The sequence below is a fragment of the Panthera onca genome, chromosome A1, assembly GCF_046562875.1.
Source record: "Panthera onca isolate mPanOnc1 chromosome A1, mPanOnc1 haplotype 2, whole genome shotgun sequence".
In the NCBI taxonomy this organism is placed as follows: domain Eukaryota; kingdom Metazoa; phylum Chordata; class Mammalia; order Carnivora; family Felidae; genus Panthera; species Panthera onca.
The window spans coordinates 142,231,731-142,284,336 of NC_138339.1; the positions used below are offsets into that span (position 1 = coordinate 142,231,731).

A 52,606-nucleotide genomic window follows, 5' to 3' on the forward strand; every position below is an offset into this window, starting at 1 on the left:
TAACTTAGCTGGGTGTAGGATTCTGTTTTGGATAACATCCTTCCGAATTTTGAGATGTTTCTTTACTACTATCTCCGTGCTTTCAGGATGGCTATTGAGATATCCAAAGCCATCTGATTCCTTATACTGTCAACATGATGTGTTCTTCCCCATTCTTCTTCACTTTGCCAGAAATACATATAATTTTTTCTTTGTCACCAATATTCTGAAAAACCGAATTATACTTTGATACAAGTGATTTTTGATCCATTGCTCTGGGAACTCAGTGAACCATTTCAATATGGCAATTCAGGTTGAATGCTTTTATTGGTAATTTCTTTCCATATTCTCTGTTTTCTTCGGAAAACCTAATTATTTGGATACTGTATTTGAGGAACAATTTCTCTTATTTTTTCATAGCCATTTTCTTTCTGTTGGTCTTTTGTTCTACTTTCGGTAAAAGTTTCTTGACCTATTAGTGCTTGTATTGGGGTTTTCATTTCTGCCGTCATGTGTTTTAATTTTCATAAGCTTTTTTTAAATTTTACTCTAGACATTCTTCACGTGTCTAGGTTGTCTTACAATATCCTCTTTCCTCTCTTTGAAAAGACTGATGTAACTTATTTAATATTGTCTTCAAAGTCACTCTATGTAAGTTTTTTTTGATTCTACATTCTAGGTTCAAGTTTTTTTCTGGTTATTTTGGACTATGTGCTAATGATGAAGATATTACGTTCTCCCTCCCCCACCCAATTTGTGGGGCCTATTGATATTATGCTTTGTTGTAGGATAACTTGGGTGGCCTATTTGTAGTGTAGGGGCAACTTCTAATGGCACCATCTCTAGGTGTTTCTTTCTGAGTTGGACAGATGCTCTACGGGTATAAGCTTGTAGTCTCCTGCTTGAAGGATAAAAGTCTTTTGCTTGAATTCAAGAAGTGAAGTTGTACCTTTTTTTTTTTTCAGAATTGGGAATGAATATAGAAACACAGTTTCAAATTAAAGATAGGTACTGGGAGGGGCCAAGATGATGCAGCAGCATGGAAGTTCTCTGCTTCTCTCATCCTTGAAATGCAGCTAGATCAGCATCAAACTGTTTTACACACCTAGAAAATTGATATGAGGATCAACACAACAATCTGCATAACTTGGACCACAGAACTCAGCAGGTTCATGGTGTGGAGAGGTGAACTAAGGGAGGGAGGAGTCGCAGAGGGTACAGAGCAATATTTGCAGAGAGAGGACAGAGGAAGGGGGAAGAGTACATGAAAAGCACTCCCCCAAAAAGTAGCTAAAAAAAAAGAGAAAGAGTGGAAACACCCACAAGTGACTGAACAAGAAATGGAGAGAGGAGAAGGGAGAGGGTTTCAATACCATTAGGACTCAGTAAACATGACAAAGCAGTGTCAGAAATTCTGCAGCCCCATACCTGGCTGGTGGAAAGTGTAAATCCCCAGGAGCTGGCAATGAGGTCCAAGGAGTCTGTTGGCCACATGGGGAGAAGCAGTTCCGCTGATAGGAGGGCATTTGGTAGAAGCCATATGGCCTCCCCACAGGCAAAGGTCCCAACAGACCCTGGAGAACACAATTGCTGGTACTGGAACAAAGATGTCAGGGTTCAGTGAAACCTGATGCGGGTTATGTATTGTGTTGTGATTTATGATAATCCCTGAGCCACTGCCACTACGTGATTACAAAAACTTATTCTGGGGCAAGCTAGCACCCGGACAAAACCTCTGAGCCTCTATAGCAGCATGATTGCAGGAACATTCCCAGGGGCCAGCCGGCACCCAGCCATTGCTTGGTGACACCTTCCTTCAGAGGGTTGGAGAGGGTCCAAAATGCAGGGCTCTCAGAAGTGAGGGGTTTGGAAACACAGTCCCCTGTGACATAAAATTTGGGAGGGAGGTGCTGCCTGGCAGGCTGGTGGCTTGGACACAGTGTAGCAGCAAGGAGTGGATAGAAGCTGGAGACAAAAGAGGGGTGCTTGAGTGCCAATGGGGGAAAGGACAGAGTTCTGGATCTAAAGACTGCGAAGCTTGGTGACATTATTTCACCTCTCCTGCATATGCGCATACATTGATACAACCCAGTAAGCTAAGCAGCACCACCTAGTGAAGAATGGAGCCATTATACCAAGCCCAATCCAACTACACCAACCAAGTTGTAGAGGACCACCACAAGTCTCTCCGCCTGCTTAGTGTATGGACTATAAATTGCTTCATAGTTTGACTTCTAGAGGAAACTGGGTGAAATTTCATTTGGATTTCATTCTGTTCACTGAGACGTCTATTCGTTTCTTTTCTTATTCTTGGATACAGAAACAGAAAAAAATTATTTTATATTCCATTTTTACATAAAAATTTAAAAATTACTACATTTTAATTTTTTTTAAATATATTTTTTATTCTATTTTACCTTCTTCGGTTCATTTTGTTCTATTTTATTGTATAAATTTTAAAATTTTAAAACTTTTTCTTACTTTTTTTTTCTTTTTCCTTTTCCTTTTCTTTTCTTTCTATTTTTTCTCTATTCAGTCAAGCTTCTTTAAATAACCAGGCCAAATATACCTGGGATCTAGCTTGCTTTATTTGATTTTCTTGTGTTGTTTTTAATCTTTTTAATTTTTGTTTTTTATTTTATTATTTTTTTCTTCCTCCAAAATGACAAAACAAAGGAATCACCCCAAAAGAAAGAACAGGAAGAAATGACAGCCAAGAGCTTAATCAACATGATATAAGCAAGATGTCTGAATTAGAATTTAGAATCACGATAAGAATACTAGCTGGGGTTGAAAAAAACATAGAATTCCTTTCTGCAGAGATAAAAGAAGTAAAATCTAGTAAAGATGAAATTTAAAAACTAGCTATAACTGAAATGCAATTTCAAATGGATGCCATGGCAGCAAGGATGCATGAAGCAGAGCAGCAAATCAACAATATAGAAGACAAAATTATGGAGAATAATGAATAGGAAAAATAGAGGGAAACTAAGGCAAAAGGGCATGATATAAGAATTATAGAGCCCGGTGACTCACGAAAAAGGGATATATCTGAATCATAAGAGTCCCAGAAGATGAAAGGAGAGAAAAATCAGTAGAAGATGTATGCAAGCAAATCGTAGCAGAAAACTTTCCTAACCTGGGGAAAGACACAGACATCAAAATCCAAGAAGCACAGAGAAGTATCATTAGATTCAACAAAAACTGGCCATCAAGAAGGCATATAATGGTTAGATTCATAAAATACACAGACAAGGAAAGAATTATGAAAGCAGCAAAGGAAAAAAAAGACCTTTAACCTACGAGTGAAGACAGATCAGGTTAGCAGTAGACCTATCCACAGAAACTTGGCAGGCCAGAAAGGAGTGGCAAGATATATTCAATGTGCTGAATCAGAAAAATATACAGCCAAGAATTCTTTATCCAACAAAGGTGTCATTCAAAATAGAAGGAGAAATAAGACATTTCACAGACAAACAAAAACTAAAGGAGTTTGTGACCACTAAATCAGCCCTGCAAGAAATTTTAAGGGGCGCTCGCCAAGGGGAGAAAAGATGAAACAAAGCAAAAAAGGCCAAAAGCAACAAAAACTAGAAAGGACCAGAGGATACCACCAGAAATTCCAGCTCAATGGGCAACACAATGGTAATAAGTCCATATCTTTCAGTACTCACTCTAAATGTCAGTGGACTAAATGCTCCTACCAAAAGACAAAGGGTAACAGAATGGATAAGAAAACAAGATCCATCTATATGCTATTTACATGAAACTCATTTTAGACCTAAAGCCACCTTCTGATTGAAAGTAAGGGGGATGGAGAACCATCTATCATGCTAGTGGTTGCCAAAAGAAAGCCAGAGTAGCCATACTTGTATTGGACAATCTAGATTTTAAAATAAAGACTGTAACAAGAGATTAAGAAGGGCATTATATCATATTTAAGGGGTCTATGCACCAAGAAGATCTAACAATTGTAAACATTTATGCCCCCATCATGAAGGAACCCAAAAATGTAAATCAATTAGTCACAAACACACAAAAACTCATTGATAATAATACCATAATAGTAGGGGACTGCAACACCCCACTTACAGCAACGGACAGATTATCTAAGCAGAAAATCAATAAGGAAACAATGGCTTTGAATGATGTAGTGGACCAAATGGACTTAACAGATACATTCAGAACATTTCAACCTAAAGCAGCAGAATACATTCTTCTCGAGCACACATGGAACATTCTCCAGAATAGATCACATACTGTGACAGAAATCAGCTTTCACAAAGTTCAAAATGATTGAGATCATACTGTTCAAATATTCAGACCACAATGGTATGAAACTGGAAATCAACCACAAGAAAAAAATTCAGAAAGACAATGAATACTTGGAAGTTAAAGAACATCCTACTAAAGAATTAATGGGTCAACTAAAACATTAAAGAGGAAATAAAAAGTACATGGAAGCCAATGAAATGATACCACCACAGCCCCAAACCTCTGTGATGCAGGAAAGGCAGTCATAAGAGGGAAGTATATAGCAATCCAAGCCTTCTGAAAGAAGGAAGAAAGATCTCAGATACACAACCTTACCTCACACCTTAAAGAGATGGAAAAAGAATAGCAAATAAAACCCAAAACCAGGAGAAGATGGGAAATAATAAAGATTAGAGCAGAAATCAATGCTATCGAAACCAAAAAAAAAAAAAAAACAAAAAACAAAACCCAGTAGACAGGCCAATTAAACCAGGAGCTTGTTCTTTGAAGAATTAACAAAATTGTTAATGCCCTAGCCAGTTTGATCAAAAAGAAAAAGGAAAAGACCCAAATAAAGGAAAGCATAAATGAAAGAGGAGAGATCCCAACCAACACTGCACAAAAACAAACAATAATAAGAGAATATTATGAGCAATTATATGCCAATAAATTGGGTAATCTGGAAGAAATGAACAAATTCCTACAAACCTATAAACTACCAAAACTGAAACATGAAGAAATAGAAAATTTGAACAGACCCATAACCAGTGAAGAAATTGAATTAGTAATCAAAAATCTCCCAAAAAACAATGTCCAGGGTCAGATGGATTTCCCAGAGGAGTTCTTCCAAACATTTAAAGAAGAGTTAACACCTATTCTTTTACGCTGTTTCAGAAAATAGGAATGGAGGGAAAACTTCCAAACTCATTCTCTGAGGCCAGCATTACCTTGATTCCAAAACCATACAAAGACCCCACTAAAAAGGAGAACTATAGACCAGTTTCGCTGATGAACATGGATATAAAAATTCTCAACAAAATACTAGCCAACCAGATCCAACAATACATTGAAAGAATTATTTACCACGACCAAGTGAGATTTATACCTGGGATGCAGGGTTGGTTCAATACCCACAAATCAATCAGTATGATACATCACATCAATAAAAGAAAGAACAAGAACCACGTGATCCTTCCAATAGATGCAGAGAAAACATTTGACAAAATACAGCATCCTTTCTTGATAAAAATCCTCAAGAAAGTAGGGATAGAAGGATCATACCTCAAGATCAGAAAAGGCATATATGAAAGACCCACTGCTAATATCATCCTCAATGGGAGAGAGCTGAGAGCTTTTTCCCTAAGGTCAGGAACATGACAGGGATGTCCACTCTCACCACTTTTATTCAACATAGTGTTGGAAGTCTTAGCCTCAGCAATCAGACAACACTAAGAAGTAAAAGGTATCTAAATCTGCAAGGAGGAAGTCAAACTATCACTTTTTGCAGATGACATGATACTCTATATGGAAAACCCAAAAGGTTCCACCAAAAAAGTTCTAGAACTGATCCATGAATTCAGCAAAGTTGCAGGGTATAAATTCAATGCACAGAAATTGTTTGCATTTCTATACTCCAATAATGAAGGAACAGAAAGAGAAATCAAGGAATCCATCCCATTTACAATTGCACCAAAACCCATAAAATACCTAGGAATAAACCTAACCAAAGAGGTGAAAAATATACACTTTATACAAAGCTTATGAAAGAAATTGAAGAAGACACAATAAATGGAAAAACATTCCAAACTTATATATTAGAGGAACAAATATTGTTAAAATGTCAACACTACCCAAAGGTATCTACACATTCAATACAATACCTATCAAAATAACACCAGCATTATTCACACAGCTATAACAGACAATCCAAAAATTTGTTTGAAACCAAAACATTAAAAACACAAAAAATGTGGGGGGCACCTGGGTGGCTCAGTTGCTTGAGCATCCAACTTCGGCTCAGGTTGATATCACAGTTCGTGGGTTTGAGCCCTGTGTGGGGCTCTGTGCTGACAGCTCAGAGCCTGGAGCCTCCTTTGGAATCTGTGTCTCTCTCTCTCTCTGCCCCTCCCCTGCTCATGCTCTGTCTCTCAAAAATAAATAAACATTAAAAAAAATTGTATGGAACCAGAAAAGACCCCGAATAGCCAAAGCAATCCTGAAAAAGAAAACCAAAGCTGGAGATATCACAATTCCATACTTCAAGATGCATTACAAAGCTGTAATCATCAAGACAGTATAGTACTGGCCCCAAAACAGGCACTTAGATCAATGGAACAGAATAGAGAACCCAGAAATGGACCCACAAACATATGGCCAACTCATCTTTGACAAAGCAGAAAAGAATATCCAATAGAATAAAGACAGTCTGTCTCTTCAGCAAATGATGTTGGGAATACTGGACAGTAACATGCACAAGAATGTGCCTGGACCACTTTCTTACACCATACACAAAAATAAACTCAAAATTGATGAAAGACCTAAATGTAAGATGGAAGCCATCAAAATCCTCGAGGAGAAAGCAGACAAAAACCTATTTGATGTTGGCTGTAGCAACTTCTTACTCAACATGTCTCTGGAGGCAAGGGAAACAAAAGCAAAAATGAACCACTGGGATCTTATCGAGATAAAAAGCTTCTGCACGGCAAAGGAAACAATCAGCAAAACTAAAAGGCAACCGACGGATGGGAGAAGATATTTGCAAATGACATATCAGATAAAGGGTTGGTATCCCAAATCTATAAGGAACTTATCAAACTCAACACCCAAAAAGCAAATAATCCAGTGAAGAAATGGGCAAAAGACATGAATAGACACTTTTCCAAAGAAGACATCCACATGGCTAATAGAAAATGAAAAAATGCTCAATATCACTCATCATCAGGGAAATACAAGTCAAAACCACAATGAGACACTACCTCACACCGGTCAGAATGGCTAAAATGAAAAACTCAGGCAACAACAAATGTTGGCCAAGATGCAGAGAAAGGAACCCTTATGCAATGGTGGTGGGAATGGAAACTGGTGCAGTCACTCTGGAATACAGTATGGAGGTTCCTCAAAAACTTAAAAATAGAACTACTCTAAGACCCAGAAATTGCACTATGAGGTAATTATCCAAAGGATACGCATGTGCTGTTTCGAATGGGCATATGCATCCCAATGTTTATAGCAGCACTATCGACAATAGCCAAAGTATGGAAAGAGCTCAAATGTCCATCAACAGATGAGTGGATACAGAAGATGTGGTCTATATATACAATGGAGTATTACTTGGCAAAGAGAATGAAATCTTGCCATTTGCAACTATGTGGATAGAGCTAGAGGATACTATGCTAAGTGAAATTAGTCTGTCAGAGAAAGACAAATATCATATGACTTCACTCATATGTGGAAATTTAGATATGAAACAATTGAACATGAGGGAAGAAAAGCAAAAATAATATGAAAACCGGGAGGGGGACAAAACATAAGAGACTCTTAAATACAGAGAACAAATTGAGAGTAGCTGGCAGGGTTGTGGGTGGGGGGATGGGCTAAATGGGCAAGGGACAATAAGGAAGATATTTGTTGGGATGAATCATGGGATTCTACTCCTGAAATCATTATTGTACTATATACTAACTTGGATGTAAATTAAAAATAAATAAGTATATTAAATAAATAAATACATAAACAAATATAGGTATTTTGCCTCTCAACTGTGTATGACATCCCTCCAGCCAGAGAGCCTAGGAAATTAAATCCATAGATGTCTGCTGAGAGAAGGGAAGTTGTCCAGCAACATGGCGCACAGGGTGTGATTACCAATCTACTACTTCTCTATCATTCCCTAGTTGTTAAATAATTTAATAATTAGCCCCTCTCCCCAATTATTTGCTACCTCCAGAGGCACCAAGAGCTGCCAGACTCTCAGCTTGTAAGAATTTTTGTGATGTTAAAGAAGGTTCTTTCATAATTTTTTTGTTTAGTGGTAGGGAATTTAGTTTCCTTCTGTCTACGAAATCAGATGTAGTTTCCTCTATTAAATCACTTACTACACATCCATGTCCTTGGCAGAATCCAGTGCTTTATTACTATCCTTTCCCTAGGGGTTTGTGTCTTAAAAAAAAAAAATCCCCTTTACTCTGATGTCAGTGGAGTTTTGAAAGAAAACAAATTTTAACCAATGAATTTGGCCCTGTTGAACTAGAATGACTTACTTTTTAAAGTTCTTCATATTCTCCATGTGTGTTTAATGATTAATATATATTTCTCTAATCATCCTAAAATTACCTAAAGCCATTTCATTTCAACCAAAAAATGATAAACATTATGGTAATAACAAAAATAGGAGATAATAAAGAAAAATATAAGATAATAAGAAAAAAGGAACTGAATATTTTTGTCTGTCTTTCCAATATTTACATAGGCTGTTGAGAAACCAAGAAATTTCTCCCAATTCCTTGTGGACCAGTTAAATGAGTCCATCAGAAGATTGGCATAGTTTTGAGTGGCCTGGATGGCAAAAGTTGTAGATAATGACTTATGACACATGTGCCTATAATATGTATGTATTTAAGTATATATGTATATATATTGCATACACATATATTTAAGAGAATAGATGATATTGTGAAGATTTATTTTATTAAAAAAATTTTTTTTACATTTATTTATTTTTGAGAAACAGAGTGAGACAAAGCATGAGTGGGGGAGGGACAGAGAGAGAAGGAGACACAGAATCTGAAGCAGACTCCAGGCTCTGAGCAAGAGGCCAGCATAGAGCCTGATGCGGGGCTCAAACCCACAAACTGTGAAATCATGACCTGAGCCGAAGTCGGATGCTCTATCGACTGAGCCACCAATGTGCCCCTGTGAAGATTTATTTTAGATGGTGAACAGATTTGTAGAGAAGCTCAGACCTGCTAAACAAAATCCAGGAGTAGGGACTACACATGCAGGCCTCCAGAGTACACACTCAGTATCTGTGGGTCAGGTTCACTCTCTCCAGCATGTAGTGTAGATTGTTGCTTCCCCAACATGTCCAGAATTTCCATACTTTCTCATGGAACCCCATGCCTGTGGCTTCAGGATCTTTTCTGCTCTGTCATTCAGAAACAAATATTGCTACAATTTCCAGGGTTGTCAGTGATTTAATATATTACTATTCATGGTTTACAGATTTGTAAGTTACCCGGGAATCCCTGGAAATGATATGTCAAAACTTAGATTATCTCCAGTGGTATTCAGCTCATTTCAGGAGGCAATGGAGGATCGGCTAAAAGTGGGCTACCTTGGTATACTTTCAGAATCAATTCCAGCAGGCCTCGTGTTAACCTTCTGTCCTAATGGGTTAAAACATGTATCTCAGCATCACTGACTGTACTGAAAGTACACTTATGAACATTCTGGTACATGTGTTTTGGCAAATACATGTATTCATTTCGGTTGGGCATATACTTGGGAGTAGAATTGGTAGGCAATTTAGATATCCATATTTATAGCTTTAGAAGGTACTGCAAAGTGTTTTCTAAAGTGGTTGTACCAATTTACACTTGTATGCAGATGATCTTTTAGGGGGTTAGAAAATGTTGCAGACTTCCTTGGAAAGTGAGGAAATTCCTTTTTGATTACTCTCTCTAATATAAGTTAATTATTTTAAGTGATACTTACCTGTAGATTTTACCTGATGGAGGGTAGCAGCTTGGTTAGTTCTTGTTAAGCAATTCCTACTACTAATTTTCTTTTCTTCAATATTATTGATTTCGCTGTCCAAATAATTTTTCTGTTCTATTCCTTAGAAAAAAAACAAAGGCATCTTCAAATCTTCCAAATATCCCATGCTGTGGATTTCTGAGATCAAAAATGGCCCAATTCTAGTCTGTAAACTATTTTGGAATCTATTTTGGAATTATTTCAGATTTATGATGTTCTAAAGAACAGCATCTTCCTCCTTACCATTAAGTATTCTCTAAATTCGTGTAAGAGAAGAGAGAAAATCTTCTGCAGACCCATGAAATCTTATTTTTCAAAGAGAAGCATGATTAAGACAGAATTTGAAGTATATCTAATTCACTTTGGAAGCCCAAGGAAATTTGGAGAAGCAAAAGAAACTTGAGAATATAAGACATGTAATACATGCCAATTAAATTTAAAGGAGAAGATGACTCATCTGGAATTAAAAAAAAAAAAAAAGGATAAAAGACATGCCCGAGTTGAGAGCCAGTCTTGCTCTTGGAGCACAAGAGAAGGGCACTTGGGGTAACACAGCTCAGAGGAACAAGCTTTAAATGCTCGTTAGAAAAATTCTTTTTTCCCCCATCGATAGATATTCCTTTGAAATGTCCCAGAAATGTCCAGCTGTCAAACATAAATTAGCATAGTTGATTAAATTTAATCAGTAGCAATCCTATGTGCACTGTGGCAGAGGAAGGAAGAGGGAGACCCCCCTCACTTGTATCCACTTTCACTTTGCTGACCCACTGTGATTTGTAAGTCAAGGGCTAGCCATGTCAAGCAATTAATAATTCATAGACGTTGGCTTGTTTTTTTAAAATATTTTTCTCTTTATTAACACTCAGAGTTATAAACAGTTTATAAACACTCAGAGTTGTAGAGAGCATGGTTCAGTGACTCTGATAGACCTATCACCCAGCCTCAGCAGTGATCATGATTGTCTAATTTTGTTTTGCCTCTTGAGACCTTTACTTCACCTCGCCTCTACCCAAATAATGGTAATGCAAAGGCTGGACTCCATAACCATTTCATTTAAAAATGTTTCAGCACATCTTTCGAAGACAAAGAATTGCCGTATCATTACACACCTAAACACATTTCCTTGATCTGTTATATTAATCAGGGAAAATCTGAACGCAGGACTTGGCTCAAATAACCACGTCCTTTGCCTTAGAGTTTCCATTGCATTTCAGCACAAATGAACATGACATGTGTGTTCAAACCTGTTCAAGTGCATGGCAGAGGTTAGTTGAACAATGGCTTTCTTCAGTTTCTCTTCCTCTTAAATGACTCTTTCTTCAATAGCAACATTTCTGTCTCAAATGGCATTGCCTATTGGAGCAGGTATCTGGTAGGTCCTGGTCTACCACGGCATAGGTGTCTTCATTATGGAGTATGCTGTCCTCCAGCTGTAAATAATTAGAAACAAATACAAATATGGGGTTTCATTCCTCATTTTCAAGTTGTTCCCATATGATGTCAGTAGACCTCTGGCAAGGGTACCTAAAGTGGTCTTCTTGTGCTTGATAGCAGGAATTCTCTAGATTAGATTAAATTCTCTTGAACTCAGAGTCCAGTGATACTATCAGATATCTCAGTATCACTAACAGTGCCATTTAGTGCTTTGAAAAAAGTGAATGTGTGTGGGATAAAAAGTAATCAATGGAAGGTACTCTAGTTGTGCTCCTGTTATGAAAACCAATATGAGTAGTACTCTTGTTAGCCAAGCATATTCATGTTCTTTCAGAAAGGAATCATCCTCAGGGCCATGCTTGCTTTATCTAAAACCTATAGACGCTTCTAAGCACCTCAGGAACAGATGGGTAAAGCTTGCAATGAATACAAAGCAGTATATTTGGGCATTTTTAGGAAGAAAGAGGAGGTTCAGAATTATGTTAGAGCTTCTTTGTTCTACTCTAAAGCAAGAAAGGACTATTTCCCCCTTCTACAGGCTGTAACTCAAGATATTATGTTGCATTTTGTAGCCATATTTGAAGGTCTTGAGACATTTCCCAGTTCCACTGGCTATTCCAGCAGCATGGATGCCTTTGAGGGAAGGCAGGTCTGTACCTCTTACTTAGCTCTCCAGCCCTCCATTGCCACTGGGTGCTGACCTCTTTCACTATCTCGTTTCATGCATATGTTGCCATTGTATCAGCTAAGAAATGTGATGTTATGCTACAGTACTAAAACCCCAGCATCTCAGAAGCTTACTCTGTACTCATATAGAATCCTCCGATGGTCAAAGCATCTCTCTGGGGAAGCTGTCCTCCGAGTATTGGTAGAGATATGTTCAGACTTATTTCTTTGAATGTTGCTAAAACTCTATGTTCACTGTTTTTTTGTGAGGAGACCAAAAAAAAAAAAAAAAGCACTTTTTCTCCTTTTCAGTGTCTTTTTTTTCTTTTTTTCTTTTTCTTTATAGCACCTCCCCATCAAACTATGCTTTCACGAACTTCAGAAAAGAAAGCATGCGGGATGGTGTGCCAGGTCCTAAATGCTTTCACATTGAAGTGGCATGTATCCTTTCCCACTCACGTTGCTTTGGCCAATGCAAGCCACCCAGTCATGGCCAAGTTTATCAAGTACAAGGAGATGCAGTCCTTCAGTGTACTTAGAATGAAAGGAGAATTGAAAGTTGTTAGGAGCCTCACTGATGTCTATCACACCAGTTCTAGTCTGACTTCTTCTTTTTTAAAAAAAATTAATGTTTTTATTTATTTTTGAGAGAGAGATAGCGAGAGACAGCAAGAGTGGGGGAGGGGCAGAGAGAGGGAGACACAGAATCCGAAGCAGGCTCCTGGCTCTGAGCTGTCAGCCCAGAGCCCAACGCGGAGAGCGAACTCATGAACCATGAGACCTTGACCTGAGTCGAAGTCTGATGGTTAACTAACTGCACCACCCAGGCACCTCTGACTTATTTCTTTTAATAGCCCGCTACCTTTATGTTGACATTTTGACAAAACAGGACATCGCTTCTTTCTTTTTCTTTCTTTCCCTTCTTAACCAGGAGCAGATTTTTCCTAAACATCGTGTACAACTACGTGATACCTTGATGGTGTCTCCTGCTTTGGGTGCATACAGATCACCTGCCATCTTGTTCCAGTCCAGATTTTGGTTCATTCAGCCTGAGGTGGGGCCCCAGATTCTGCATTTCTAACGGAATCCCAGGTGATGATACTGCAGGCCTGTTGAGCACACTTTGAAAAACAAGTTTTTGGACTATCTCTCTGTTCAAAGAGGGGGAAGCATCCTGACTTCAGTTGCATTCAAACAGAAATTTAGGCCATTATTATTTTTTCTCTCCCCTAAAATCTGAATGAAGGGCTGTGTCTCATGGTGATAGTTGTCAAACATGTACGATGACTGTCGTTGCAACTCAAAAGCATGCTTCTAAAAGATAATTGGCTTTGTGTTCATTCATATTGAAACACGACTGCTAGGAAGAAAGGAGACCTAATTGAACACTCAAGACATCCCACTAAAAGCCAGCATCTAATTATCGTGGCGCCCACACAGCAGGGACACTGAAGGGAAGAGGAGATACTGAAAACATCTTTATACTCTTTTGCTCTGAAGAGCCCTTCCTGAGATCAAATGCAATTTGTGCTAAGGAGGCAGCCACTGACAAGCTTTACCCCCAGCAAGCTTCTCAGAGACAGCCAGTCAGGGCACTTGTCACCATGCTTCGATTTTACCTAATTACTAATAGAATGCTTCCCCCCCCCCCCCCCCCCCCGCCCCGATCCTTTACTAGTTAAGATTCTTGCATCTTTAAGCATTTCACTTAGCACTCAAGATTCCAGATGAATTGCCATTTGGCTCCAAGATGCATATTGGCATCAGAGGGCCATATTAACGTGGTGTGGATGTGCATGTGGAGAGAAATGAGGCTAGGCTGGGGAAGAGGACCGACAGGCACTTCTCATTTTATCCAGAGCCTGTTTTTTTTCTTTTTTTTTTTCTTACTTTGCTCATTTGTAATGCCAGCCCATGATGGTGAATGGGGGTATTGCCATAAATTAACAGCCATGTCTCATACTTCTTATTCTGGAGGTGTAATTCAAAGAACTGTCACAAGGAATAGCAAAGCTATATATTCTTCTTTACAGCAACCATCATAAAAAAAATCCCAATTACTTTAAATTACCACAAAATGACTTTAGAATCAACCCCAGACCTGCTGCCCTTGATTTTCTTGTAATTAGTTCAAAGGGCAGGAGATAGAGCAGTAAGTTTTGGGGTATATTATATAGCAGTTACATTTTTCATGATCAAGGAACTTTTAGTTTACAGCTTCTTTCCTTTGAACTAATTCATTGAAGGAGATAATAATTCTAGATTCGTTTCCTTATTCTGCTGACACTCAATTTCTGGGACTTGGGCATATTTCACTTCCCTTTTATCATTAAAATATTTAAAACTCTAATTTAAAATCTTAGCCAATGCTTGGGTTTTACGTGATAAATGGAAACTCATTGGTATTAGCTCAGGGGATTCAGCAGTGCCCAAATCCTGCCCTGGCAGAGCCACTCTCTTTAAGAGGCCCTGATAGAGATAGACACACAATGGACAATTACGAGGGCAAATACTTCTTGGATCCACATGTCTAATCTCTCACCTCAGGATTCTCTGTGAAACCAGGCTGTAACAGACGGCTTCTGCTGCACATTTGAGAACTTTGCTCCGATCCCTAAAATTAAACCCGAGTTTTACTACCATCAACACATTGGCACAAGAGGAGAAACCAAAGAAATGACAGCGTTTACCCCTGTGTAAGTAGATCAAATGAGTGCTATGTCACTGACTGATCCAGTGGGAAAGACTTGAGCACATTTACTTCCTGCACAGAGTGGAGTGTTGGCTCCCATGGATTTAGGCACTTTGTCAGGTTGAATTACTTTCTGGATGGTGTTCCTTACCATTTGCTAATTGCAAGCAAGGACATCAAGTTCTCATACAGATGTAGAAATTCCATCTATGGATCCATCTCTTCTTATCCATCCATCTATCCATCCAACCTATCAAGAGAAAAATGGTGGGAAATGATGGTGTCCTCTTCAGACTAGAAGATCTGTTCTAGTGTTTTCCACTGTTCCCACAAAGACCAGTCATATGCACAGCAGCTTTAGCAATTATAAATATATTTTTTAAACATGTATTTGATTTATTTATTTAAAAAAAATTTTAAATGTTTATTCATTATTTAGAGATAGAGACAGAGCATGAACAGGGGAGGCGCAGAGAGAGGGGGTGACACAGAATCCGAAGCAGGCCCCAGGCTCCCAGCTGTCAGCACAAAGCCAGACTCAGGGCTCGAACTCACAAACTGTGAGATCATGACCTGAGCCCAAGTCGGACACCCAACCGACTGAGTCACCCAGATGCCCCTAAAACATGTATTTTAATGGGACATAGAATGGATGGCAAAGGGCACCAGATCAAATAATTTATTCAAAGCCTTGTATCCCCCAACTCCCACTCACTTGATTTCCTTCTCTATTTGCAGTGTTGGACTTATTATCCGTGCGTTTACTTTTTTGTAGTTATTCTTACCCTTTGTTCATCTCCATCCATATAAAAAGCATATGGAAATGGTCTATAAGTTTAAGTATTTTCCCCCCTTAATAGAACAATTTTAGGGAATTTCAACGGATGTTTTCCTCCTTAGATGTTATGAAGTATGTAATCTGATGCAAGTTTTTCTCGGGATAGGTTGCCTTTGGCCATTTTCTAGGTGCTTGTTTTGGTCATTCTGTCCTCGCCCCCGAGCCTGATATTACAAATCTTCTAAAAACTCCTGCTGAGAGCATTTGTAACACTGCCATGACACAGAGTTGACTTTGCTTAGGAAGCTTTCATGTTTCATTATCTCGCTATTTTATGGGCAGCCTCTTCTGGTTAGCTGAATTCTTTTCTTTTCTTCTATATCCTGGTCATCTGAATGTGCCCTCATTCCTGTCCAGCCACCATACTATTTTTTCCTCTCCCATTAGCTATATACTATGCTTCCATTTCTTCACTCGACAGTCACCCAGTTGCCCAATTTAATGTGGCTTCTGGTCCATTACTCTGCTGAAACAGCTCCTTCTGAATTCGCTAAGGAATTGTCTATTGCTAAACCCAAAGAATGTGCTTTGTTTTTAAGATGTAGGACTTTAAAAAAAAAATCATGTATTTATTTTGAGAGAAAGAGAGAGAGAGAGTGCGCGCAGGAGAGGGGCAGAGAGAAAGGGAGAGGAGGAATCCCAAGCAGGCTCCGTGCTGCCACAGGGCTCGAACTCACAAACCACGAGATCATGATCTGAACTGAAATCAAGAGTTGGAGGCTTAACTAACTGAGCCACTCAGGCGCCCCAAGATGTGGGACTTTTGAATTGCATTCAACATTGTCGGTCACTGTCTTCCTCTTGAAATAGTCTCTTAGCTTGCTTTCCATCATATTCTTTGAACCTGCCTATCAGGCTTCTTCGTGACATTCTTCTGTGGCTGCTCTAGTCCCCCTGGGTAAAAGCATTTATACTTAAGGCTTCCATCACTTCCTATAAATAAGTGACTTAGAAAGTTACATCTGCAGGCCAAAGCTCCTCTCCTGCTTCCAGATTATCCACTCTCTCTGCTTTCTTTAAAATTAAAAAAATTAAAAAAAAAATGTTTATTTATTTTTGAGAGACAGAGACAGAGAGTGAGCAGGAGAGGGGCAGAGAGAGAGGAAGACACAGAATCCAAAGCAGCCTCCAGGCTCTGAGCTGTCAGCACAGAGCCCGACTCAAGGATCAAACTCATGAACCACAAGGTCATGACCTGATCCAGGCAGACTCTTAACTGACTGAGCCACCCAGGGGCCAGATCTCTCTGCTTTCTGGACCACTTTCTTGCGTAAGTTACAGACATCTCAAAATCAGTGTGATTAAAACTAAACCTATGAACTTTAACTGAAGCCTGGCCTTACCAGGTTTTCTGTCTCCACATGGCATCCCCATTCATCAAAGATATGCCCTCTAGAATCTCAGGAATCATCCTTGACACCTCATTTCCCTTATCCTTGTATATGCTCATTCAACATTTCTTCCACAAATATTAAGTGCTATTATGTACCAGGTACTGTTTTTAGTGTGAGATACACATCATCAAATATATCCCCACTGAATCCATCATCCAGTCCTGTCACTTTACCTCTCATATATAACCTATTCTCTCCATCTCATCCATTCAGTCTCAAGTTCTCATCGTCTCTCACGCTACTGCCATAACCTATTCAGTCTGTCTACACTAAAACAAACTTTTCAAAGGCTGCCAGTGTAACCTTGCCCCCCCCCCATCCCCCGCTCTTGATTTAAACTTCCCAGTGCTCTTGGAATAAAATTCATTATTTGGACTTCATGGGCCATGACTGCTCTTATCCCTGCCATCTGTCCAGCTCGCCTAGCCTTAGGTTGACACTTGGTCTTTCCTTCCCCAGCTACTTTCCATCCCTTTTGCCACATGTTCTTTAAATATTGCTCCTTCCAGCTTTTGCAAAATCTCCTTTCATAGCTCGGCACAACCCTCCCTTGTACGACACCCTCCTTGCCTCTCCAGACTAGATGTGACGCCATTACTGTACCCTCGGGTGGAACACACCCAGCTCTTTGTTTTCTCCCCACAGAGTCTGCAATACTTCTGTACAGTGCCTGGCACATATTAGGGATTCATTAAAATTTATAAATAAGGAATAGTTCCTTACATCATTTTTATGAAAATGAGTTTCCCAGGCCTTTTGCACATTTGCTCATCATAATGGAATACTTTGGATTGCCTGGGCCTTTGGTGACGCTTTTCTTGGGCTCTACCTCGATTTTTGTCACTGTCCTGAAGTGACCTTTTAACCAGGTCTACGTGGACACTGTCGTCTCCAGTTATTTAAGATGTAGCAGAGAACTTCAGACCATTTATACCAAAGATAATTGCTGGGGAATATGTAAATTAACATCCATTACTTGCATTTATCAAAACTTTCATTTAAACTCATAGTTGAGCCGCACACAGTTGCATAAATTATTTTAAAAACTGATATCCTTAGGAGAGAACCTTGTAATTATGCTGAAGTGGAAAAATGACTGACAGAGAAGAAGATGGAACTATTTTTGTTGCTTAAAGTAATGTAGAAATTTGCCCACACGGTTCGGTTACGGTCTTGTGACTGCCAAAGTCAGATGCTGAACTTGGCATGTTCGAATTTATAGGTTGTTTTTTTTCCCCCTTATCCTGCCTGTTTCCTGCAGTGCCTTTGAGAAGTGAGGAGGAGAAAAAAAGTGGGTCAAGCAAGCATGTGGAACCCGGATAAGGCACCGCATTAAAAGTGAACTCAAAGACAAAGAAAAGCTTTCTTTTTTTTTTTTTTTTTCTTTTTAAGAAAACCACCTAGCTGCTGCTGCTATCTACAAGTGACATGCAATGGCAACATGGTCTTGGGAAGACCACTTTGCTTACCAATAAGATGGTCAGAAAGATTAAAGGGGAGGTCAGAAGGATTAAATGATTCTTAATCAAAGGAGGTCAGTTACTATATGTACATTATGTGTCATATACATATGCACACATATGTAGAGTGAGCAGGAGAGGGGCAGAGATATGCTATGTGTGTTAACACTGTGTAGACTGTCATACCACATGGTTTGCTCATATGAGGAGTGTTTTTGTCTTCATTGTGAATAACCACACTTCCTGGGATCCCTATGCCCAAGACTTTTCAAAAGGGCAAACACTTTTTAGTATGTTCTATGTGTCAGATGCTAAGTACCTTACAAATACTTATTCATTTAATACTCATAACAACTTGATCATGAAACAAATACTATTATTATCATCCTCAATGATGGATTAAGCAACTGAAGTAAAGGGAAGTTAAATAGTTTGCCCTAGGTTAGAATCACGTAAGTAGGAAGTGATGTCTTCATTTTGGAAAATAAATGACGTTTTTCTGTTTATTATTATTATTATTAATGTTTATTTATTTTTGAGAGTGAGAGGGCAAGTGCAAGTGGGAGAAGGGTGGAGAGAGAGGGAGACAGAAGATCTGAAACTGGCTCTGTGCTGAGAGCAGAGAGCCTGATGCGGGGCTCGAACCCGTGAGCCATGAGATCATGACCTGAGCTGACGCTTAACCAACTGAGCCACCCAGTCACCCCAATAATGGCCTTATTGTAGAAAATTCCACATCTTGGCTAAAACTCTTCCCCTCCAACTTGCCTTTCACCTACAGGGTGGGAGCTCCATGTTTCAGTTGCTTGCCATGTGGGAAAATTCTCTTCTCCGTTTTCTGTTTGGATGTCCCAATGGCTTCACTTTGTATCTCATGTTGATGGTGTGATACAGGCTCTTATTCAAGATAGGATTTACTGTTTCACTTTATTTTTCTTCCAGGATACCATGCTAGGATGCCTTTGAAATTTTGTTATTCTCTGCATCGATGATTTGTCCTCTGAAATAGAGAAATAACATCTGTCATTCTGACATTTGGAGATCTAGATTGTGCCATTTGTCCCTTTTTAGTTTTGTTTTAGGTAGTAAATCAGGCAAGGTGTGGGCTACTTTGCTTAGAGAGTAGATATTATCTGTAAAAAGAGTCTCTTGGTCTTGGCATGTTGTGGATATAAGATTGGGGATTTTTTTTCATGACATTTTTACTTCATGCAGAAATGTTGTTTTTCATTTCTTAGATTTTTTTTTTTTTTTTTTTTCTTCTTCCCATAAATGGAAAGGACTTCAGTTTTGCTATTGGGGTCTTAGCTCTTTGGACATAATATCAAGAGTATCTATATTTATTCATCTCTATAATTTCCCCAAGGTGACTTTGGGGGTACAAGTCTTAGAACTAATGATTGATTGGATTTGACTTTAAGGGTAATGAAAGTATCTCTTGATTAATTTTTGTTGTATAGGTCATAGAATTAATTTTTTCAGTTATCAATTAATTATCTCTTGATTAATTTTTGTTGTATAGGCCATGTATTTCATATATGTGTGTGTTTTAAATTTAGTAAACAGTTTCAAGAATCACTTAACTTAAATTTGAGCAGATTCGGAATCTCAAAGCCAAATCCTAAAGGTATGTTTATGAGAACGGTAGGCTATTTTTTTTTCAATATTGATTTTGAACTGTGGTAAGAATCCTATTTTTAGTTACATGAGAACAATGTTTAGGAATGGAAAAATGTTTAACTTTGTCTAAATTTCTACTTCTCTTTCATGCTTTGGATATTCTTGGATCATTCTATGTTTGACATAATTAGGTTGGTGAATATAAAGAAGGCAATTCTTTCATGCTTCATATATAAAAACACTGGGAAACAGCGAGAGATAAATAATGTGTTGCTCTTTTTGCTTTCTGAAACCCTGAACTAGGGTTGCCAGATAAATAGAGGACACCTAGTTTTATTTGAATTTCAGATGAACAGTGAATTTTTTTAATGTAAGTATTTACCAAATATTGCATGGGACATATTTATACTAATTTTTTTTTTTAAAGTTATCATTTATTGTGTAACAGGGCATCCTGTATTTTTTTATTCACTGAATTTGACAACTCTTAGTTCTGGTTGGTACTATCATTGTTCCTGTTGGACACTGATTTTCCTCTCAGGGCCTCTAATTTCATCGTTTCTAAAACTCACATGGGTCCCAAAGTGGGACTTAAAGCCATCATGGAAATACACAGATAAATAAATACATAAAGGAGGGCTATGCAAGGATTGCGTTTAATCCATTTCCATCTGCTTAAGGTGCATGAGGAAAGACAATCAAATCCCTACTGCCCCCATTCCAGATCTGTCCTGGAGACAGGTAGCAGGCCAGAGGAGTATCCAGTAGGGCTTATCCCTACAGCATGGCTACTCCACCCAGTCAATATAGAAGGTCTCAGACTGGGGCAGTAGTGTCACACAGGATCTGAAAGCAACTCAAATGCTCTGTTGCTACCAGCAAATTCTGCATTCAGTACACTTCCTTCCTCTTGTTATCTCACTTCCTTCCTGTCCCGCCTGGTGTCCCCCCTGGTGTCCCGCCTGGTGTCCCTTCTCAGCCCATTCAAGTAGATTCTGCCACAGCCATCGCACATTGCTGAAAGACATAATCCACTCCCTAACTCACCCCTGATACTTAGCACAATGTTTTGGAACTTGTAGATATCAAAATGTTGTTACACAGATCAAAATGCTATATAATCCTATCACAACAAAGGCCAAAAACCAAAACAAACAAACAAACAAAACCCAACTTTCCAGATCCTATTTAGGATGTTAGATTAAAAAAAATTATTTGAGAAAATCCTAATGGAAAAATGTTGACTGGGCTTATAATTGTATTTGCTGTGATTAGCGTTGGCTGCTTTTATGGCAATGGGTGTTTGTGTTTATTTTTTATTTTAAAGTTTTTGTTTATTTATTTTGAGAGAGAGAGAGAGAGAGAGAAAGCGTGATCAGGGAGGGGCAGAGAGAGAGAGAAGAGAGGGAGAATCTCAAGCAGGCTCTGCCCCATCAGCGTTGAGCCAGATGTGAGCTCGAACTCACTAACTGCAAGATCATGACCTGAGCTGAAGCTGGATGCTTAACCGACTGAGACACCCAGGTGCCCCAGCAATGGATCTTTGTATGAACCCTAAATTATATAACAATCCCATGCTAATTTATGCGAACAATAACATTATTAAGTGCATGATAAATATACACTTCCTCTCTTAAACACTAATTAGAGTGCAAGTGCCTTCATCAGGAATAAGAAAAACGGTGAAGTCTATTTTTTTTATTAAAGTGTAGTGCATGTACAATATTATATTAATTTTAAGTGCGCACCACAGTGATGCAGCATTTATATACATTAGGAAGTGATTACCACAATAAATCTAGCCGCCATCTGTCCCCACACAAAGTCATTACCTATCGTGAACTATATTCCCTGTGATGTACAATGCATTCTTTTTTCTTATTAATCTTTTAAGTGGAAGTATGTACTTTTTAATTCTCTTACCCTATTTCATCCATCCCCCTTTCCCTTCCTCCCCTCTGGCACTCACCAGATTGTTCTCTGTGTCTTTGAGTCTCTTTCGGTTGTGTTTTCTTTATCTGTTTGTTCTGTTTTTTAGATACCACATATAGTGAAATCATATGATATTTGTCTATCTCTGTATGCCTTATTTCACTTCTCATAATACCCTCAAGTTCCATCCATGATGTTGCAAATGACAAGGTGTCATTCCTTTTCATGTCTGAGTAATATTTCATTGTGTATGTGTATATATACCACATTTTCTTTATCCATTCATCTACTGATGGATATTTAGTTGCTTCTACATCTTGGCTATTTTTTTTTAAACATTTTTTAATGGTTATTTATTTTTAAGAGAGAGAGAGAGAGACAGACACATAGACAGAGTGTGAGAGGGGAAGAGACAGAATCCAAAGAAGGCTCCAGGCTCTGAGCTATCAGCCCGGAGCCCAGTGCAGGGCATATACTGTGAGATCACAACCTGAGCTGAAGTTGGATGCTTACCTGGCTGAGCCACCCAGGCCCTGGTATGTCTTCGCTATTATAATGCTATAGTGAAACTAAGGGTGCATATATCTTTTTGAATTAATATTTCCATTTTTTTAATAAATACTCAGAAGTGGAATTTCTTGATTATACGTTAATTCTATTTGTAGTTTTTTGACGGATCTCCATACTGATTTCCATAGTGACTGTACCCAATTGTATTCCCCAAAACAACAACACATGAGAGCTCCCTTTTCTTCACATCCTTGCCAATACTTATTTATCTTTTTTCATGTTTATTTATTTATTTTTGAGAGACAGGGAGTGTGAGTGAGGGAGGGGCAGAGAGAGAAAGGAGACAGAGAATCCCAAGCAGGCTCTGTGCTGTCAGCAACAGTCTAATGTAGGGCTTGAACTGAGGAACCATGAGATCATGACCTGAGCTGAAATCTAGAGTCAGATGTTTAACCAATTGAGCCACCCCACTGCCCCTCTTGTCTTTTTGATACTAGCCATTCTGCCAGGTGTGAGGTGACATCTCATTATGGTTTTGATTGCATTTCTGTGGTAATTAGTGATGTTGAGCATTTTTTCATGTACCGTGGCCCATTTGTAGGTCTTCTTTTGAGCAATGTCTCTTCAGGTTCTCTGCCCATTTTTTAATCAAACTGCTTGCTTTTTTGATACTGAGTTATAGGAGTTCTTTATGTATTTTGGATATCAACCCCTTTATATATTTTGTATATCATTTGCAAGGTGCAGTCTATTTAATTTTATTCACTTTCTCTATTTCTTCTTTGGTTTACATCAGATACTTTTCTTATAATGTTTCCAAGCTTTATATTTCAGTTTCTCTAGCTTTGGCCTAATCTGTTGAAAAAACAAAAAAAGATAAACTAAAACTGTCTTGACATAAAAGAGGTGTAATTTCATTTGGTGGATTTCATTTCGTTTATATCTTTTTGCAATTTATAAAGTGTCATTCTTCTGTGGCTAAACCAAAGTGGTATTTATTTGAGCTTTGATCCAGACATGGGCATTCAAACCTCAGTATTCTTTAAAAAAATTTTTTTTATCATTGTTTATTTTTGGAGAGAGGGAGAGCTCAAGAGGGGGAGCGGCAGACACAGAGGGAGACACAGAATCGGAAGCAGGCTCTAGGCTCTGAGCTGTCAGCACAGAGCCCAATGCTGGGCTTGAACTCAGGAATCATGAGATCATGACCTGAGCCCAAGTCAGATGCTTAATTGCCTGAACCACCCAGGCACCCCCAAACCTCAGAATTCTTAATTAAATCTGGAAATGAGGTTACCAGGTGGGATTTTTTTCTCCTGCCTTATAAACTTATTATTAAGAATACTGTTGATCCAAGGACACCTGGGTGGCTCAGTCAGGTAAGCGTCCAACTTCATCTCAGGTCATGATCTTAAGGTTTGTGGGTTCAAGCCTCGTGTCAGGCTCTGTGCTGACAGTGCAGATTCTGTTTGGATTTTCTGTCTCCCTCTCTCTATCCCCCTCCCTTGCTCGTGTTCTCTCTCTCTCTCTCTCTCTCTCTCAAAATTAAATAAACATTTAAAAATTAAAAAAAATAATATAGTCGATGCAGATATTTCAGTTATCTGTAACTCTTTTCTGAAAAAGAAAAGATTGTTGATGGAAGAAGAAACTTCTTAGAAAACTGGGTCTCTGTGTCAGTTCCAGAAATGACTTGCCACTTACTGAAAAAACTGGAGGTAAGGACAATATATTCAGAATACTGACAGTTCAGTCAGAATTGTTATTCTAACAGTAACATGTTTGAACTCTAGGCAGGGGCTTTGACCCTGTGCTCTTCTCCCCAAAAGTGCTGTCTTGCTGTCAGATACTCAGATAACTTTTCCATCCTATGACAGCTCTTGCAGTGGATGTGACAGTCTGTCTACACTGGGACAACATGTGGCTGCTTGATGTAGTGTAGCAGAGGGGACGTCACTGTTTTTCTAGGGTTCTCATATGTGACTGGTTAAATGAATAAGAAAGTAAGGTACAATCCAGTCACTCCCCGGAGACCGGACGCTTTAAGACAATGCACTTTTGTTCAAATCAGCTGAGGTAATGGCAAACAGAGAACCCTCTGACTTCAGCTACTCTCAGAGTCCTTCTGTTCACAGCGTTACTTTGTGCTGGACACCCGGGTGAGTAGTGTTCCCATTTCATTGCCTCACATTTGAAGGTAGGTTTGAGTGGCTGAGAGAAAGAATCTATTTCATGGTCAGTATTCTGTCAGTCTTGTTTTTGGTTAGAAATGCCCCACCGTTCAAACGGTTTCTAATCTTTCCCTCTTTAAGGCAGTATATATTTGGCCAGAATCATCATCCTTACCATATTTATTTGAATCATTATTTTGTACAAAGCACAGTGCTAGTTCCATTGTGAATTTTCCAATTTTTGGTCACACCGTCCTTAGGAAGGTCAAAGTGAATCTAACCCGCTCAGCTCTCTTGTGGTTCTGAATTTGAGCGCCATGAAGGACGGGACATTTGCAACTGGATACTGGTCTCACAACTGGAGACTAGGCTTCTTCTTGTGGGTTTGCCATTCTCTTCATATTTAATCTTGCAGAAACTTAACTGTAACCCTGATTTGCTTCATCATTTACCAACAAGAGGGGGCACCTGAATGCTTCGGAAAGCGTCCTCCAACTGCGCTTTAGCGACAACCTGTTACTCAAAGGGCTTCTCCCGATCATCATGAGAGTTAATGAATGACCTTCACTTCAGATCCTTGTATTTGATTTTGTTGTTGTTGTTGTTTTGCTTCATTCCCTGGGGACTGTGCTGGGCCTGCACATCTTTCTGGCAATAGACATACTCATAAACACCATTTTTCAGTTTGAGTCTAGAGATTCTGTCTTCTAAGCGTGATATTTGTGGTTCTGTCTCTCGAGCTCCAAAGGGCAATATTACTCAGAATGATTTACTCATAGATAGGCAGGGTTCAAAACACATATTTTTTTTATAGACTATGCCTCTTTAGGGTTGCAGGCTGTTCCCAAATGCTTGTACCTTGGCTCTATTTTCCCCCAGAAAATGGCCTTGCTCATCTTGTTGTTACTTTGAATAAGAAGGAAAACACCAAGCTGCTTAGACTGTTTCATTTGTGGAGAAAAGGAGGGGTAGGGATGCATGTGGGTGTGTTTGTGTGTGTGTGTGCAGTGTGCTTGGGGGGGTTCAGGGAGGAATATCATTTGTGGAATGTTTTCCCAGAGGAGCTGTGGAGAGTTTGTTTTGGTGTAAACTGAGCCAGAACTTTGAAAATAAGAAAGACTTCCTAAACGCTTGCTCTTTGTATAACTACCTTGTTAAATAAATGCAGCAGTTGGACCAATTCCGTTTTTCTAATTCCATTGTACACTGGGGATAGCAGAAGGCATTTTGCATTATGCAGGATCTGGTGTTTGGTTATTTGGAAAGGCTGCTCTACCCACCAGGTCACAGTGAATGACTACAGATGCGGGGAGTATGTTGACAGTGTCAGCAGTCAAATCTTTGCCACACAGATTGTGAAAAATTACAGGAGGGCACGACATAATTTATTTTGCTAACGATCTTTTTCCCATCTGCAGTTTGTACCTGTTGAAGCTGAAAGTGCACTTCCTCGTGCTGATCGAATTCTCGCTTCCCCCTTCTTTTTCCTTTCTCTGACAGGCGTGCACTGCTTGAAGCCTTAAGTTCAGATGAGCATTATTAACAGCAACCTTTATAGTCTACCAGGGAATAATTTAAATTTTTTTTTGGTGTGTGTTTCTGCAATAGTTTCAAGATGCAGGAATGCAGATAGAGTTCTTGTTAAAAAAAAAAAAAAAAGTTTAGACAGGTTGATTCATTTAACTACCCAGCAGGATCTGATTGCTTTTTCTAAAATTAAATTCCAACGAAGAAAATCTCACAGATGATCCCATCCACATCCACAAACACAGCACACAGTACACAGATAGATACACACAGTATGGTAGCCATGTTCAGGCCAGGAAGATATGCTTTCTTATGTGGAAACAGTTTAGGTTTTCATTAATTTTTAAAAGTGTTTTTCCTTTGGTCCATTTTCCCTTTGGATAAGCCGTGGTATATTAAATAGATATTTATGTGATTTTGTTCTTACTGAATCCTTATTTTTCAATCATTGGAGTCACCAGATTCTAGTGGAAATTAAGATGTTGTTTTCCATATACGTTGAGAGGGGGTGGGTGTATTTTATTTTACTTGTTTGATTGTAGCTGACACAGTAAGAACACTCTTTTGTCCTGCTTTTTCAAGCTGAACGTGAACTCTATTTCAATACTGAATAGGTAGGTAGAGCTGTAAATTGTGGATGTGCTAATAATAAGTTATTCTTATGGCCTTTCCAAGAAATCATTCTGGAAGAAAGGCAGTGGGAAGTATGTCTTCCTGTTTTTGGAGCACACAGAGAGTGAATGATACTCAGAAAAAAATGAAAATGTTTAATTTTTGTACTTTCACCTTAGTTTGAAATGCAGATGAAAGTTGCATTTTTATTTATGGCTTGAAGGATGGCAAAGCCTGATAACAAATCATAAAGAAATATGGAAGCCCCAATAGCAAATTTCATGCTGAAAATTTCATCATTTGTCACATATCAGTTGCTAAAAAAAGAGAAAAAAAAAAGGCTGGGGGAGAGGAGGAATAAAACCTTGAATTCTTGAATTTGTGCAATACTTCAAGATCCAAACATAGCTGAAATCATAATGTATGCTAGTCCATTAGAGAGCATGTGCAAAGCTCTGGGATTTTTTTTTTTTTTTTTTTTTTAAGCACAGGGTATAAACATGGATTATCCTGGCTACTTTCTTTTATCAAAGATACATTGACCTCTTACAAAGATTTTCACTAGTACCCAATGCCTCTGGGTACTAGGTCCCACACTTTGCACAGAAAGACTGGGGTCAATAAGAGAGCTAGGGATATTGAATTAGTGAGTTTGGTGGTCTGGAGGTTAGAGGGCAAACAGCCGCAAGATTTCTCACGGTCACTTAATAGCGTTAATGCTCTGTAAAATTAACTCGATTTAGAGCAGCTGACCTCCAGGCCAATAATGAAGTAGGGGCCTTTGTACTGAGTATTTCATTTTAATTCTTTAAGACTATTTTTTCTCCTTCCTCTAGCCTCCAAATAATACTTAGCATCCCTGCCTGCCATCCATGAACACACACAAAAAAGTTTGGAGATCTTACCCATTTCGCTAGCTGATGTCTGTTGCCTTCTTTCAGTGAAACGTTACCTGATAGTAGACAGGTGACCCATGTCTTAGGTCGGCTGCATTCCACAAGATTCTATGTCACATAAAGATAGAATAGTGCAGAAGGTATTCTGGGCTGTATGGGGGTGGGGGTGGGTCTTTGCAAATAACTATCATACACATAGTAACTTTCTCCATGTGAAAGAATGACCATACTTAGTCAATCAGAGATTGATGGAGATAAAGACATGATAAATAAAAACAGAGCTTCTTCAAAAACAGAGGATTATATTTCTTAAAGTCCTTTGGGGGTTGTATTTCTTGTAGAATCTTTAAAAGCATTTTGGCAATAGAGACCTGAAGGAAGAGAAACAAGTGAAAAACACTTCACTTCTAGATGTTAATTTTTATGGCTATGCTGTAATACATTGAAGGACAGGTCTAAGTATAGACATTGGAATCAGATGGCCCAGGCTTTTATTTCACTTCCACCTTTTATTATCTGGGTGATCTTGGGCAAGTTGTCCAGTCTGATTATACATGAGCTTCTTTGATTATTAGGTAGGAATGACTGTCAAAGTGCCCTAACAGGATGGCACACGTGTAAATCCACATGAACATGGAAGGTATGTGGACATGTTAGTTATCATTTAATAAGACGTAGTTCCCAACCCTTTTTAGAAACATTGTCTGCTGGTGAGTTAATTAAAAAACTATTAACTGTGATATGTGTAGTGGAAAGAAAAGCGAGAAGGGAGTGGCGAAGCAGATTTCTAAAAGAGTGGGGCAATTATGTAAATAGCTAGAATTTATTGATTTAATGCTAATTATTTTTAGCTTGAGTAAGTTTGTCAGACATATAATGTTACATTAATATGTCTTAGCTGGTTGGATTGGCTTAATTTTCCATGTAATTTTCCAGGCAGTATTGAACAGCCAATCACTATCATGTGGGATATTAGAGAACATTGCAGTTACTTTACACTAAAGAGTCATCATTTTGGGCAGCAGTTTTAGAGAAGAGTATAGCAATAAATGCACTCTTAGATTTACATTTATGCATTCCATTGGAAGAGTTTCCAAAGAAAAGAAAATTTATATCCAAAACCCTAATGAAATTAAGTTTTATTTCAATGATTTGTGTATATATCTTTCATTCTTAATACTATAATGAAGGGAGAACAGTAGAAACCTACTATTGAAAGAAGTCTGTTGAAGGGTGTAAAACTCCCTTGGTTGGAAACAGAAGAGCCACTTATCATATACAGTAAATGGTGCCCACAATATCTTAGACCAATATTCATAGAAACTAGTGACCACACTCTCTTGCCAGAATGTGTGAATGATTCATAAGATTTCTGGAAATCCCTGGGTATCAGGGAAGCATATGTGGCCTAGGAGAAGTAAGGAGAAATAAAAGTAAACTGTTTCTGTGACCAAAAGAGGAATTTTTAGAGAAGCCCATGAAGGCTGTAATTCATCATGAGACACCAAGCTGGGGTACCCAGGAAATTGTCTCATTGACCTCCAAGGTACATACAGTGTTTTTACCTTTCTGCAGTTCCCAAATATGTGCAATGCCATGTGGCTGGATTCCTATGGAAGTTGGTGAAAGGAACATTCCTAAGGAACATTCCTTAGCAATTGAAGGGTCTTTAGTGCCATCTGGTTTAACCTTCTTGCTTGGATGAGATCACAGCAGTTTGTCTGGGTTGTTGCACAAATACTCACTGCCCAAAGGAAAAGTGTGAGGGTAATATATGTGTTATTTTCCAGTATATTCTATATCACAAAGCTATATTTGGGTGTTATTATACCTCTTTCACAGATGAGAAAATTAAGGCTCAGTAAGGATAAGAAGCTTGAATACAATTCACTTACTGGTAGTTTGTAGGATTTGAACCCAGAAGGTTCTCACCTTTCCACTATGTCACACTATCCTCTAAGTACCGTAATTAATTATAACAACAACAATAGAAAATAGAAAAGAGGCTCTTTAAATAGAAAAGAGCCTAAAAACACTGATAAAGATGATAATCCATCCTGATTTTAAAACAATGACTTCTTTTTCTCTTGAATTAAGATTTGCTGCTTAAGTGCTGAACATGTTCAGACAAGAAGGAAGAAATTGTTCAAAAAGGAGATGGGAAGAAAAACAATTCTCTGAAGATGGAGGAGTATCCGTGTCAGGATGAAGAAATTGGCAAGTGGATAAATGTGACAAAACAGAAAAAGAGAAGGAAAGAAAATTCACTAGGGTAGGAGCTATGGAAAGGCCTGTGAGCCTACAAAATTAAGCTGTACCTTTACTGGAAGATACAAAATACTAGGCCAGGTGAAATCCTAATGATGCAAGAAACACATGCACATTGCTAAGTAGAATAACCACAGTTGTAACTCTTGGGAAATAACAATGGTTAATACCTTTTGAACTGGGGCTCCAGAAAAAGGTAAATTGACATGCTTATCCAGGAGCTGAGCAGTTTTCTGGGGGCATAAATCTCAGCCATAAATGAGACCTGCTTGGACTCATTAAACCCACTAATCATTAACTCCAGCTGGGAGGGAAGGAACAAAGGAGAAATTTGTTCCCAAACCATGTTCCAAAAGAAGGGAAAAAAGGCTCTGTGCTGAGTTAAGCTCAGGCAGTGTCATATGCTAAATCTTTGCTTTTGGAGAGTCTCAGGAAATCAACCTGGTAGACTTAGTTTAGCTTAAACTTTTCCAAAGATATTTGACCATGGTATACTTTTTCAGTAACATATACATTAAAGTATGGAACAAACTTTTTGTGAATGTATGATTCTTGAATATCTGGTAATGCTCATTGGCCTGTCAAGTGATTTGATATTTACAGAGGAAAAAAAAAGAAAGAAATACTTTTATTTGTACATATTTCACAGCTTTGAAATAGAAGATTCTTAGATTTTCAGAAATTCAGTTATTTTCTTATAATCTTGTGTGTGCTACACATACTATATCATCTGTTCATCCTGCCTTCGATTCAGTTATTAGAAAATAGATGGTTTTGGCTGAAGTATTTTCTAACCGCTTGCTTATTGCATAAGCTAAGTTCATGTTTTCTTTTTATAGTTGCTATGCATTTTAGCCCCAGTTGATGAAAATTGATTAAAATGTTGTACAATAGAATAAACACCATGATAAATATTGTAAAGGGAATGTATCTTCTCAAAAATAATAGTGTGGATATAGAACACAAATCTGCATTGTCTCAGAAAAGTAATCACTCGTAACATATTCACCTGAGTGGCCAAAAAAGAAAACTACATGTAAAAGGTACACTGAATATTCAGATGGATACACTGAGGTGCAATTTTATAGGATCTACGATCTATTTCTAGAATTCTGTCACATACAAACAAACTCCGTTTATTATGCTCTTTTCAAAGTGCTGACAAATCAGTCAATCAAATCGATCTAGATTCTTCTAAAATAGGAATCGGAATAAAATTATGTTTATTCAGAGAACTGCTGGGATCTCCAAGTTGTCACAGCACAGCAACCACAAACTTTGGGGCCAAGAAAAGGAAGGAAAAGGGGGAAAAAAATTAATGAGCTGGAAAGCTGGAGAAACTCCAAAATCTTTGGGAAATAGAAAAAATTTACATGACATAGGAAATTCTTGAATCATGTTATTAAGTCAGGAAGACACAACATTTACTGTGGGATTTTTTTGATCCTACATTCCTCAAAAAAAGAAAAAGTACGTCGTGCTATTGCCAGAAAGATGATAAACTAGTGTAATTAAAGTTGAGAAAGAAAAGAAAATTTGCAGGTTACAATTTTTGAGTCAAGTAATATTGTAGAGCGTTGCCTAATATCAAGGATATATGATTTACAAAGGCAGTTCCCATCACACACTTACTAAATACTTAGCAATTTCAGTTGGACAAAACCAGTGATGTGCTCGCCATGAACACATTCTCTGCAAAGATGCAGTCCATTTGAGAAAGAAAAGTGCTCAATGACTGTCTCTGTTGGTCATCACTAAATATAATGCTAACAGAGAAATTAAAAAAATTGTTAATAATGATAATAAAAAAATTGTTCAAAAAATGTTAATTGTTAATTGAGTTGTACTGCAGACTCGAAAAGGTGTTCTGAGATAGGCATGGGAGAGCATGTGCTACTTGTACAGGAAGGAATGGCCTTAGTGGGTAGATTGCTTTGAATGCCAGGAACCAACAGCTTTAGTCACAGAAAATGTTTGATTGGAAACAGTTTCTCTTTACAATTACAAAAACAACCACATTATTGTGAGCGTTCATTCTTCTTTTCAGTGTGTTTGATTGAACAGCTTGTATGAGACTGATTTTTTTTACTGGAGTCTTCCAGCTGTCGGTGAAAAACAGGTATACGCTCACCGGTTTTTAAAATAAAGATGATAAAAATATTTTTCTTGAAACATGTTATGGCCAATAATTTCAAGGTTTATTCAAATGATGATATGTTTGAATCTTGAAAAGGCTAAACTTAGTGCGTAAAAGCATATAAATCATGACTGTCTTGCTGAATCAAAGTATTCCATGATTTAAAATAAGACTGTATTATAGAGCATTTTGGCTCATACTATGAGTTTGATTCTTACTCAGTACTTGCTGATTTTCTTCTCTCATCAGAGAAAAAGATTGATAATGTGTCATGATTATGTTTTACATCAATATCTAAATGCTGCCACAAAATTACTTTCCAGGGCCAAATACAATGTAGCAAACAAAAGTCTATTTGCAAGAACCTTCCAAATTAAAACATTTTAATATGCTTTGGTTTTCAATTTATATTCTGGAGGCCCATTAAAGATAGTGTTTGATGTGGAGTTTCTTCATAATTTTTGGGTCAGTGTTTAACTTTTTAAAACTATGGAAGTTTACTGCCATTATGCTTGACTTATAAGACTAAAAATATAAATCAACTCAACCTGTACCTATTACTTAATCTATACCTAATCTCCCTATTTATTTCTGGCATTATGTTGAGATCTTGGTGTAAGATTAGAAGTGATATTTTCCTTATGACTGATCAGAAATGAATGAAAATGCCAATTTCAACGTAGGCTTTATTTTTATAACTTAAAATCATAACGCTTAAAGTTTACCCAGAGTTAGTGATAGGGATTTTTGTTAAATAACTAGGACATGTGTTGTAGATAAAATGTTTGAGAAACCTTCGTGTAGAGGAGTATTTTGGAAAATGTTAGATGAGAAACTCAAGGGTTTGGAGACATGGAACACGGAAACCATTAACAAAGAAAATGGCATTGTTTCTTTCTTTTTTTTTCTTTTTTAAAGTAGGTGTCATGTACACTGCAGGGCTTGAACTCATGACCCTGAGATCAAGAGTCAAATGCTTAACCAACTGAGCCACCCAGGCACCTGATGCCATTGTTTCTAAAACCAAACTTGAATAAGACAAGAGGGAGTCTGATGTTCAAGTAATTCTATAAAACAGAGTTTTGTCCACAAGAACAGATATGACTGAAAAAAAAAAAACATACTGGAGAAATACCAGTGGTAATCAGGAAATTAGAAAGAACGAAGGGAAAAATGAACTTGGGTGCTGATTCTTGATTTGTTCATCCAGTTAATAATACAAAAATATTTTCTGAAGCTAGAGAGGTTAAGTAGCTAGTTGCTATGGAACTGAGTTAGGTGTCTGAGATAAGACTAGATCCCACGTCTGTTGGAATCATAACTTAGTCTCTGAACCTCTAGTGACTGCCATTGACTGTATAATACAACCAGCAAGGACTACTTTTTGAAGAAATATCATGAGTTGGATTTTATTTGAGTGAAATCAAGGGCCTGTGAAATATCTGCCCAGGATATCAATTGTGCGGTTGGACATAAAGGTGTGACATTCAGAGGAGCTGTCTGAGCTACAGGCTTCAGATTAGGTGTCACTGTATTATATACAAGTTGATACGACTTTACCTCAAACATTTTATCTGCAAAACTTGTACTTAGTCATTTAACAAGTGGAGGATTTAAATAGAAAAGAGCCTAAAAACACCTGATATTTAAAAGTTAGATAAAAATCCCAATATTGGCGGGTTAGATGGAAGAGAAGCAATTAGAGAAGACCAAGAAGGAATGATGAGTCAGAAGCGAAGGAAACCAGTGGGGTGTGATGTCACAAGATTCAAAGGAAGAGAATGTATGTGAGGAGAAAGTCCACTATGTGGAAGTCTGCTGGGAAGTCAAGAAAAATAAGGAAAATCCCCAGAAGCTTTAATGCAGAGCAGTATTGTAGAGGTTTCCAAGTCAGTGGAGTATTTAAAAACAAAGCACTGAGCATGGGTCCTAAAAAGAAAGTATGAGTGCTGATTGCGAATTTAGACTCCTGATTCCAGCGGAAGTTGCCCATGGCATCTGAATATAGGCAGGTTTAAATGAGTTTGGGTTGTCAGTGGAAACTTTGGAGTTCTCCACTGAAGAGTGACTGGGGGAGTAAAGACACGCATGGTCTTTAGCATTGTAGATACCCAACATTTGTCTTTTGGTCCTACAAGCACAAGTTCAAATGAGGTTGATTTGCCCTTTGTGCCTCTTCTCTTTGGTTTCCTTTCACACATCAATCTCCTCTTCTGTCACTTTTCTCTTAGAGAGGGATGTGTGTGGGGGGGGGGAGGGCACAGTTCAGGGGAACATGGAATAATCTTAATGTTGAAATGTGGAATTAAGAAACGAGGTATATCCAAGCTATTCTGTGGGACAACATAACTGAATTTAAAAGCAAATCATGGGAGTCATTGTCCTAGATGAATAACATGCTTTATAATTTGATGAGGAGGGTATTTAATATTACGATAAAATTGTAAACAACCATGCCAAGTTCCGATTTCAAAAGGATGTTTAGTTATAGAAAAACAATTGCTACAGGGCCATTTCTGCAAAACTATTGTGTGGAAAATAGTAGTAAAAAAATCGCTCTTTTTGACCATTTTACTATAATATGTGAATAAGGATTTACTTAATGTTGTATTATATTTTATGAAATGAAGTTAATATTACAAATGGAAGAACTGGTTGGGGAAAAGGACCCTTCTAATTCATTAGGAAGTTTTTCTCTTTTTGTAAAAAAAAAAAAAAAAAACAAAAACAGCTTTGCTTTTTCATCAATTCTTTTTGAAATATAGAACACCATAGAAACATTGGCATCTTCTATTAGGGGTACAGACTGGCAGATCATTTATTTTGTCTGATTTCTTAATTACTGAGCCTGCTGTATATGGTACCAAAATTTATAGACTTTGCCAGAGTCATTTTGTCGTTTTACCCAAGATTTGTATAATTTATTTTTGATGTGGTGGACATGATACTGCATTCAATTTTCTGTGCATCTATTTCCTAAAGTAACTTGAGTGTAATAAATAAGTATTTTGGTTTCAAAAGAAATAAATCCTGTTTAAATTTATTTAAAAAATGTGTTAATGTTTTTATTTATTTTTGAGAAAGAGAGAGAGAGAAAGCATGAGCCAGGGAGTGGCAGAAAGAGACGGAGACACAGAATCTGAGTTGTCAGCACAGAGCCTGACGCGGGACTGGGACCCATGAACTGTGAGATCATGACCTGGGCCGAAGTCCGACGCTTGACCAACTGAGCCACCCAGGTGCCCCAATTCTGGTTGCATTTAAATGGAAAGGCTAGTTGTTTTGAAGAATTCATTCATTGCTTTCCTTATTCAACAAATCTACACTTAGGACTTATTGTGAGCTAAGTCCTGCTCTGAAGTTAGGGGTAGATCAGAGAACAGAGCCAAGTTCCTGTTTTCAAGAAGCTTATATATCTACTAGGGAAGAAAGACACCAAATAAACAGAAAGATAATATGTTGAATGGCAAAAAATAATATAAAGAAAAATTAGAGTGTTTGGAAATTGGAACTGATGAGAAGAACATGAGTTGGGCTCTCAAAAATGGTGATCATGGGAGCTTAACAATTATGGCCATAGCCAGAATAGTCCGGGAGAGATGTTGCTAGCTCTTCCTTAGACCCCATTGGCACTGGGACTCTGGAAGTTGGCTTCTGCCAGTGTGTGTACAAGTATACAAGTCTGCTTCTATACTTTGCTCCAGAGTCAGAGACTGGGCAGGGAATGGCAGAGTGTAGGTCGTGCACCCAGACCTGAACTTTGCAGAGAGATCATCTGCTCCCCTGCATCATTTCTAATGGAAATGTGACCCTGTCCACCCACCAATCTTGGGTTTTCCCTAGTTTGGGCATGTAATTATAAAATTCAGGATAAGTGAAGTTGAATTTTAGATAAATACTAGTTAATGTTTTAGTATAAGTATGCTCAAATTTAATTGAGTGCCCTGTAGTTGTTTTTGCTAATTCTGACAACTCTACCCCAAACAGGAAAAGTGTTGTTTGCTGACAGCCCCAAAAATGACAAAACACCCATTCAAATCCACTAAAGGTGAAGATTTAAGAAAGACTGATACATAACACCAGACTCATAAAACAGTGTACTCAGTACTATAATTAGGAGTGAATATACAAATCTGTGGGAGAGCATCTAAGAAAGCAACTTATTTTTTTCTGCCTAGGAGTTGGATGGAGAGTTTCACCAAGCCACAAATTTTTGAGCTGAGTTTTGAGCTGGATCTCAAGATGAGTAGGAATTTACCAAGGGAGAAAAAAAAAAAAAAAAAAAGGAGAGAGAAGAGAGTGCTTCACCAGCAGAGAAAGCAAGCAGCATGGACCACAGGGTCATCAAGTGAGCATCATCAATTTGGTGTGGTTTGCATGAAAGGGTTCTTGTGTATCAGAAGTGATTGGGGACGAGTGTGGAGAAGGGCTTTGTGTGAGATGGAGAAGGTGTCTTTTTTTAATAAAAAAATATATATTAATTTTTATTTATTTTTGAGACAGAGAGAGACAGAGAATGAACAGGGGAGGGGCAGAGAGAGAGGGAGACACAGAATCCAAAGTAGGCTCCAGGATCTGAGCTGTCAGCACAGAGTCTGATGCGAGGCCCAAACCCATGGGTCCTGAGATCATAACCTGAACTGAAGTCGGATGCTTAACCAACTGAGCCACCCAAGCACTCCCAAGAAGGGTCATACACACTAGAAAAAAGAGGGAGAAGAACTGAGTTTGGAAAGCTTGCTGTAGCTGCAGAGCTGCTATATATGACTTGACTTCAGTTTTATAGGTTTGGTTTTATGTATTTATATCTTGAGCCCCCAAGAGAAAAAAAAAATACCTTAAGTTACTGAGTTATTATTACAAGGGTACTTGTTGGCCGGCAAGAGACTCTCCGTGTTTGGTTTGTGGGGCTCTGGAAGGGGGACATAAAGCCAGTACAGATGGTAACTCATGGAGTGAATTACGGTGTTGGGTGTCAATACAGGTGAACACTGATGAGGCCACAACCGTGCTACTGGTCCAATGCACTGAGACGGCCATTAGCCCATCCGTTGAAGCTGAATGTAAGACCAGAAAGGAACCTCGGAGGTGACAAGTGAGTGACGGTGCATTAGATGTATTGCAAGTTCATGACTTAACGAGTGAGTAAATGTACAGACATTCCTAGACTTTTCCTTCATCAGGGCATTTATCTCCTTTCCCTCTGCCACTCAAAGAAAAGGTGAAGCCTTGAAATTAAATCATAGATTTTCTTCAAAGGGAAAGTTTGTTATGGCCAAGTACATAGTAACTTTTTTATTACTATGAGAGTTTTGAATTCAGAGAACACAGACACCTATGGACTTGGGTAACTGTGTTTCTTCAGGATATGATATCGTAAGAGATTTTTGATTCGCTGTGCATGTCAAGACACGCTCATTTGTCTCCCAGTTGGCTCAAAGTCTTGAAGATGTGAATCAAATAGAAGTGAAATCTCAAAAAATTTTTTCTCATGGCTTAAGGTAACTTTCACCCACTTCCGTTTTTGCTTCTTTGACCTGTTCATTTCATTGTTTTTTAAGGCACATCTCCGACATTTTGAGTCACATGAAGTTGGAAGACTTTTTTTTTAAGTAATAAAAAACCAGCCTGGAGGGGGGAACAAACATGGAGGGAAATCACTCAGAAGTCACACTGTCCCAACACCTCTGGGCCACACAGCGAAGAGCAAAATCATTCCCCTGAAAATTGGTCAGACTTTGTGCATCCAAGAAGGTTTGGGGGGATAGATGTAGAAGGGACCATCACATCATAATGGGGGTGAAATGGGGGTGTGCTGGGTCCCAAGCTGGCTCTTCACAAAACTTCTTCTCTAGGAGTGGAGTTCCTGGCCACCAGGCTCAGTTTTATACCCTTGATGAGGCTGTGCCTGCCCTGGGTAAAACTTTCATCATAGAGGTTGAGGGCAAGATTGTCAGCAGTGAGATAGGTATGGTTCTGTGATGTGGCATTTGTCTTGGAGATATTCCTGGCTGCCTGGATCTTGTGTAGCGTGACATAGTCAGGGTTCTTGCTCACAGCATCTCCAGGGTGAGCAGGTTGGGGTTGAGGGTTCACACAAGGCCTGGTCTCAACCTGGCTCTGGCCCCATGCCTACTCCTCTAGCCCTTCTCTGGGCTGTCAGATCCTGCAAAACTTTTTGCTATATCAAATTAAATACTTTACTAACTTCACCTTAATTTTTTTTGCATATTCTATATCTTTGGCAGATATATATATATATATATATATATATATATATATATATAATTTTACCTTTAGGAAGATACATACTATTAGAGAAAGAGAAAGCAGAGACAAAACAATAGCATGATGGTTTTTAAAAAGTTGTTGAGAAACTGTACTTGACTGCTTGTAAATTTAATTATTTCTAAATCTGCCTCTGCCTCCCACATTAATGTGAATAATGGGAAGTTTCTGTAGAAAAATTCTGCATAGGCCCTCTAGTTATGCATGTAATAAATTAATATCACTGTGTTGTAGAAGATACATAAATGCATATACGCTTCTATAGACTAACAGAGCAAATTTGCATTTCTGGAATTCATTTTTTGTAAACAGTCAATAATTAGTGTTGAGCACAAATAATAGAAGGATATATGAACGAAGACCAACTTTGCCGAAGATTAGGAAGTGTGCACTGGGACAAGGGAAGATTAAATAGAGGTAAAACCAACCAACCAACAAACAAAAAACAACCAACCAAACAAACGAAAAAACAAAGCAAGACAAAAACACCAAAACCTGAACATAGTGAGAGGAAATGTTGAGAAATATTTGGTCTAATATGACTTAGCTGGGTTTCTGGAAACACAGACTTTCTTCCAAAGGAGTAACCTGGGAAACCAGTGGATAAGTAGGGGAAATAGAGGACCATTTCGAGGAAGCCAGAGGGGTGCCAGAACTGCATTTTGGCCCAGTGCAAAGGATTGTAGCCATTACGTGACCAGAAAGGACTCTATTTTCTTCTTCCTTCCTTCCTTCCTTCCTTTCTTTCTTTCTTTCTTTCTTCCTTTCTTTCTTTCTTTCTCCTCTCTCTCTCCCTCCCTCCCTCCCTCCCTCCTTCCCTCCTTTCCTCCTTCTTTTTTCTTTCTCTGAAAACCTGATTTCTAGAACCTCACAGACCCTGGAGCAGAGTGTTCTGGAGATTTAGAAGAGAGTTGGCTTATGTTAGATAAAACTGTTCATTTCTGTAATGTTCTCCAGTTTCATTGTGGAGACCGTGAATACCTTTTGGTTCACCTGTTCTTTGGTATTTAGCTTTGTATTCTTTGATGCTAATGCCAAATGATGTCTTCATCTTTTAATTAAATTTTCTAGTTGTTTGCTGTTCTTGTATAGACTTGCATCTGACTGTGTATTTAGCCACACTGTCAATAGATCAATAATTTTGTGTTTATGCAATTGATTACATCATTTACAAATATAACAGCTTTTTCTCCTCAGTTCTAGTCTTTTATGTTTCTCATCTCTTTCTATTGTGCTAGTTATGGCCTCTAACTCAATATTGAATGGAAATAGTAATGACCAGTATTCTTGTACCATTCCTGACTTTATTATTACTTTCCAAATTTTTACTGGTGTAAGAACACTTAACAAGAGATATACTCTTTGAAATTAAAAAAAAAAAATTAACATTTATTTATTTTTGAGAGAGACATCAGGTGGTGGAAGGGCAGAGAGAGACTCACACACACGGAGTCTGCTTCGGACTGAGCTGTCAGTGCAGAGCCCAATGTGGGGCTTGAATCCATGAGCCATGAGATCATGACCTGAGCTGAAGTCGAAACTCAACCGACTGAGCCACCCAGGTGCCCCCACCCTCTGATAATTTTAAATTGTATAGTACAATATCTTTGTTTAAATATTTACTTATTATTTGGGAGAGTGCAAGTGGAAGAGGGGCAGAGAGAGCAGGACAGAGGATCTGAAGCAGGCTCTGCGCTGACAGGCTGACAGCAGTTAGCCAAAGTGGGGCTTGAACTCCCGAACCATGAGATCATGACCTGAGCTGAAGTCGGATGCTTAACCGACTGAGCCACCCAGGTGCTCCTGGTACAGTATCTTTAAATACAGGCACAGTGTTGTATAACAGATCTCTGTAACTTACTCATGTTGCATAACCAAAACTTTTTTCCCATTGATTAACACCTCCTGTTTTCCTATCCTCTTGGCCCTGAGTGACCACCATACTATTCCCTGATTCTATGAGTTTGACTATTTTAGATTCCTTGTATAAATGGAATTGTGCATTATTTGTCTTTCTGTGACAGGCTTATTTCATGTACCATAATGTCTTCAAAATTCATTCATATTGTTGCATATTGCACAGTTTCTTTCCTTCTGAAGGCTGAATAATATTCCATTATATGTATATATACTTTTTTAATTAATTCACCCATCCATGGGCATCTACTTGCTTCCTTATCTTGGCTATCGAACATGAGAATGCTACCTATCTCTTCAAGATCCTTATTCCAATGATTTTCAATAAATACCCGGAAGTGGGATTGTTGGATCATAATGATAGTTCTATTCATATTCTTTACATTTTTTTTTAACATTTATGTATTTTTGAGGACAGAAAGAGACAGAGCACAAGCAGGAGAGGAGCAGAGAGAAAGGGAGACACAGAATCCAAAGCAGGCTCCAGGCTCTGAGCTGTCAACCCAGAGCCCAATGCAGGGCTTGAACTCACAAACTGCGAGATCATGACCCGAGTCAAAGTCGGATGCTTAACCAAGTGAGCCACCCAGGCGCCCCTAGTTCTATTTTTATTCTTTAAAGGCATCACCATACTGTTTTTCATAGCAGCCGTACAATTTTGCATTCCCACTGACAGTGTACAGGGTTCCCATTTCCCCATATCCTTCTCCACACTTGCTGTCTTTTGTTGTTTTGATAATAATCACCCTGATAGGCAGAAAGTGAAATCTCATTGTGGTTTTCATTTGCCTCTTTTCATTTGGTTATTAACATTGACCATCTTTACATATACATGTCAGTTATTTGTATGTCTTTTTTGGAGAAATGTCTCTCTAAATCTTTAGCCCATTCTCAAATTCTCAAAAATTTTATTAGTGTATTTGTTGTTGAGTTCTCAGAGTTCCCTATATAATTTGGAAATACACCCCTTATCAGATAAACTGGTTTGGAAACATTTTGTCCCATTCTGTAGGTTGACTTTGTTGATTGTTTTCTTTGCAGAAGTATTTAGTTTGATATAGTCTGATTTTTCTATTTTTGGTTCTTTGGGTATGTGTTTAGCATCATATCCATGAAATCATTACCAGGACCCATGTCCTGAAGCTTCCGCCAATGTTTCCCTCTCTCTGTTTTATAGTTTGAGGTCTTAAGTTTAAGTTTTTAATCCATTTTGAGTTTTTGTTTTGTTTTTGTTTTTGTTTTTAGTTTTTTGGTATTGTGTGAAATGGGACTCCATTTTAATTCCTTTGCTTCTGGCTATTTAGTTTTCCCAACTTCATTCACTCAAGAGACTGTCCTTTCCCCATTGTATATTTTTGGCTGCTTTTTTGGAATGAATTTACCATATAACATAGGTTTACTTCTGAGCTGTTTATTCTGTTCCATTGATCTGTGTCTGTTTTTCTGCCAATACCATACTGTTTTGATTACTGTAGCTTTGTAATGATGGTTGAAGTCAGTCACTGCGATGCCTTCAGCTTTGATCTTCTTGTTCAAGACTGACTGGCCTATTCACAGTCCTTTGTGGTTCCATATAAGCTTCAGAATTGGTTTTTATATTTATGTAAAATGTGCCGTTGGGATTTTGATAAAGATTGCATTGAATCTGTAGATAGCTTTGGGTAGTATGGACTTCTTAATAATAGTATGTCTGACAATTCATAGATACAAGATGATTTTCTATTTCTTCGTATCTTAATTTCTGTCATCATTGCTTTGTAGTTTTTGACATGTTGGTCTTCACCTCCTCAGTTAAATTCATTCTTTTTGGTGCTCTTGTAAATAGGACTGTTTCCCTTATTTCCTTTATGGTAGTTCATTGTTTGTGTATAGAAATACAACCAGTTGTGTATATTGATTTTGTATCCTGAAAGTTTACTAAATTTGTTTGTTACTTATAATAGTTTTTTATAGAGTCTTTAGTTTTCTATATAAGATTATGTCATCTGCAAACAAGGGCAATATTACCTTTTCCTTTCTAATTTGGATGCCTTTTATTTATTTTTCTTATCTAGTTGGTCTGGCTGGATCTTCAGTACTATATTGACTAGAAGTGGTGACACTGAGTATCCTTGCTTTCTGCTGGACTTAAAGAAAAGGCTTTCAGGTTTTCACTGTTGAGTATGATGTTAGCTGTGGACTTTGTATATATTGCCTTTATTATGCTGTGGTAATCCACTTCTGTTCTTAGTTTTTTGAAAGCTTTTATCATGAAAGGGTATTGAATTTGCCAAATGCCTCAATTTAGATGATTTATGTGATTTTTACCCTTTTTTATAATATATGTGGTAAATCATATTAACTGACTTTCATATGTTGAAATCGTCATTACCTCTCAGGGATCATCCACTTGGTCATGGTGTAAGATTTCTTGAATGTGCTGTTTAATTCAGTTTCCTAGTATTATGTTGAGAATTTATGCAACTATATTTATCATAGATATTGTCCTGTAGTTTTCTTTTCCTGTGATGTCTTTGCTGGGTTTTTGTATTATGGTAATACAATTCCTCAAAAATAAATCTGGAACCATTTTCTCCTTTTCACTTTTTTGGAGGAATTTGAGGATTGGGAATAATTTTTCTTTAAATGTTTGGTAGAATTCACTGGTGAGGCCATCTGGTCCTTGGCTTTTGTTTTGGGGGGGTTTAAATTATTCAGTCTCTTTACTAGTAATTTGTTCAGATTTCCAATTTCTAAATGATTCACTCTTGGTAGGTTATGTCTCTAGGAATTTATTCATTTATAGTTTGTTGGCATAAAATTGTTCATACTAATCTTTTATGATCCTTTGTATTACTGTGGCATCAGTTGAACGTCTCCTCTTTCATTCATAATTAATTTTATTTGAGTCCTCTCTTTTTTTTCTTGGTAAGTATAGCTAAAGGTTTGTCTAGTTGGGTATGTTTTAAAAAAAACAGCACTGATTTCATTAATGTTTTCTATTATCTTTTTTGTCTCCATTTCATTTATTGGTAGTTTGATCTTTATTATTTCTTTCCTTTTACTAATTTTGGATTTCATTTGTTCTTTTTCTAATTCCTTGGGATGTAAAATTAGGTTGTTTATTTGAGCCTTATCTTTTTTTCTTAAGGTAGGCATTTATTGCTATGAACTTGACTTATAGAACTACTTTTGCTGCATCCCATAAGTTTCAGTATGTTGTATTTGCATTTTAATTTCTCTGAAAATATTTTTGATTTCTCTTTTGATTTATTCTTTCACTCATTGGTTGTTCAGTATCATGTTATTTAATTTCCACATGTTTGTGACTTTTCTTTTCTTCTTATAATTGATTTTGTGCCTTTGTGCTATGACAAGGAGATGAGCATCTTCCCCTGTGCCCTCCAAACTGAGCCCTGAGTGGGTAGCTGTGGTGAGTGCTTGCACACCTATTAAAACCTGCTACTTTTTTGCTAGACGTGGGGTTTTATGGAAACAAGCTTCATTGGCTTTCAAGAGCTAGGGATTTTAGAGGCCTTTGCCTTGGATGAGAGTCTTTGATGTTGAAGTATTAAATTTGAGGTCAAACCCTTTGCTTTTCAGACAGAAGCTCAGAGTTGAGAGTTACTTCCTGATTGTATGGCGTAGTGCCAGGAGTTGAGTTTATGGCGCACTCTGTCTCAGCTTTTCAAAACTGTTTCCCTGTGGATATTTTCTTATTTGCCTGTTGTGTGGGAACCTTTCAGCTACTTTCTGGATTTTTTTCAGAAGAAGTTGCTTGGTGTGTCGGTGGTTGGAGAGGAGTTCAGGAGCCTTCTGAGCCACCATCTTGGTTGACCTATACACTTATATTTTAAATTGTTACATTTTTTTGATAAATTGAGACCTTTTTCATCATGTAATGATCATCTCCATTCTTAATAGAACTGTTTATCTTAAAAGGTCCTTTATCTGACATTAAGATAGCTATTCTAGTTTTATTTTCATTAATATTTCTGAGATAAGTCATGTTCTACCATTTTCTCCCTATACTTCCATGTCCTTATGTTTTCAGTAAATTATAAGCATATACCTATAACTCCTTAACACTTAATTTTCTAATTTAGTATATTTATATAGATTGTCATTATTGATACGCTTGGGCCTATTTTTACTAACTTTACCAATTTATTAGTTGGTTCTTTCTTTGTCTGTTTCTTTTTAATTCTTTATTACTTTTATGATTTGAGTTGATATTTATACTGCTCTCCCAGTAAGGCAAGAACTTAGTACTTTGTCTACCAATGGATTTTCCACCCCTAAACCCAGATCATTGCCACTCCCCATCCCGAAGCCTTCTACATACACATATGTAAACACTAGTTCAAACTAGTTCCACATAATTCTGGGGATTTCACAGTTCTCTGAATTTTCACACTGCACTTCTTTCAGGGTTGATTTTGGCCAAGGGATCCAAGCTAGTTTTACTAGATTTATATCTTATCAGAACTGGAGCCTGATTTTTTAGAGTTGCTATTTATTCTACAGCTATTTCCAACTATAATTTGCATACTTTTCTATAGTTGGTTTTTGAGACTACTAATGCCACCATTATGTAGATTCAGAATTACTAACAGTATACTTTGTGTTTTGCTTACCTGAAGCACTTCGGATAAAGGGTACAAGTGCTCTAATTATTTTCTTCGTGGGGGTAGGAATTGTTTGTTAAAGTTTAACATAAACTTTTTTTCAAGGCTAAAGTTTAAAATTTAAATTAAATTTAAAATTTAAATTTAAAATTTCTCATAATTTGTTTTTAATGACTGATGTTTATTTTAAATGTTGGAGAGATAGGCCAATTTGGACATGGTCATTCTTCCTCCACTTAATGGTATTTGGAGAAATAGTCATGGCTATTCAAAATCATTGGTGTAGTTTATGTTATGTTATTTATTTATTTATTATTTTTTTAATGTTTGTTTATTTTTGAAAGGAGAGAGACAGAGAGCAAATGGGGGGAGGAGGGACAGAGAGGGAGGGAGACACAGAATTTGAAGCAGGCTCCAGGCTCCAAGCTCCATGTCAGCACGGAGCCCAACATGGGACTTGAACCTACAAACCTCGAGATCATGACCTGAGCCAAAGTTGGACACTCAACCGACTGAGCCATTCAGGCACCCCAAGACCATTGGTGTAGTTTAGATGCACAACCCTTCTTAGGTCAGTGTTGTTTTCAAGTTCTGTAACACATTTCATAGTTGGTGACATGGGTTTTTTCAACAGTATTTATTTGTTGTCATCCATTACCATGTTGAATTTTCCATTTTTCATTATCTGATACTTGACCTTATGGTCCTGAAATAGTGTCTCTTCTTCAAGAGACTTCTCAGAAGTGAACGCATTTTTACACCTCATCTTACAGCTGATATTTCAAGCCAGATTTTCTCGTTTGGCCATTTGTTAAACAAATATTGCTGCCATAGAGATTAGGTTGCCCTAAAGGTGTTCGGATTACACAATTCTTAAAATTTTTACAGTCAGAAAATATCTATCAAGACTGTGATAAGTCTCAGACTTTGCCCTGCTAGTGGAAGATTTAATGATAAATAAATCTATTCCTGCCTTTGAAAATGACAAACTTAGGGAATAGAGTTAATACCATGTAAGATTCAGACAATTTATTAATTTACTACACAGGATTAAGAAATTTGAAGTCTATAAGATCCTCATATTGTCTCTCCCTGTGTCCACATGAATATAATCAGCAGGTAGCTGGTGTGCATGGATTAACCAAGAGGACGTTTCACATATATTAACTCTAAGCCAATGGATATGGATTACAATCCTATTATTGTTATTTTCTGTCTTTCCATTTTTTATTTAAAATAGGGATGTGAGAATGATCACTTTCAATATATATCTTGATTAATCTTCTCAAATAGAGTTCACTTTTCTTTAGACAGCAGGTCAGGTGATAATCCAGTTTCACTGGCTTTGGGGTCATTCTGCTTCATTAGATAAATTTGTGTCTGAACTTGTTTTGATCTTTTTGTTAACAGTTGGTCTTAGATAGTAATGGTAACTTTCAAGAGGCCACTCTCATTTCTGTTTTCCAGGGTTTTTTTTTCAGGGGACATCACCTTACTATAGATAAAAAGTACAGATGATAAATTTTAATATTTTCTATATTATTTCAAAAGTGCTTGTAATTTTATGCTTGAGTCATAATAAATGTCTCTCAACTGGAGTTGTAATTTAAATTATTTTGAATTACTTTGGTATTTACAATTTATTTTTGTCTTTGAATTTTTGATAAGCTAATAGAATGCTCTCTGTAATGAGTTCTGGGTGTGCTGGTTTCCCGATAAGGTGTTTGCGAATGTGATGCATCTATATATGGATTAAAATTTGCAATTTATTCCTTTCCATACGTTAATTCCAGAAACTAAATATGTAGGATATCTGGTATTGCCAGGCACTTGTTTGTAGGCCTGATGTAGTCTAATTAGTTCTGTGAATATTCTGGCTAGTATTAAAATACAGAAATATTAGAATATAGCCATAACATGCTACTACTGACAAACTGTTTTTAGTTAGGTTAAGAATATATATGGGGCGCCTGGGTGGCTCAGTCGGTTGAGTGTCCGACTCTTGGTTTTGGCTCAGGTCATGGACTCATGGACCATGACATTGAGCTGGGGATGGGGCTCTGTGCTGACAGTGTGGAGCCTGCTTGGGATTCCCTCTTTCCCTTTCTCTCTGTCCCTCCCTCTCTCTCTTTCTCTCTCAAATAAATAAATAAACTTTGAAAAAAAAAGAATATATATGAACACCTTTGGTTTAGAGCAAATGATGTTTTACTTTATTCTGCTGAAATTAGGGGCTGAACTGTTAAGGAAGACCCTTTGTCAGAGCATCAGATTTGGTGGGTACAGTCAGAGGCTTTTGCCCTATGACTGGGTGAAAAACCTCATTTATTAACTGAAACAAAATCCTCATGAACACTTGAAAACAGATACAGTAGAACCAAAATCTGTCAGGATTTGATGGCTAAGCTCATGAAAAAGTAACCTGTGGATAAAAGTTTCTTTCTTTCTTTCTTTCTTTCTTTCTTTCTTTCTTTCTTTCTTCCTGTCTGTCTTTTTTCTTTTTCAAAAAATGGACTTATAGTGTGCATCTAACTTCAGTAGTGGCTCATAAAAGGAAAACTAGTTTTTCTGTGCTTGAGTGAAATGGGAAAGAGCAAGTTAGGGAATTCTGTTTAATAGAAACTTTATGAGGAATGAAACTGAGATTGGTGGCCCTCATTTGCACACCTTCCAGAGAATTTACAGTGAAGAGAAACAAAGTAGAACAAAAGAAAGCATTCGAGGTCCATTCAGACAAGTCAGGATGCTGAAGAAACACAACCATCTGGACCACGCTAGGAAGCTGGGTGGAACTCGGCCTCTTCTGCCAAGCGCTAACATGACCTTGACTTGCAGAGCCTGTGTCCCCTCCTGCCATCTCTACTGATGGTTGATAGATACACCATGTTGTTTAAATTCAGTTTGACCATAATCTCTTGGTGAAAATTTGCAATTAGAACAGAGATGATCCCTTGAGGTGCACAGATGGCAGGGGAGAATGCCTATCACGAATTCCAGAGCTGTTTTTCAACCCCCAATGTTGAGGGTGGAGTCTCTTCTGAAGTTGCCTCTTGAAAGATCAAAAGAAGTGAGACTTGAAGTAGTGAATGTCTTCCTCGTTTGCCGTCATCTGCTTTATGTACAAATATCTATATTGACACTGACAGGATTATCTGGAGAGACATGTTGTATGTGTGTGTTAGTGAAAATAAAATTGGAAAATAGAGAAAGAGCTTCAATGTTTAGCTTTTGATAAATACCTGCTTGTTTTCAAGATGTACGTAACATATATCCTGTTAAAATGCTAGACATTTGTGTGTTTAGGGTTTACCAAAGACATTTGTATATGGAAGCCTTGCCCTGTGAAAAGAATCTATAAGGTCCTTAGATCAAACTGTCCCTTCATAGCTTTGAACCTCAGTTTTCTTGCCTCAGCCAATTCTTTTCCTAGATTAAGTCTCCAGGAGGAACTGACATATTCTAAGTGAAGTGTATCACTTCTGTCTATAAGCCTGTCTTTCATCGACTATGTCTTCTGCAAGCCTGAGAAGGCCACCATCCCCTGTCTTGCACACACGTAGTTCTTTCTCCATCTTCCAGTTCTCTTGCCATCTTCTCTCACACTGCCAGACTTTAAGCTCAAGCGTCACATGGGAAAGCTAGCCAAACCCTCAAAACTCCATTTATTTTGGGGAAATCAGAGGACACAAAACCCGTGAGAAAATCTCATTGCAAAGATGAGCCCCACCTATTTGAGATGTTTCCAGTTTCAGGAAGTACTGAGGTTGGATGAGGATGATGAAGACCATACAGCCCAGCCTCAGAAATTGGTGAATGTCCTGGAAAAATATAGAGGCATCCAAGCATATATTGGTTCTGGAGATCAAGGGACTTCTGTGATGGGTAACACAGGAGGCAGGGGCTGTGAGGTGACTGACCTGATGCACATGAAAGTATATCACACTGGAAATAGGGACAAGAGGTGGCTTTAGCTAGAGAAGAGGGTGGGCTTGAGATGGTGGAGGGCTTGTGCAGACTGGGAACTGAACGAGTTCCTCCTCATATCTGAAAGCTCCCAACACTCCCTACAGAACTGCACACTGATGAAAACACACCTTTGCGATCACTTTAGGATGTGGCTGCCCAGTCTTGGCTGCTTCTGTGTGAGGGTGCAGATATCACTGGCTGATAGGTATCATGGAACAGGGATTAGGGAGATGCTGGAAAATTTCAGAGGGATATCATTCTAGGATGTGCAATGGATGTGAAACTGTCTACTTGCTAGGTTCTTTTATTCATGTATGGTGATAGGCCCTTTGGACCTACTCTAAAACCTAATGAGTAGAGTTGCTAGGTATAACATTTTTTAAAGTGTATTTATTTATTTTGAGAGAGAGAGCATGCACAAGTGGGGAAAGGACAGAGAGAGAGGGAGAGAGAAAATCTCAAGCAACTTCCACACCATCACACAGAGCCTGATGTGGGGCTCGAACTCACAAACTGTGAGATCATGAGCTGAGCTGAAAACAAGAGTTGACACTAAACCAATTGAGCCACCCAGGTTTCCCTCAGTTACAACATTTTAACTTTGATCATAAGGTGGTTCCATTTTATGTATGTATGTATGTATGTATGTATCTATCATCTATCAAAAGAACATAGTTATACCTTTATTTATTTACTTTTAAGCAAGTTTAAATCCTTGAGGGATACAGCATCACATGGATTCCATGGCCAATGGCTTTTACAGGAAGAGTGCTTCGGAATTTGGCATGGACCATGAGTTACTTTCCCTAGGATTATTCTGGTTTTGTTCAGCTTGCCACCAGGAGTCACTGTGTTGTTCTTTGCTCTGTATACATAAGCACTTCTCTTGCCTTGATAGATTTCAATTTCACCTTGAGCATAAACACATTCAGTTTTGAGAATAGCTGTGTACTTCCTCTGATTCCAGGGACCCCACTTATAGCCAGCAAAAATGGTCTTAGACTGTAGCCTTCCAGCCATATTTGTTGTTTTAGGAGTCCTATTCCCAGCAAGCCTCCCCAGGCTCCAAGATGGCAAAAGAGCTCTTTGTATCTATTTTCAAAGGCTTTGTTGTAGTTCTGTATTTTTAATACTGAATGTAAAGGTATATTCTTCTATAAAAGCTGGCTGACATCTTTGTTGAATCAACTTTTTAATTTTTTTGCATTCTCATGGATTCTCAATGAATGTTCTATAACCAGATATATTGTCTAGTTTTCTGTCTAATTTTTATCTCTCTCCCATTGTGGAAAATGAACCAAGGTGATGTGATAAATTATTTTTTTTTCTACAAATAATCACTTGGAGCTCCTGATATGAAACAAAAGACCTTCTATAAAAACATTCTCTTTCTTTGAGAAAAGGGCAGCATCTGCTGTGGGGTGACAAGAAAGGGTTTTTTGTCTTCTAGCCAAGGAGTTTCCTGTGCTGATAGATGATTACACCAGCTCCCTGGGACTCTGCTCAGCCTTTCAAATGCAATTCCTCCCTTTGCCCTTCTAGTCTAGTGTATTGAGGGTAGAGTGAATAAGTGAAACACTGTATGTATCTAACCAGTCAGCATGGTGGGTGCCCGAGGGCTTCTCTTACTCCCCACATATCCCACTACAAGCATATGTGACCCTCCACAAAGACATTCCCATCTTTTTTGGTAAAATGACTTGCAAGCCCTTTAAGTTGTGCTTTCCTATTTCATATATTCTCTGTCTTCCTGTTTTCAGAGATTCCTCAACATTTCTCAGTTCCTTTGACACTTCTTGATCTGGGTAAGGGGCTGGTAAAGAGTTCATTTGTATATAATTCAATGTCATCTCTAGAGAGGCTGATGAGAGAGAGAAAGGTGGGTGTGCTCAGGTCATTACTTTACTCCTAGCTTGTAGATAAGATGAACTGTGTTTTTCTAGATGGAAATCGTTTTTCATTGAAACGGGTTTCTGTTTCCAGTAATGTCATAGTGCTCTCATATTTACATTGGCTATTGTTATTTTGTTTTGTCTATCTTTGACCTCTTTCTCCAGTCTGATTGGAAAGAGAATTACCCACATTATTTTCACTTGTCTAAGGAACAAGTGTCTAAGGAACACTTGTCTAGTAAAGAAACAGAACTGAAAGACCAAATAGCCATTCGTCTTCTGAGTCATTTCTATTCTGTTTATTTCTCCATTTGCTCAATTTCTTTGAGTACCCATGAGGCTGAACTCACATGTCATCAGGTAAGCAGCCACCGAAAAATAGATGGCATTTTCATTTTGGGTCAGCAGAAGTACATATTCTAGATCAGCCATCAATCTGGAGTCAAATAGTATGGTGTTTTGTTAGGGTTGATTTAGTAGTCTTCAAATCAAAATAATCTTTTGCATACTGAAAGTACATTATTGCAGAATTCATTTTATGCAATAATCTCATTAAGTTTTTTTTTTTTTTTTTTTTTTTTTTTACATTCTTACCAACTGACCTTATTTGTCCAGGACTTAATTTTCTGTGTCCCGCAAGCCCCTCGGTGTATCCAGTGGTAACTGCCACTTTTAATTTACCTGAGACTTAGCTACTTTGATTTTAGTCTTGGACAAGTTCTGTGAAAATGTCTTGTCTGTAATCCATTTCCTTAATGTATATCAGGTAGTGACAGAGAAAAAGAGTTAGAGTTATAGAAGCACAAGGCTGAATTATCCATCAGTTTGGGAATTCGAATTCTCTACTTTTTGTTGTTGTTGTTATATATTAGATTGTAGGAGGTGAAATAGATGGACAATAAAATCTTTGTTTTTGTAGTTTTGAAAAAATAATACTGACAGATTGTGAGATGGTAAAATTGCTGCAAGCTAGCACTTCAGAATTTGTCTTTTTTCTCAAAATTTGAAAGTTTTTTATTTTGGCCTGTTGTTTCTTTCTCTTTGTCTTTTGGTGTTAGAGAACACAGCACCAGGCTGTGTGCATACTTTTCAGATGTGTGCTTTTCTGTAAGATTATCTATTCATTGCTTTATCATCTTTTACTCGTGGGCTTGAAATTTTTCAACTACATTGAAATGGTGTTACACTTTTTGATTTGTCAGTTGCCAAACATTTTTTATTTTGATGCCTTATTTTCTTAACCCCCCACTTCTAACCATCCAGACTATCAAAAGTATCTCTCCCATCCCTGTATAATAGTTACTATTTGTTTAATGCTTACCGTGAGCCACACAGTGTGTTACTAGCTTTATGTACTTAATCTCCTGTAATCATTTGTGCATGATCACACAGAAAGGATGGGTGTAGTTGGGATTTTCCTCACTGAAGTTTGCTCTGTTGTTGGGTCATCCTCCCAATGAATCCAATCCCATTTTAGTTGAGTATTTTGGCACTGTGCAACACACACTTGATGATTGACCAACTGATGAGTGCTGTTGACGCAGAAGTCCAATGCGACTTTGACATCATCTCTGTTCCTTATTTAACCCTTCCTCTCTGCCCATTTTAACCCAATAAATCTAGTAAAGTTTACCGCCCAGCTTTGGCAGGCCCTGAAAATCAAATTGGAGAGTAGGCCTGAAAGATAGGTAGTTTCAGCGTTTGGGGCTATGTAAAAGTGATCACAAGTGATGCTTGTGATCCCATTTCTAGGAACCTAGTTAGTTCCCTCTTGAAATGTCTCTAATTCTCA

The 52,606-nt window shown here is 37.9% G+C and overlaps 1 long non-coding RNA gene across 1 annotated transcript; it reads left to right on the plus strand.

The window, feature by feature from the left end:
- The first annotated feature begins 24,482 nt into the window (after positions 1–24,482).
- On the plus strand, positions 24,483–37,300 carry LOC132681647 (uncharacterized). The gene is made up of 6 exons (XR_013557487.2): positions 24,483–24,692; positions 29,837–30,011; positions 32,055–32,126; positions 35,229–35,383; positions 36,323–36,492; positions 37,129–37,300. It is a non-coding gene; the product is annotated as an uncharacterized LOC132681647 (long non-coding RNA).
- The last annotated feature ends 15,306 nt before the right edge of the window (positions 37,301–52,606 follow it).